This window comes from Lagenorhynchus albirostris, chromosome 14, assembly GCF_949774975.1.
Source record: "Lagenorhynchus albirostris chromosome 14, mLagAlb1.1, whole genome shotgun sequence".
In the NCBI taxonomy this organism is placed as follows: domain Eukaryota; kingdom Metazoa; phylum Chordata; class Mammalia; order Artiodactyla; family Delphinidae; genus Lagenorhynchus; species Lagenorhynchus albirostris.
The window spans coordinates 7,212,978-7,285,066 of NC_083108.1; the positions used below are offsets into that span (position 1 = coordinate 7,212,978).

Genomic DNA, 72,089 nt, shown 5'->3' on the forward strand with positions numbered 1-72,089 from the left:
ACTGGCTTAGGCTAGACTTGGAGCCCAAAGCCGAGGACCAGATAATCTTTCAGTTGAAACAGGAAAACCCCCATGGCCTACCCAGCCTGAGAAGGCCCCAGTTATGTGCCTACTGACAGTGACCCAATCAAAGACTGTCACATACATTTGCAAGTCAATCAGAAAACTCCTGGCCCACAATGCACTCCCACCACCTCCATACCACTTCCCAAAATCCCACCCTAAAGGGAAAAAATCCCTCCCAAATTAGACATGGACCATAAGTTGTTTGAATTTCCTCCTTTCACTCTATAAAACTATCCTTTCGAATCCCTTTGTGTCTCTAGCAGAAGGAGTGAAATAATAGCTGACTCCCTCACTACAGGAAACTCTGAATAAACAGACTTTGATAAAGTCTACAGGTGGTCTTCAACCATTTGATAGTCCTCAACTACCATCATCGATATACTTCGTTAAAATCAGTTGTGACAACCCTCTAAAAACACATAGGGCACCTGTATTTGTTTCCCCCTGTGTTTCCACTCTCCTTGGATTGCGGTCTGCTGTTAAGAGAGATGGTGACACAGTTACAGGTCGCTTGCCCAGAGTGGCACATAACCCAAGGTAACTCCTTGACAGCCTGTCACTTGAGAAGGTCATCTGCCTCTTGGGGAAACTTGTTGAAAATAGCTGAGTATTCATCAGTGCGCTCCTAAATGCTTTGCCTCCCCAAAGTAAAGCATAAGGAAGTGTCAACACTGATGGCTGCCTGTGGGCTGCATATTTACTTTGTGAAACAGTGGCCTGAATAATCATGACTGAGTCACTCTAGAAGACTCAATAAAAAGCATGGCATTGGTCCACATGTTTTGATTCAATATCTCCCATCCCATCTGACCAAACACTCAAATAACTCGCTCCTGATGTCTCTTCTCATGATTTCAAACCAAAGTGATCAAGCTCTCCTCCTTGAAACGCTCCTAGTTGTAAGTCCTGGAAAGAAGGCATGAAGGAAAGGAAGACAGGGAGGGAGGGAGGAGGAAAGAAGGGAGAAGATAGCCCTGTTTTACCATGTCTCCGAACATGGAGAGGAAGATGATCAAAGTTCCTTGCAAGGACATATCCTCAACATTTTAATCTTAAAGACACCAGTCACAAGGGCACATCACACCATTTGTTTCCTTCTGTTTTATGCTGCCTCACATTTTTCAGAATTGCTGCTGTGCTTCATATATAGCTCCCCTCCAAATTTGCTGACAGACACTTACTATCGCTCACTTCTGAATCAACAAAGCCTAACGCAAAAGGGAAGACCTAGCAGTGTAATACCCAGTCGGTGCAAGAGTCCTTTTTGTCATTTTATCCAATAGGATTTTGGAATTTCACTGTTAGTATGATGTTTTGAAATCTGATAGGAGCTAATACCCACCTAAGACAATCAACACCCTTCTGACGTGCTCTTCAGAACTGGCTGACTTGAGAAATGATGTGTGTGTGTCTGTAGATGTCTTCACAAGAACGAGGTGAGGTCCTCTGAGATTCCTACAGGTGGGAAATTAGAAAAGTGCCTTCTAGATTCTTCTAAAAAGGTGTCTTTTAGTATAATGTTCTGATTAGTATCATGGTTGCAAAAGGCTAACCCCATGAGTCCATTGGCTGGGAACGCCTGTCACACTTTAGGTCCCTAGGGAAAGATCCCTGCTGTGATGCAGTCAGGCTATGCATGCAACAGCCCCCCGCTCTGTTTAAATACACTGTTGACCTACTGCCTGACACCGGCGGCAGCGTTCCCACAGACCCAGCTGGCCAGCCAGGTCAGCACAGCACAAAATGCACCACCTTGGGACCCAGAAGCTTCTCCTCAGCCTTTAGCTCAGACCCTCTGCAGGTCGGGCAGGGTTGAGGGGGCCCTGGTTCCAAAGGGGAGGCCAGGTGCCCAGGCGCCATACAGGGGGCACAGAAGTGACCAGATAAGGCCCAGACCCAGCTGGCGACTGAATGAATTTGCCCCTCCAAGATTCACTTTGTCATCCAAATGAACCTTCACTTCCTCACCAAAACTGGGAATATATGTAAAACGACACGCATACAACTAGAAAACAAACTTCCACTCTGCACAAAAGTAAACACGCATAGGAAGGCTACTATTGCTTACCTGAAAAAGAAAAGAAAATGTAGCTTCATGTTTGACATCTAATCGTTTTGACTTACATTAGCTATGGCAATAGCGATTGAGAACAATGACCCACAGATGAAACACAGATACCATAACCTGCCTGACTCTGATGGGTGTGGTGTCCACTGCGAGCTGCTGAGGCAATATCACTTCCCTGTTTCATCCTCATTTAGAGAAGTTCAATTCTGACAGGAATGGCACTGGGCCCAGAGAACAAAACAGTCATCAGACCCTACTGCTGCTAAAGGTCACTGTGGGACACGGTTCAGGGCAAGAAGGTGTACATTTACTAGGGTTTCTGGAAATGTCCCAAGGCCTGATCTAGCCACTTATTCTTCCTCATTCATCTTTCTTCTTTGTTTCTGGAATGCTAACATGATTCTTAGATGCTCAGCCATTATGCGTGAAGGACGGTGAAGTAAAAGGGTGAAATGAGCCCGGCCCTAGAACAGATGCACTGGATCCTGAAATGACCACCTCCATACTTTTTGCAAGAAAAATGAAACTCCTTATTTGTTTAAGCAGTATCAAAGTTCCTGCCCCTCTCAGCTAAATCTATCCCAAGTAAAGAGTGTGGATCAAGAAACACCAACATTTCCCAAAATTCTTTGGGTTTTATTCACATCAGGTGGTTCTCTTCATTTTCAGATCAAGGAGATCACCTTCTGAAAGATGTGCTCATTGTTCCCAATCTGACCTCTCTAGGAGGAAGACAGGTTTGGGGTCCTGGCATTTTGGCAATTAAGGTAAAACTAAAGGAGAGTCCAACTCCATCACACTTCTCTTCCAAGGTGAGCTACTGAAGTCAATATTTTATTGAATACAATAAAAACAAAGAGAAATGTCCAGGATAATGATGCCAGTGTATGTTTCCTACATTCCTATCAATGGGAAATGATTCTAGAATTAACACATAGAGTTGATTGTATTGTATACTGCCTAACGACAAGATCATCCTATGCATTCTCTGACTATTTAGGGCAAACAAAATACAAATTTCAATGTACAAGTATGGAATTCAGAGAAACAATGATTTAAAAGGCGAGATCCATGAATTCCAGCTGTCAATGGACATATATCAAACATGTTTTGGACAGAAAACTTATTGTCCTGGTACCTTTGGTCATTTGGAGCCTAGAAATGAAATTGTTCATGCCTAGTTCCTAGATTTCAAACTGCTACCCCTTTAATTGTTCATCCTCATTTATAAAATCAGTAGGATTAATGGTCATTTGTCTCCTTCCAAGGCAGTTATGAGAAACGGATCAATGCCAGCACAACTTTCCCCCTCAGTGCTTCAGCTTGCACAGGTAAACTTCAAAGCGATTTAAATGGACCTGTTCCATCCACTCACGTACAGGAGCTGATTACCTTTCAAAAGTAGTGTAACAAAGTTCGGAACCCCATTCTTCCATGCTCGATGGGAAGTGTCAACTGCCTCGGTGGTAAGTTTGTCAGAGTCCATTTCCAAGAGTGAGGGAGGCTGTTGGCAGACACTGCTGTCTGTAAACAGAGTAGAAGGGAAAGAAAGAAAAGGAGCTTGTTAGTTGCAACAAACACTTTGGTTGGCGATTCCTCATCCTTTCTCCTTGCCCACCTCCTAATGTAGATGCTAAAAAAGCGAGATCCTTCCTTTTCTAGCCACTTTTGTAGCTCAGAGAGGCCATGAGACCCCCTTCTGCCCAAAGAGATGTAAGGTAGAGGGACTTCTGGGAAAGACTTTTGTTCCTGGATAAGAGGAAACAGGTATGTGAGAAGAGCTGCCTCTTGCCACCTTGACAGCTCTCCTCCTTCTGCCCTCATACACGGTCACATAAAGACTTGCTGTCTGTAGGTGTGGCAATCACCTGGTGACCATGAAGCCTGACACCTAAGGATAAAAACTAAACAGGCTACAGATGTTGAAGCATAGGAAAGAAAGAACATGGGACCCCCATGATACTAAGTCACAAGCCAATCTGGAAACACCTCCCTCTAAATATCTTATTAAGTCTGCAATAAATGTCCTTTTTTAATAGGACACCTAAAAGAACAATACTGACTCAGATTCAGCATTGGGACCTACAAAATTATAAGGGTTCTAAAACTATAACACAAAAATAACTCAAGAACTGGCAACAGTTACGGCCGAATCCATGAATAATCAATTTAAACAGCTTGTTAGTTCATGGAAATATTTACCTGGCAGAGTAAGAACCAGCTGGAACAATTCCAGGGTTTCTGAGCCTCCATGGCAATTTAGAATGAGTGTCAGACTTCTCTGGAAGGAATCTCACCACTCCCTCTTCATTGAGAACGTGCTTATTTACCCTACAGGCACAGGTATAAAGATCAAGGAAATCATGAGAATCATTTCTTATATTTATATAGCAAATTATCTCTTGATAATTTTGTTTTTAATGATAATTAATCTTTGCAATATCCTTGTCGGGGGGAGAAGGGATAAAGAATAATGACTGCCATTTTAGAGGGAAAAGATACAAAGAACAGGAAATTAAGTGATCACCCATACATCACAGTCAACATGTAGCCCCACGTAAAGACAACCAGTAAGCCAGCAGAGATTAGATTCCAGTTATCTTAAATCCCGGTCTAGCCTCTGTCCCTCAGGTACTCTTTCCTGATGACAGCAGATGATCCGAATGAGTCACTCAGTTCCTTACACCTCCCAGAAACGAGGACAGGATTCAGGGCGATCCTGAATCCTGAATCGCAAAAAGGCAGGTCAAACCAGCTCATTGAAATCATTGTAATTAAGGCACCATAGTCATTTTTTGTCTCTTAAACATTTGGAATTAAAAAAAAGAAAAAGCAATAATAAGGAAAGCACCGATACAAAGGAATGCTTAAAAGTCAGAGATATTTGCAAATAACGTCTACAAAATAAGCAAAAATAGAGCAACTAGCAGTAGCAGAGAGGGAAGAGATAGTTTAGATATATATTAAGTACTATTTGAGAGGTCACTGAGGTTAAGTGAGCACTTTGTTTTCCTGTGTTAATAAGGCATGCCACAACTCTTTCAAAATAATGTGAGGTGGCTGGGAATAAAGTCTACATGAACCATAGGGCCTTTAGAATATCGATAGTACTGCCCGAGTGCAAACCCTTGCCTTGTCACATACTAGCCACGTGATTTAACTGCTCACTGCCTTAAGCTAACTGATCGAGTTTACTGTGGGAGCAGTAACAGCACCAACCTCAAAGCATTCTTACCTCATCTAAGTTAATATATCTGAGGAAGCTCAGAGAACACCAAGCAAGATAAATGCCCAAAAAACTACACCTAGGCATATCATTTTCAAATTATAGAAAATCACAGATTAAGAAAAACCAAGAAAGTCCTGAAAGCAGCCAGAAGGGAAAAATACCTCACCTACAGGGAAACAAAGATGAATTACATCTAACTTCTCCTCAGAAACCATGCAAACAAGGAGAAAGTGGAGTGAAATATTTAAAGGGTTGAGAGGAAAAAACCTCACCAACCCAGAATTCTGTACCCTATGAAATTATCCTTTAAAAGTAAAGGAGAAATAAAGTACTTCTCAGACAAACAGATATTGAGAGAATTTGTTGTCAGCAGACCATCCTTTTTTTTTGCGGTACGCGGGCCTCTCACTGTTGTGGCCTCTCCCGTTGCGGAACACAGGTTCCGGACGCGCAGGCTCAGCGGCCATGGCTTACGGGCCCAGCCACTCCGCGGCATGTGGGATCTTCCCAGACCGGGGCACGAACCTGTGTCCCCTGCATCGGCAGGCGGACTCTCAACCACTGCGCCACCAGGGAAGCCCAGACCATTCTTATAAGAAATGTTAAAAGAAGTTCTTTAGAGAGAAGAAATGTGATATAGGTCAAAAACTTGTATCTACATAAAGAAAGGAAGAGCATGGAAGAAGGAAGAACTGGCTGTTTTGTCACAGTTCCTTAGACTGATTTATGAAACTTTTAAGAGGAATTTTCAAGGTGAGTTAATGCACCACTCAAGATCAGTCTTACATCTTTAGGTTCGATTATTTTAATGCTGGTGATAATGACATGCATGAGCCTCCCCACCGTGATCCAGCAGGTCTGGGGTGAGGTCTGGCCATGGGACTAACAGCTCCCCAGGTAACTGTGCTGTGCAGCCAGTGCTGGAGGCCATGGCTCTCAACCATTTTTGGAAACTGGCAGGACCTACGTGCCATCTTAGGCAGTAAACCTTACCCAGATCTTTGCAACACCAAAGGCTGTTCCTAACTTCTAGGGGCTGCCCATATTCCTAGGGTCATGGCCCCCTCCCTTCATCTTCAAAGCCAGAAATGATTGGTCAAGCCCCTCTCATGTCTTGCATCTCTCCCACCTCCACTGTGGTCACATCTCCCTCCCTCTTTCTCTCTCTTTCTCCTCCCTCTGACTTCAGCCAGGAACAGTTCTCTGTTGTCAAAGGTTCATATGATTACATTGGATCCACTTAGATAATCAAGGATAATGTCCCAATCTCAAAATCCTTAATTGAAACACATCTGCAGGGACTTCCCTGGTGGTCCAGTGGGTAAGACTCCGTGCTCCCAAAGCAGGGGGCCCGGGTTCGATCCCTGGTCGGGGAACCAGATCCCGCATGCATGCCGCAACTAAGAAGTTGCATGCCACAACTAAGAAGTCTGCACCTGCACCTAAAGATCCCGCATGCTGCAATGAAGATCCCACATGCCGCAACTAAGACCAGGTACAGCCTAAATAAATAAATAAATAAATAAAACAAAAAAACAGAGCTTCCCCCAAAGCATAAAAAAAAGAAAGAAAGAAAAGAAAAGAAACACATCTGGAAAGTCCCTCTTGCCATGTTACTTAACATATTCACGTGTTCTGGGGATTAGGACCTGAACATCTTTGGGGCATCTACCTATCACACTCACTACTCCCCATCCCAATCCCAAAGTCTTTTTAAAATTATTTTACTAGTGTATATTATTATTTCTGGATTTCTTGTTTGAGCTTTAACATTAAGATAAAGATTTAACTCTTTTATGTGCCCACACATTCACATACATACACCCTCCTCCTTTCCCCATTCTACAAATTTCCCAATGAGTTAACCAAATATTCTACCCAATTTTTGGTTAAATCATTATCCAGGTGTTTAGATTATTATAAGCATGTAAATATTTTTATAACTAAAATAGATATTATGCTATGATTATTTTTTCTTTCTTACATATATGTCATTTCTTTCATTCACTTAAATTTCTATGTATCAATCATCTTCGAGCTTCTCATCAAAATTGGGAATCATTTCTCAGTACATTCAAACACAGCAGAAAATCTAGTAATTTTTTCCTTTTCTTGAAAATACCTCTCCTTGGCCTTATGCCCTTTCACTTAAACTTAGATTGATTGTTCTCGAATCTATTATAGCTAATGACCTGGAGATATTCTTTTGGTATCACTTCCAGGATTCCCTTCACATTTCTCCTATGCTGATGATTAACTGTCCCTTTTACTCCCTCTTTTTTGTTGGAGCACATGCTCCAGTAGCTCTCTGAGAAAAGGTGCATGATTTTGTTTAGCTTGCATGTCTTAAAATATTTTTATTCTACCCTCATATTTGTTTAGTGTTTAGGCTCTATATAGTATACTGGGTTGTAAATCTTCCTCCCTGTAAATCTTCCTCCCTCCCAAAATGACATTGAGATTTGAGAGACAATCATGTGGAGAGTGGTCTATATGGCATCTTGTAATTATGGAATAACAGAGAAGGACAGTTTTGAAGGAGTTACCCAGAATGACACCTCCACCACAGCATGCTCTCAAGAAGATCAGTTTTAGAAAACAACAGACATAGTACTTGACAATCTGGGAAATGACTCCCTGAAATATCTATGCTTCCATATTTTAAAATAGTTTTCACGTACTTAACCTCTAGACTTTTATATACTTAACGCCATTTGAGGACTACTGTTTTAAAGAATTATCTCTTTCTGGAAATGTGGGACCCAAAATGTAGAGAGAAATAAAAAACCTAGCTTTCTTACTCTCTCCTTATTTTTTACTTTTCACCCTTTATTTACTTTTTATAGAAAAAAAGAGCTTTAGCTATTTCTTTCTCCTATAACACCTCCTCCTTCCACCTAATAGAACAGTAGGAAAAGTGGTTCAATGGTCTCTCTGTGATTCTGATGTTCAATAACCTAAATTTCTCTAGATTCTAGAATACTCAAATATAATCATCAATGATTACAATTTTCCTTTCTTATTTTTCATTTTAAAATTTATATTGGAAACATATATGTTCCTGTTTGCAAGATACGAAAAATTTAAGATTTATATGTACATTATAGATAGAAAAGATTCATGATATTTAAGGATTTTAAGATAAAGATGATTTTAAGGATTCAAGATAATGAAGGAAAGAAAGACTTCAATAATTTTCTAATCACCCTTCTCTTTAATGTGAACAATTTTGGCATACATGCCTACTAAAGAAAATTATTATTAATTTTAGTAAAATTTTAATGAAAGTCATCATGTCCTAGATGCTGAATACTATGGCAATGTTATAACCTTAATTTCTGGGTTTTTATAATCTCTTTGTGGAGCCCAGACAGCTATACAGTGAACAGTTAAGCCTATGATTAATTGCTAAAATGAGAGCTATGAACATACAATATCTGATTCAGTATGATGTAAGACCTAGACTATTAGGAAATTTGCTCCAGAACTTTATCCTGTAATTTATTTAGATGAAAAATAAAATTTACTAAGCTGTAAGTTGCTGAGAAATGCATCTGAAAAATTTATACTAAAATTCAAACAGATTAATATATATTCAACCTCTGGGTCTAAGCATATTCATTTCTACCACAAGCTCTGAATAGGAACAAACATTATGATACTAAAACTGAATTTTTAGCCTAAGGCTAACATGGAAATGGAAGCTGAAAAACGTAAGTACAGTACATTTATTTCTTTTACCCAGAGTTTTACTAAGAGTTTTGAGTTATTTGAACATTTAGCCCTCTTACACTTCAACTTCCTCTGAAAACAATAGAAATATATTCCCACCCTGTTACAGTTTTATCACCCAGTTCCTATAGAGAAATCCTTTCAACTGAAGCAGTTTAACAAAAAGGTTAAATCCAAAGTGCTATCAATTAATGATGAAGGTTAGCAATTTAGTAGTTGATAAATGTTACATATTTAATGTACTTAGATGAACTCTTTCGTGCCCTTGAGCTAATAACTCATAGTAATTAAATTATTAATTTAGTTAAATGCAGAATTAACATTTAATCTTCTCATCCCACGGCAAACGTATCTTCCCATCACACGGCAAATGCACATAGCCTGAAAAGCCACAAATGACTAGAAATAATATAAATGTGTAGGTATTTCAATATGTAAAGAAGAAAAAAAATCAATATCTGGTTCAAATTGTTCTAAAAACTCAAGTTCAGACTTCCCTTTCTAGTTGGCATTTGCCGAATTTCTGGATTCCACCAATTGTCTTTAAGTTCTAAACAGTGAAAAACTACTTCCTCAGAGGCAGACCAAAAAAAGAAAGAAAATGAAATCACTTTTAAAGCAATCAAAACCAACCATCAACCATCATTACCGGGGAAATAAGTAGTCAGGATTTGAGTGAGACCTTGAAGGCATAAATATAAACTTCTACATACCACGCCTTAGCTGTGCTTCTCAACTGAAGGCTCTAAAAATTACATGGTTTCCAATAAGTGAATTACATTCGTATTTTTTCCATAATCAAAGGACATAGATCAAAGTTTGGTTTCTCAACCTTGTTACTTCTTGAAGAAGCATTCTCATGTGAAAATGAGACCATCGCCTGAAACCAAGAAACCAGTTCAGAAAGTGATCAAAGCCGTGAAAAAATCATTTTGAAAGTTACTGAGGGACATGCAAGCACACTTTATTGAGAGCCCTGAGGTCACAGCAGAGAAAAGTATTGATGTATATTTTTGTCTTGTGCTTTGTCACATTTTTTTCATTAAAATGCTTCGTTTGGAGACCTATAAGGAAAGGCAGTGCTGTACCAAAAGAAGGAAAAGAGGGTGTAGATTTGAACCTTTCATAGAATCATTTCAGCAACTGAGATTTCCTTTTACCTTTAATCTTTTCACATGGAGGAAATATTTTAGAAATGAATCTCTACCTCTCCCCCAAAATCAATTCTCGTTTTCAAAAGGGAATTTTGTTAGATACTGTACAGCATGCACAAGTCAATATAGAATGAATAAAAATGTTGTTTCTGGAAAGGCAAAAAGGCGGAGTTAGGGTTAGAAGACTCCAGGGATGGGGGTGGCAAGAGCAGAGTAAAAGCAAATTAATCCCAGGATGTTTTCCATCCAGAGTAAATTCATCTACTGACGACGAAAGGTGGAAAAAGTCCTCTTGGTTAGGGATTGGGTTTGTCTAGAACTTTTAAACAACCAAAAACACCATTATAGGTCATATAGGTCATGAGAACTATCATTACAACCAAACATCTAACTAAATGGGAAAGAAATTAATTTCTGCCAGTTAGGCAATACTAAATTCTTAACCTTGTTATAATAAAAGCTGTCCCTTTAAATAGTTCAGTAAGACAAAGACTTTTCTTTATTTCCATAGATGGGTCAAAAGGTGCACGCAATACCTGATGTTCTATGGAATAAATGCTCTGGGCACAGCAGAGTCTTCATACCACGGCACACTATTTTTTAGGGAAAAAAAGAAAATGAGAAATGTAGAGAATGTAGGAAATTTCATGCCCAGGGAATCTTGTATCTACTCTGCAATTCATATATCTGAAAATTATTAACTATCAATGGGTTTCCCTGGTGGCACACTGGTTAAAAATCCACCTGCCAATTCAGGGGACACGGGTTTGAGCCCTGGTCCTGGAAGACCCCACATGCCACAGAGCAACTAAGCCTGTGTGCCACAACTACTGAGACTGTGCTCTAAAGCCCATGAGCCACAACTACTGAAGCCCATGTGTCACAACTACTGAAGCCCACACACCTAGAGCCGATGCTCTGCAACAAGAGAAGCCACCACAATGAGAAGCCCGTGTACCACAACGAACAGTAGCCCCTGCTCGCTGCAACTAGAGAAAGCCTGCGCACAGCAACAAAGACCCAATGCGGCAAAAAATAAATAAATAAATAAATAAATTTATTTTTTAAAAAATTATTAACTATCGAAAGATTAAAGTTATTTTTAATAAGATACTTTAGAATTTTTAGGCTTCCCTGGTGGTGCAGTGGTTGGGAATCCGCCTGCCGATGCAGGGGACGCGGGTTCGTGCCCCGGTCCAGGAAGATCCCACATGCCGCAGAGCGGCTGGGCCCATGAGCCATGGCCGCTGAGCCTGTGCCTCCGGAGCCTGTTGCTCCGCAATGGGAGAGGCCGCAGCAGTGAGAGGCCCACGTACCACAAAAAAAAAAAAAAAAAAAGATACCTTGGAATTTTTAAAGTGTTTTAGTTTAGGCAATATTTATTAAAGTTAAAATGTAGTAAAACCAGTAGTAAAATTCTGATAACCTCCTCTCTGTTCTCATCTTAATGAGATGACTTTATTCTGAGAGGGTTTTCACATTTTCTTTGATCTCTGTCAAAACTCAGTGTAGCTGGAAGCAACCTAAGTGTCCATCAACAGATGAATGGATAAAGAAGATGTGGCATGTAAATACAATGGAATATTTCTCAGCCATAAAAAGAAACAAGATTGAGTTAAAAGAAACGAAACTGAGTTATCTGCAGTGTGGTGGATGGACCTAGAGTCTGTCATACAGAGTGAAGTAAGTCAGAAAGAGAAAAACACATACCATATGCCAACACATATATATGGAATCTAAAAAAGAAAAAAAAAAGGTTCTGATGAACCTAGGGGCATGACAGGAATAAAGACACAGATGTAGAAAGTGGACTTGAGGACATGGGGAGGGGGAAGGGTAAGCTGGGACGAAGTGAGAGAGTGGCATGGACATATATACACTACAAAATGTAAAATAGATAGCTAGTGGGAAGCAGCCGCATAGCACAGGGAGATCAGCTCGGTGCTTTGTGACCACCTAGACAGGTGGGATAGGGAGGGTGGGAGGGAGACGCAAGAGGGAAGGGATATGGGGATATATGTATACATATAGCTGATTCACTTTGTTATACAGCAGAAACTAACACATTGTAAAGCAATTATACTCCAATAAAGATGTTTAAGAAAAAAAAAACAAAAACCTCAGTGTAGGGACTTCCCTGGTGGTCCCCTGGTTAAGACTCCACACACCCAATGCAGGGGGCCTGGGTTCAATCCCTGGTCAGGGAACTAGATCCCACATGCTGCTGCAAAGATTCCACATACCATAACTAAGACCCGGTGCAGCCAAATAAATAAATGATGGGCTTAACAATAACCTGGAGATTGCAGGTGTAAGGATGAACTAATTTAAAGCTCCAGCAAGAGAAATTATACAATCTGAAGCACTGAGAGAAAAATGGTTGAGCAAATAAAGAGCCTCAATGATATTTCGGAAAATATCAAGCAGTCTAACACACATGAAATTGGAATCCTACAGGGAGAGGACAGCAAGAAAGGGACAGAAAGTATTTAAATAAATAATTTAACTAAAATTTCCTAAAGTTGGTGAAAGACATGACTCACAGATCCAAGAAGCACAATACATCCCGAGCAGGATAAATACAAAGAGAAACACACAACTCAGTACCTCGTAATCAGACTACTGAAAAATAAAAATACAGAGAAAAATCAAAAAGATAAAATAAAAAATTATTAATAAAGAGAAAGAGAAAAATCTTAAAAGCTGCTGGGGGTCAGAGGATTACACAAAATTGACAGGGGAACAATAATACAAATGATGGCTAATTTCTCATCAGCAACATTGGGGCCCTGAAGACAATGGAATGGTGTTTTTAAGGTGCGTAAGGAGAAAAATACAGTCAGCCCAGAATTCTACATCTAGTGGAAATATCTTTCAAAAAAGGGGTAAAATAAAGATATTTCAGTTAAACAAAAAATGAGAGAATTCATTGCTCTCAGACTTGCACTATGAGAAACACTAAAATTCATTTTAAATAGAATTTAGCTACTTTCACCTAATTCTCTAAACTTTTCAGGCTAATCATATGTGCTGATAGAGTTTAGGACAACGATTCCAAGTCTATAATGAAAAGAGTATTTGTTTTAATGGTACTGAGCTGTGTATAATATAAATCACTATTTCCCAGAAGTATGGAGGGGAATTTTGCTTAGATTGATCATAATTATCATATGAACACGGGTGGTTAATTTTTCTACTCATTTAGGTATGGGCAGAGAAGCTGAACATAGGGTGGAAGTATAGTTAGAACTTCTTTTGGAAGGAAGTTGTTGCTCAGGGTGTGGAAGTGAGTTGGCCAAGCATGGGTATAGGAAATGAAAGAGAAAGGGTGGAGTCTTTCTTCTGCTATAAAGCAAAAAACCATGGCTCCTAGTATAACAGGGCACAATGAATGTCTCAGGCAATCTGATCAAATTCATTAGCAAAAAAAAAGCAGAATTAACACTTTTCCTCATGCACCAAACATGTGGAGAAGTCCTCCGAAGAGTTCAATTTCACTGAATCTTGTTCCTGTATTAGTATATTAGGTAGTTTTAAGAAACTTGACGAGGCCATACAAGGGAAAGCAGTGATCTCCTTCCTCGGCAATAGCATATGAAGCCCCCCAGATACTCCACCAGTTAGGCCTCCGTAAGTTGTTTAAACTACAGAGTAGTCCCCTAGAGGAGAAGACAGTAGGTCACTCACTTGCTTCTGCTACAGTTCTTTCCCCTGACAAGCACAGATAGAAACGCTCTAAATAATAGAAAACCCTGAAGAAAGGAAGTATATCACAAGGGATGAGCACATAGATTTCGGAGCCTGACCATATGAGTTTAAAACTGGGTTCTTTGTGGCTTTGGGGAAGTTTACCTCTGCCTCAGTTTCCTTTTTTATGACCCTCAAGTGCCTGCCTTGCATAGGGCTCTTATGAGGATATGAAATATATGTTAGGTTATTAGCAGTATATGTATTTTCACAATGTGTTTTCTATTATAATTAAAAAATGAATGGTGTAAAATCCAGCTCTCTGGTTTCATCTGTCGATTCTACTAAGTAGACTCCCGGAGAACCCCCGGTTTTTGCAGGGAAATGGATTCTTCTGCATTTAAAGATATACATCTATTGGTTTTCCAGGCAAGTGTCACACCGAAGTCACTGTTAGGCTGGTAATACTTAGGACCAAATGGCACTCACAAGTTGCCAGCCACAAGAGAACAGTGTGTCAAGGACTACAGTGAGAAGTGGGCTGTGACAAAGGCATTAGGTGAGCAGGTGGCTTCAGAGTGACAGTTCTCAATGGAGAGGACCAGAGACACTACCTCTTAAAGCTGTTGGGATGGAACGGCGCCAGAGGCCAGATTATTTACACAAAGGAAGGGAGGTTCTCTTTAACGGGATTCTAGGGTGGAATTCCATGTATTTAAGAGAACATTATACAACTTCACTTGTGACCTAGGCTGGTGTTATCAAAAGCTAGTGTCTATTAGACTTACAGAACAAAGTGAGAGACCAGAAAAAGCTAGCTTCCTAAAACAATCTGTGCTTCCTAAAACTTCCTTGGTGTGGGGTAATCCATGGCTCATGATCAAAAAGAGTCTTCTTTTCAACTTAAGATGGACCCTTTATTTGAAAGCAAGTTACCAAGGACAGAATTTGATGGCCCAAAATGACCTCTAGGCAAAGGCAACTGGCCCTGTTCATAAACCTTATCAAAATAATTCCAGCTCTGGTCAGCTTCTCCTTGGCTTTTACAGTCTGAAGGAGCCTCTCCCAGGAGGACCCTCCTCCAACCCTTCTGGAAGAGGTGGTGAGGCTGCCTGGTATTAAGTAGCGAAAATGCAATTTAAAACAAAACTCCAGGAGTCTGGCTACAAAATTCAGCTGTGCTCAGAAATGGATGCTTAACGCAGACACCCACTCCTACTGGGTTCTTTGTCAGTGTCAGGCCCTGGTGTTAACAGGAGGCCCTGGACTCTGGGAAGGAGGCTTGGGGAAGGCGGACGGGGATGGTGGGAACAAAGAAGCTGAGGCAGAAATATCCGTTCGCAAGACAAGTCATGCAAAAAGAGCAGGAAGAACAAACACTAGTCAATTTTTTTAAAAAAGATGTTTCAGAAGGTTGGGAAGCCCTTAAAACTGGAGACTGGAATACGGATAAACTAAAAGAATTAAAGGAAATGTTTTAAAAAATAATGAAGTTTAAATGAAGCTAAAGAGTTGAAAGAAAAAAAGAAAACTAGATTGGAGGTTAAAATAGCAGACAATAAGGACTAAATTGAAGTGAAATAAAGGTTAAAATATTTTTGACTCAGAAAGTTGAAGGTCTAGTAAAAGAATAAGTAAAATCTGTGAGGTTAAAAAAAAAAATTTAAAGCTGAGGTGGCAGGCAGTACGAGAAATTGACTATGGTCACCATGATAATCAATTAGGACGCTCTGAGGTGGACCCAATGTTCTCAGCAAGTCATCTCATACTGGACAGCAAGTTTTGCTCTCTTGTTGAATGAGTAAGAATCTGTTTATTTGGCTAGGGTGTAAGTTTGTTAAGTCTATACTTCTACATAGTTCTTGAGGCCTGACCATTCTCTTTCCTTAATTTCATATTTCATTAGCACCACCATCAGCAAAGTCTGACATTAGAATCAATGCTGTCAATTGATACCAGTTCTGGAAAACGTGGTTAGAACGTGACGTTATTTGGAGTCTACGAAAGACAAAATTTGTGGTATATTCTGAACAAGGTCATTTAAAAATTTATCTTTGTATCAGCTATGATAAAAGACTTGTTAAAAAGTAATAGAACAACAAAACGCGAAAGAACATTTAACCCAATACGGTGTTTAAGAACTTTAAAAGCATATAATGAAATTCAGGGGCTATGAGAAACCATTCCTGCCTATGAAGGGATTTCTAAATGACTTCTACACAAAGCACTATTTTGATAACCTGGTTCTATATCTATGAAAATACCATTAAGTAATAAGGGATATATTTTTTCAAATGTCACAATCCAAACATTTTACCATTAGGCCTAACATTCTTTTAATGAGGTTTTATTACTGTGTCAATTTTAATTAGTCTTTGCTTTGCAAATGTTCTGCCAACTCACTCCAGCTTTTGTATTGAAGGCTCTAGGATATCAGCAACATTGGCTAATTCCTAATTTGTTGGATGTCTCCTATGCCACCATTTCACTTTTGCTGTTTTACTAAAATTTGTTGGTACCTACCCTCCAGTAACTGCCCAGTTTATGGGACATCCAGAAATTATCTAGTTACCCCTATACAAATTAAAATCCAACTCTGCATCTGGTTATTAAATAGACTGCAAGGCAGACCTTGTGAATGAAATTTTTATTTACACACTGTATCTAGAAGCAGATACATAAATTCTTTATACGATTAATTTCCAAAAATGTGCAAGAAATTACTCTAATTTGTTTACAAACCAAAACACGTATTAAAATCAATGGACTTTGGATAATTCATTCTGTGGTGTTCTCAGTACAAATGGTACACACCTGATTCGAAACATACAGAAAAGTGTAAACTACAGCAATCTGGATTGCAAGTATTAATTCCATGGCACTCCAACGACCATAAAATTTCTTGAACCCAACATGTATACTTATTACAAAATTCTATAAGAATTTTTCATCATCTCTGGATGTAGAGTTTGGATCGCTTTTCAGAAACGGCAGCTACACATTCGCCATGTTTTAACTGATTAATAAAAAAGGATGTTTATAAAAAATCTTTACAGGATTAAAAAAGTATTAAAAGAAACCGAATTTGTGATTACTAGCGTACCAATACTTTATTCTAGAATTTTAAAGTTATTTACGGAACTGGCGACTGTTCCTTATTAGAGTTTTCAACAAAACTGTCTATTGCTGGTAGCATGATTTCATTTTCAAATTACGACTTCGCATTCGATGAAAAGCCATGAACATTTAAAATACGTTACTTTGAATCATTCATAAAGCAAGTATCTCTCATATACAATGTGAAATGTACAATGATCAAAATTGGCATTTCTGAAAGCATTGTTAAGAAAGATATTCAGACTGGTAGCACTAGTAGAGACACTGCATATAACCTACCTAAGATTTCAGTAACTTTTATCCTGTTTCAGTAATACTGGCTCAGAAATTATCATGTGTATATACTTGGGTTTTATTTCCTATATGCCAGTGATATAGCCTTTTGGCACATGATTTTCTTTAACAGCAAGATGGTTGCCCTGTGTAGCTGGTTTCCTTAAAAACTATTTTTAGTTCTATGATCGTTTCCTGTGATATTTTTTGACCTTCCAAAATTTTCACATTATTGCACCAAACAGAACAGTTTTCCTTAGAAAGAGAAAGAGACTTTTTCAAGTACTTTCTATGCTTTCTTATTATTTGTAAAATTGCATAATAGTGTCCTAGTAACACTGGAAATAGCTTCTGGCCTCCATCATGTTTCTGTGACGAGATATTTGATAAAAAGCAACTCTGATTCATTTATTATGGCAGAAAGATACAGCTTTCTTGTCTTCTTTTTCTTGCCTTGAGCTCAGATTTTCAGAAACACATATTTAAGAAATGACTTACAGGTAGTGCCCATGTCATCTACGCTACCATTCAACAGAATCCAGAAATTCACCCAAATGCTACCTAGACAAAACTACAGGATGATTTCTCTTTTTCCCCTTTCCAATTTTAACCAGACTGTTTTACTACCCTACAAAGCCAGTCTTTCACATTATGTTGTACTGCCTCTATGCCAAATGGTTCTCTTTAAACAAAAGCAGAAAATATTGCAACACTCCTTTCTCTGTAAATAACTTCTTGGCAAATATTTTTATTTTTACTGATACACTATCAGACCCTAGCAATTTGAAATTGGATTAGAATAGGGCATTTTACTTAAAAGTATTTTGTATTATGAACATAAAAAAGCACATTAAAGATTGGCTTTCTGAATTAGAACAGTATCAAGACTTGCCCTCCATAAAAACACAAAATACAATTTTAAAACCATTTATATGGAAATCAGAATGATCTTAACTTGAAACCAAATGGCTAGATCTTAAACACATGGTATCATGAGGAAGGCGTGGGGAACAGGCTACGCCCATATTAAGATGGGGTTCAGGGCAGTCCAAAGACCTCTGTGCACCATGATCTCACAAAGAGTACATGTAAATGCTTCTAGAAACATGGAGAAGCCATCTCAACATTTATTATTAATACACAGTGACTCTGTGACAATACCTGCCATCTAATATAGATGCACAGGGACTTTTAACTCACCCTAGATATATTTTAAATTGTTTAAAAATAAATAGTTTTGCAAAAAAATAGTTTAAATGTCTTGCATTAATTTGATAAGTTTACAACTCTGTAATAGTTCTTAATCCAAATAGCTTACAATGAACACTTAAATTATATTATTACAGTATACTCCATATTCCATCTTATTAGGTGAAAACATATCAGAAAATGAAAGAGGAGTCTTTGTCACAAGGTACAATCAAACATTCCACCAAAATTAAGTACCTTTTCCCCTTTAAGTCAAAATATCATAACAGATACTATGGCATTGTGCCTTTTCTTGGTAATTCTCAGTTGACTCTAAAAAACAAAGAGAGAAAAAAATGGGGATACTGCTTATGTCTGAATGACAATGCTATTAAATTTGATCTGAGACCTTTACTCTTGTTTTTAAATGGGGGTAAGAGATAGGAAAACCGAGGGACAAAGGAAGAAATGTCTTAAATTACATGCTTCGTCTGAGAGGGAAACATTTCCTTTAAAGTTATGTAGCTAGAAACATCTTCTGGATGGAGCAATTCCGAAACACTAAAGAATCATGCAGTAGATAAACACTGCATTTCAAAATAAAAAGTACTGGAGGTAACATACTCCACCCCCGCCCAAAGGACTGACTCAGAAGAGATGAAAAGACTAATGATGTCAATTTACTAAGGACTTAAAAAGAAACAAATAGAAAACCTATTTTTAAAGGTCAGTATATACGGTAGGCAAACACTTCCATACACCTGATTGGGTTTTAATATTTTTCTTACACGGTGCTCCACAATCTCCACAGTTTGTCAACTCAAGTCACTGGGTTTTTTTGTTTTTTTGTTTTGTTTTTTTGGTGGGGGGGAAGGAAGGGTCAAATCTAGCACATCTCAATAGTGACTGCATAAAAGAAAAATATAAACCCAACTTTAAAACAATGTTTTCTTTCTATTCAAATCAATTTAAAACTTTATATAAACTTTATGTTGCAAGAGGATCTAGTCCATTTATGAAAATCATTTCTACATCAAGTTCACCCAAGAAAATGTTGACTAAGCTAAAGAAATCACAGATAAAACATTTTACCAAAGGAAAGTATAGATAACAATAAAACTGCTTAACACCGGAAACTATGATCATCTAGTATTTCTTTAATAGTTCTAGTTCCATTAGGTCTTTATATGTTACGCCAATTTGTACCAGAGTTTAATGACAGAAAAGGCAACAATTTCTAAATTGGTGGTATACATTTCTTTACAATTCTGTAAGGCCATTTATTAAAACAGACAAACCACAAGATGAAAATGAAGGCAACAGAAAAGTCCAACTTCTCACAACCAACATAACAGCACAATCTTAAAATAATTTAGAACTGAATGTTGTAAAAGATATGTAGCAGATCTCTGTTCCATTACCCAAGATTATGTCAGTTCATAATTCTAAATAAATCCTTCTGAAGTATGAAATTAAAAATCATTTTCAGTGTAGGTGTGACCTCTGTGACTTATCACACGGCTATGTTTACTCAACACTATCTTTGAAAACGGGCCATTGAAAGAGACATAACAATGTTCATTCTATAAGTTTCATTTAACTTTACTTAGGATTGAATACACATGAAATGTGCTTTTAATGCATAAAAATCACAGTGGATAGCAGCAAAGGACTGGGGGCGGGGTGGGTAAGGAGAATCTGATTAATTCACATTGTGATTATTCTGCACACTGATGGAAGATAGTTCACTCTTCTAAAAGCTCAAGACTTCCCTTTTTAAAGAACCAAAGTAAACCCAAGACACCTTGCCGACACTTGCCCACCCCTAAACGAACTGGTTACTCTTTTACACATAAAACTGAAACAGTATGGCAGCAAAAGATTTTGATAGCAATGGAAAGTCTGTAAACTGTATTCCAATCTCTTTTCCTTCCTCCCCAAGTGCAAGACGCAGGGTTCTCAGAGCCTCTCAGTAGTGCTTCTCCTGTAAATAATCCTTCATTTTGTTTGGCAGAGGCAGCTTCTGAATCAGGTCTATTCTGGTGTACTGACGGATGACGAACCGGCACAGGTACTGCAGGGAGCGCACCTGCATGAAGCGCGACACGGGGTTGGTCAGCCTGACGGGGTAGGTGGCCGAGCCCGGCAGGCGAGACCGGGAGTAACAGAAGGCCCCGTTCTCGGAGTCCCTGACTGAGTGCTCGATCAGGTCCACGATAGACGTGTGTCCTTCCACGTCCGGCTGTTCATAAAAGCTAAACCTACCATTTGAATGTTCGATTCTAGTGTGAAGGGTCTTGCCGTGCGAGCGGAAGCTCAAGCTTAAAAGGTAGCGGTCATCAGAACTGTCCCGAACGAGGAAAGAGCCATCCGGCACGTTGGCCAGCTTCCCTTCTGCCTCCCAGCGAGTGATGGGGCCCCAGTACCATCCCTGTTTCGCAAGTTTCTTCAGCTCCTCCGTAAGGCTTGTCACGACCATGGGACCACTACTCTGCACTGAGTCATAAACTCTGGCAACCCCGGGGGCAGAGTTAGGATCGAAATTCAAGTGACAGCGCATACTTTCGGCCACGTGGGCGTCGGAGCCGGCGAGCCCGCCGAAGTTCCTTTGGATCTGATTCGTCTGCAGGGGAGGTAGCAACGGTGAGAGTGGCGGGGCGTCGTCGGGACTCGCCCTCGGGCTCTGCAGCACGACTCCCGTGGTGCCGATCAGCAAGCCGTTCACCGACTGGTCCACGAAGATCTCTGGGGCCACCACGAGGTCCGGGTCTACCTGATTCTCGTCTTCGGGGAAGGAGCCCCCTCCCACCGGAGGAGGGACCGCGGAGACTTCCATGGGGGAGGAGCCGTCCAGACAATAGCCGCGCGGTCCTTCCAGAGGGTACATCCCCTCCTCCAAAGGCACAGTGTACTGAATGTAGTCCTGAGGCACGAGTCCGATAACGACAGGCACATGTTCTTCCAGGTGGAGATGCAGGTCCCCATCCTGAGACTCAGAACTCTTGAGCGAGTTCGTCTGTTCTTGGCACGCGGTGTCGGCCTGGAGGTCGTGGAAGTCCTTGCGCACGCCGTTCAGGGCCGGGCCCGGGCCAGGCGAGTGGACCAGGGCCTTGACCCTCACCTCCATCTTGATGCACGTCTCCTCCGACGCGGTGGGGCGCAGGGGCCACGGCGTGGGGCTGTAGTGGTGGCTGCGCAGCGAGGTGGACCTCATGGGCCTCTGCGCCCTCACGTCCTTGAAGACGATGGGGGCCGAGGAGGAGGAGAAGGTGTCCTCGTCCGCAGAGCCCCCGGAGGGCGCGCCGCCCTTGCCCTTCGGCTTCTGTTTCGCAGACAGCCGTCTTTTCAACGTACCCATTAGGCTTTCACTTTTTGATCTACTCTTTCCGCCTTTTTCATCTTCACTGTTGAGATCACAGCTGGCTATATCTTTCCCATAGCAGCTACCAAATAAGGAATCCTCTTTTCCAAAGTCACTGGCTAGTGATGGTTGTTGTACAACCATAAAATCCGCTTCTTCTTTACTTTTATTCAAGTTGAAAGATTTCCGGAAGGTTTTAAGACTAATCTTCTTCATTCTGACTAGTTACCTAATCCAAGGGAATCAATTTCTCTCTGGAATATTATCCTCGAACATCTGGAGAGGCTGCACGCAATGCTGCATCTATGTATTTTTCCCGCTTCATTTACCCTTTGGAGCCATTTTCTAAAAAAATGCAAAAAATAAAAAATGTTAGAAGGCCACATTAAAAAATATCTCCACAAAAAGTTTTATTTTAGTCACTTTCAATCCTTTAGCTTCTGAACAAGGATGCCTGAGTATGTTTATAAGAAGGTAAGCTCCATTAAGACGTATTTTTTCCATTTCACATAGCACAATGCATCACTGCCTACTACCTGATCAGCGCTGGACAAATATTTGATAATGCTTAAAGAGCAACCCCGACTCTACCTCTTTCCTTTCTGCACCTTACTTTGATTTTACCCTAATTACGGTTTGTGTTCCTTACTTCCTAACACAGCTCTAACAGAGCCACTCATCCTCTTCACACTGATCCACACCGTCCCCGGCCTCTCCAGCTACCAAGCTACCAGCCTGTGTCCTGCAAACGGCCAGCACTCAACAGAGAAGGCCCCACATCCGTAATAAGCCTCATCGATTCTACAACAAGCTATACGTATTTTTAAATATTCAAACATCTGTAAAAATGAATTAAAGCAGTCCCATCATCTGTGATGAGTTATCTAGGAAAAGCCTGGAAATGTCCTTCTATAGCCATGAGTTAGTTCAGCGAGAACAGGGCCCTTCCACCTTCGCGTTACCAGTACCCTGAACAGCCAAGAGCGCCCCGAGAGGGGTACTTGCAGCTTCAACACTTTCACCTGCAGGGAACACTCCTAACAACTAGATAAGTACAATTCATCATAGTAGCAGAAACTGCATTTATTTGTCTTAACAGGTAGAAATTGGTGACCTGAAGACTAATAAAAGCCTCCCTGTGTTAAGTGATAATTTTCTGGCTCGCTAGCAATGAACCCAATTTTGTCCACCAAAAATCTGGGCATCAGTTCACACAGATATTAAGAAAACGTAACTACCAATTATCCATAAAACCAAAGGCTGTGAAAACCAGACAAAACAAACATGTTTTGCCACAACAACAGGGACGTTGCAAAGGAAGTAACGTTTACAATAATAACCGAACATCAGCAAATTCTCGATAAACGAGATCAATGGATCGGTATCCAAAATGGCTTGTATCTGGTCTGTCTGGAGCGTCACCCCCACCGCCTCCCAAACCCAAGCATATAAATCTATTTAAAGCTCGACGTAGACGGTCAGGCCCAGCTGACTTTCTAGGCATGGTATAAAATGTTAATTCAGATTTCTAATTATTAGAGAAGTGCAAGTCAAAACTACATTGAGGTACCACCTCACATCTGTCACAACGGCCAACACTAAAAAGTCTACAAATAAAAAATGCTGGAGAGGGTGTGGAGAAAAGGGAAACCCTCCTGCACTGTTGGTGGGAATGTAAGTTGGTGTAGCCACTGTGGAGAACAGTATGGAGGGTCCTCAAGAAACTAAAAATAGAATGACCATATGACCCAGCAATCCCACTCCTGGGCACATATCCAGACAAAACTCTAATTCAAAAAGACACATGCACCCCTATGTTCATAGCAGCACTATTCACAATAGCCAAGACATGGAAGCAACCTAAGTGTCCATCAACAGATGAATGGATAAAGATGATGCGGTACACAGATACGATGGAATAGTACTCAGTCATAAAAAAGCACAAAATAATGTCATTTACAGCAACATGGATGCAACTTGAGATTATCATACTAAGTAAAGTAAGTCATAAAGATAAAGACAAATACCATATGATATCACTTATATGTGGAATATAAAATATGACACAAATGAACCTATCTAAGAAACAGAAACAGACTCATGAACACAGAGAACAGACTTGTGGTTGCCAAGGAGGAGAGAGTTGCGGGAGGGATGGAGTGGAAGGCTGGGATTAGTAGATGCAAACCATTATATATAGAATGGATAAACAACAAGATCCTGCTATATAGCATAGGGAACAATATTTAATATCCTATGGTAAACCATAATGGAAAAAAAATATTAAAGAATGTATATATGTATAACTGAATCACTTTGCTGTGCAGCAGAAATTAAAGCATTGTAAATCAGCTGTACTTCAATAAAAAAAGAGAAGAAAAGTTCAGTTTCAATCTTAATTATGAAGCCTTTTGTTTTTCTACTGCTGTGCCTCGTTTATGCTATTTCCCTCCTCCTGATAAATGTTCTCTTCTTCTTTCCTAATCCACCTTTCAGGAAATTCCTTAAAAAATATACTTCCTCCTTAAATATTCTCTGATCACCCAACCAGAAAGGAGTTCCCCTCCCTTTTCTGGACTCCAAATACTCAACCTGTACCTCTTTAACAGTATGTCACACAGTGACTTAGAACTGCTTGTATTCTATTCATGTCTTATCTCTCCAAACAGATTGTAGTACTAAAAAATAGAGACCATGTCTTATTCGTTTTTTATATTCCTAACCAGGAACTATCATTAGATACTTAATATACACTGCTTAAACTCTTTGATACCAAATAAATATTCCTTAGCTGTCAAGTAAATGGATAGAAAAATCCACACTGTGCAAAACTGGCTAAATCTCCTCTTATCAAAATAAAGCACTCCATATGGCTGATTCGCTTTGTTGTGCAACAGAAACTAACACAGTATTGTGAAGCAATTATACTCCAATAAAGATCTAATAAAAAATAAAGCACTCTATCTCCTATAAGAATCAAAAGTCATTATTACAAATGATCAAGGATTGGCAATTCCACGTAAAAAAAGACACACAGAAAAAACACGTGTCTATCTGTTAGCAAGCTCTACCATACGGGTAATGGGTGTCTACTCCCATACTTCACATGGTATGCGTTCAGACATGTGAAAACTACTGAAGAAATTCCACCAAATAAATACTAGTAAAGAGAAGGAAGTAAATATACTAAATTACATCCCACCCCCCAATACTTAGTACCATGTAGTTGTATAAGTACATCTAAAAATAAAAAGTATCTTTGATCTCACAAGTTGAGGCTGGGTGAAAAGTAGCATAACAATGGCATTACCTACGTAAGTACTACGCTGTCATCAGGTCCAAAAGAAACATAAGGTTGTCCTCAGTCTCAGAATATTACAGTAGGTGCTACAGACTGTCCTTTCTGCTTGTAAGCTGCTTTTCATAAAGTCCTCTACTGCCCTTTCCCCCTCCCATTTGTAAGATACTCTACTGGATCCAAGAGGAGTTAAGATGTGTGATTCAAAACTAAGAGATGAAATCTGTGAGCTCCAAGATGGGTGAAAGAAAACGACAGGTACACCAATATGTATAAAATAGATAACTAATAAGAACCTGCTGTATAAAAAATAAAATAAAATTCAAAAAAAGAAAAAAAAACGATAGGAAGAAACTGGACAGACACAATCTGATAGAGTATCTTTAAGCAGTCAACTACGAACATGACCAACGATTAAAAGCCCTAAGTCAGACCAGACTGTAAATAAAGACACAGGGGAGGGCATAGTGATTCCTGATTCTGCTTCCTAGCTGTACCCGAACCAGCTGCATGCTAGCATGTGGGTAAAATTCACGAGTGGGTCTTAGTGGTTCTGCCAATCTGCTGAACTCAGACCAAATACTCTATGTTCCTTTCTCTACCTGTCACTTTCCTCACACCCTCAAAGGAGTTCTGACCTACAAAAAAGGTCTTCTGTCTTCAGAGAAAACTCTGTACGTGGGAAGAATGCACCTCAGTGGTAACAGAGCCAGTGGCCCTAAGGTCCCGGTACTCACCATTTCCTGGGAGAGGCTGCCTGGGCCGTGCAGACACAAACCAAGTAAAGCAAAGAGGACGATCGTTGGTAACTGTGACAGATACCATGAAGGAAAGGGAGGCTATCAGAGAACACCAGGGTTCCTACTTTAGGCTCCATAAACACATACGACACGTATCCAAGGCCTCTCTGACAGCCAAATATTTAGGCTAAGGCTGGAATGATGAGAAGGAGCCAGTCGTGCAAAGGAAGGCTGAGTGAACAACTTTCTAGATTGAGGGAAGAGCATGTGCAAAGGCCCTGAGGTGGGAAACTGCAGATGCAAAACTGAGAAGCCCAGTGTGCCCGAAGTCCAAGGCGTGAAGGATGAGGGGCACCAGACAGGCACGGCGAGGTACCTGGGTCTGGTTCGAAGTGCAACGAGAAGAACTAAAAGGTGTCAAATATGAACACGGTCTAGTTTATATATGCACGTCCCAGTTTTGAGACCACACATCATCCTCTCCAACACAGACACAAACCCATCAGGAGTGTACCTTTGTTGACAAAACCAACCAAAGAAGCCCACAAAGAACCCAGGGGTCTCAAACTGCCTCATCTGAAAAACAGACGAACAGTTTCTGAATAACAGTAAGATGCTAACCACGCGGAGCTGTTTGGAGATCTCGGGGAGGCTATCCCAGTCCTCCTCACAGGCCGCATGCCTCCTAAATTCTTCTAACAATGGATGGGTGGGGAGAATTCAAGTTCAACATAAAGCACTGGAGAGACTCAAACATGAGTCAACTGCATATAAAGGTTTTATTCATAGCTAGTTTCCATTTGCAAGCAATTCTTCATAATGCCCCAATTTTGTGATATAATTTTAGTGAATTACATTCAATTTCAATTCTGGTAGGAAATAGTTGTAGTTTCAAACCCTTCAGGGTCCATCATTTATGGATAGGCCAGTCATTAGAAACGTGTGTGTGTGTGTGTGTGTGTGTGTGTGTGTGTGTGTGTGTGTGTGTGTGTGTGTGTGTGTGTAGGTGTGTGTAGGTGTGTAGACACAGTTAATGCAGCTAGGAACACATACAGACTCATCCCGAGGTTGCACGGAAAACATCTGCAGCACGTGCCCAAGCTTTAGGGATTCACAACTAGGTAAGTTCTGAAAAGTAGGTTCAGAGGACGAAGAAAGATTCAGAACATGAAGTGGAAAGGAGGCCTGAATAAGAAAGAACACACACTGCAGGATCCAGGCAGCCTATAAGAAGGCAACAGCCTCATCTCCTGCCCACATACACTCTGGTCTTCCTCGAATCCAACTGCCAAACTGCAGGAAGAGTAAAACCCGAAAGAGCTTTCCATCTCACCCAGTGAAAAACAGGTCTTTACAGTGGGCTGCAAGGCCGCACATGATGTCACGCCCCCATTCCTATACCACTCTTCCCTTGCCCTCTCCATTCGCGTCCTGGTGCTCTGAGAATACTAGACACGTGCTGCCATTGAGGGCCTGGGCGCTGGCTGCAAACATTACACAACCAACTCCGCCCCCGCCACTTCTTTCAAGTCTTCACGACTGTCACTTTCTCAGTGAGACCTGCCCTGATCATGCCATTTAGGCTGCAACACAAACCCGCTTACCATGCTCACTCATTTTCCCTGGCAGACAACAGAACTGTCTTAGTAGGTTCTCCATCACTCTCCTACCTCTTTAAAGAACATAAGCTTTACTAAGTAGGGATATTAACTCTGCCTCACTCACTGATGTGTCCCAAGCATCCAGGAGCACAGCACGGGCACAGAAGGTGCTCAGTAACTAGGAGTCAATAAATGCTAGACATGCAAACCTAATCAGGTATGGTGAACGGATCCCCTGCCCATCTTCACCTTCCTCACTCCCCACCTCAAGCAATAATTCACCATCATTTGGGAGAATGTTACAACACTCCTTAACATGGTCAATAAATTCTACACAATCTGGCTATTTTTGATGATTTCTGCTCCATTCACATTCACCATATTTTCACTCAACACACAACTTCTTAACATACTGCTCCTTTGATTTGAACTGTGTTTTTTTTTTTTTTTCCATTCTCCTCCTTGACTAATTCCTTCACACATCAGCTCATCTGTCAGTTCCTCAGGGAACATACCTTACTCTTCCTGATCAGGTGAAATCCCCCAATTACATGATCTCAGAATACTGCACACCTCTCTGGCCTACGATTTTTATCTAGGATGTATGCTTACATCTGTTTGTATGATTATTCGATTAATACCTATCACCCCATCAGACTATGATTGACACAAAAGAAGAGACTATGTCCATTCTTTTCCCAGCATGTTATCGCAGCACCTAGCTTGTATCTGGCCCAAAGAAGGCACTCAATAAATATTTGCTGAATAAACAACAAAGTAAAATGAATAAGAACACTGGCCCACAATGACAGGCGACTTGATGCTGATGTATTTAATTGCCTCAAGAGCAGAACCGGTAACTGCCTCTGACGTGGTAAGTATTACATTTAAATTACCCTTAGTAGATCTGGGGTTCAAATGGTTCTGCTTCCCACTATCACATCCATTTCATAGAAAACAAGACTGATAACCACAGTAAAAGTACTTGGTAATTATCTACTTGATAATTATTCCTTTTTCAACTACCAACCCATATGCAACTTAATATAACATTCAATAAACAAAATTCAATCCTAAACATTAGAAACTACAAAAAGTTCTAGTAGGCCATATGGTCTTTTATCTCTTCCCTTCATTTTCTAGGCAAAGATTACTCTGGAATTTTTAAGAGTATCTGTTTTTCTGTTTGCACTTCTAAAAATACACGCCATCTTTTTATAGGATTACCATCTGTCTCATCATGCCGAAGTAAATGTTCTGAATTAGTTTCACTGCTTTTCTAATTGTAAAATTTTAAGTTTACACATATACTTGAAAATGTGTATAAAGGTTCAAGGGGAAGTTTTAGACATGAATACTTTATCCATACAGGCAGAAGATAATATCTTCAAATAATTTCACAATCTCTTTTTTAAGGAATGATTGGAGGTAGTCATGCTTGCCATTGTAAAATGAAAAAACTTAAAGGACAACATCAAAACAACTACCTAACCTTCAACAAACAAAACAGCATTATTATTGCCATTTTAAAAGTGAGGAAACTGAGTCTCAGGGAGATTAGAACTTGCCCAAATAAGTTAAATAATTTGCCACGAGGAAAACTAGCAGATCCAGAATTTGAACCTGGATGCTGACGCCAAAGCTCACGTTTCCCCTATAACAAGCTGCCCTGTTGGTCGTGCTCGTGCTTAAGTCAGTGGTTCCCAAACTTTCCTGTCTTGGGACCTTTTTGCCCTTTTTAAAACTACTGAAGGCCACAATAAAGCTCTGTCTCTGTGGGTTATATCTACTGAAATCGTTTCTTAAAAGTTAGTTGCCCTGGGCTTCCGTCGTAGTGCAGTGGTTAAGAATCCGCCTGCCAATGCAGAGGACACGGGTTCGAGCCCTGGTCCGGGAAGATCCCACATGTCACGGAGCAACTAAGCCCGTGCGCCACAACTACTGAGCCTGCGAGCCACAACCACTGAAGCCCGTGCACCTAGAGCCCGTGCTCCGCAAGAGAAGCCACCTGCGCACCACAACGAAGAGTAGCCGCCACTGGCAGCAACTAGGGAAAGCCCATGCGCAGCAACAAAGACCCAACACAGCAAAAAAAAAAAAAAAAAAAGTTACTTGCCCTGGGAAATCTGAAACCATATCAAGAATTTCTTTATTACATTTAATCCCTATTAGAAATTAGAGATTTAATAAAAATATTTATTAATTCATTTTTAAATGACAATTTACTCATTACATGTTAACATAAATAATTTTTCAAGAAAAATAAATACATTTTCCCAAAACAAAAATTCAGTGAGAGAAGTAGTACTGTTTTACATTATTGTAAATCTTTTCTCTGTCTGACAAGACAACTGCACTCGTCTGTGTTTGCATTCAATCTGTTACAATATGTTGTTTCAGTTAAAGTGTAAGAAGAAAATCCAACCTCCTACAGATATAGAACTGGAAAGGGGAGGATATTTTATTTAATAACCTTTTCATAACTGTGGATAGTCTTCTTGTGATACTAGAACAAAAGCAAGTGCTAGTTTCCTAAAAGTTAGTAGTGCTAAGAAATCTACAGCCATATCAAGAATTTTTTTACTCTACTACATTTAAATCCATTGGTCTCGGTGACATTTTGAATGAATCCTTTATGCAGGCATGATTTTTTAACATCATGTATTAGTTATTTCATTATACAATATCAAAAAATTACATTTAATATCACCACTGATCTCATCAGAAAAGTCTGTAAGTACTGGGAAGCAGTTAAGCAAACAGTGGTAGATAGAAGTTTTCCACAATTCTAACTTTTGCTTGAATCTAACATGGGCAACGATATTGTCAGTGAAGAGAAAGGCTTTACTTTGACCATTTATAAGAAAATATCGACTGAACACTCAAGTTGATTAACCATAGTTTGTCTGTCAATTGTTCTTTTAGGTTAAAAGTGGCGTGTCATGAAAGAGCAGTTAGTTAAGTAAGTAACTCAAACAAAATGGCTCAAGGCTTCGCTCAAGACACCTTCATTAGCATGTGGTACAAGTGCTTCCTACACATTTCCATTTCATCATAAGGATTTTGAAAAGGTGTGTACTCAAGGTCAAAATGTAATAAAATTAATAATTTTTATAGTTTCATCAATGACATTCTTAAATGTAACTGGAATTTTCTTCTTACTACAAGTGCTTGGAGGTGAAGAACATATGACTACTATGAAAGTTTAATACTATTACACAGTTAGTGCCATTCCTTTGTTCGTGGTAAGGTACCATCAATTTTATTCACATTGCTTTTGCACCCTCGGCAAAAATGGCGATACAGTGAAAAAGGCAAATGTTTTAGCATTATTATGAAAGGGGATCCACAAACCATACTTTGAGAACTGATAGCTTAAACTACCTGTGAAGACAGTTTAAAAGAACAAAGAGAAAGACTTTTAATGTAAGCAAAGCATCCACATTAAAAATCAGCAAGATAGGAGGTTCACTGTTGTAACCATCTCTCTGCATTTCAATTTCCAGCCAGTTTCTGAGCGTGACATGGCTCATGCCCTCCCAGGTCAGCTCCTTGAATTCTATTCCACTGCTCCTGAATCTGTCAGGTCACTACCTGCCATTACCTTTATAAAAAAGGAAAAATAAAAAAGAGACTACTAAAGCCTTTCCATAAAGGGAGAAGCAGAAATGAGGGAAAGAAACAGACCATATAAAGAAAGAAAATAAGGTCAATGGCCAATATAACAGGAGATGGAATTTAGGTCCCAATGTTTGTTATGCCAATAAATATGAATGGGATACACCCAACCATAAAAATAAAGAGACTTTCAGATCTGGTTTTTAAAATCCAATCATATGTTACATAAAAACAACACACTAAAACCAACTGCCTCATAAAGTTTCAAAACATCATAAAATTTCTATTAGCCACCTCTTTCCGATTCTCCTCTTCTTCAGCATTCCTGTGATTTTCTTATTCTATCAGCTGAATTATATCTACTTGTATTCTATTTGAGATCAGGAACACTATCACTTGGTCACTTGTTAGACCCCAGTAACTGAAATAGTTCCTGGGCATTGCTGATGCTCATCCAAACTTTTCTGAACTTAGAGTCTTTTTTTTTTTTTTAAAGTTCTTCCTACAAAAAAAGTTAATCGATTTGTAAACACTAAATAAATGCAGATGGCTAAAAAAATTTTCTGCGGAATTAGGTGTAAGCAAAACCGCTCTAAAGGACTATGAAAACGTTACTGCAAAAAATATCTCAGCCTTCGTACGAAGGTTGCTTTGCAAGTGTGATTATAATTTTACTTAAAAAAAGTGCCAAACTGGAAATCAAAGATGATGCATTATGGAAGGCTGGAGAGGACATAATTCAAACTGATAAGAGTTTTTAGTCACTGATTATTTAAAGAAAAGACATTGGTCCTACACTTGGAAATGAATGAGAGTGCATATTTACTTCTTTTAATTTAAAATAAAATGTTTAAAAGTACATGAGTGTATGTTTCAGTGCAGTTTTTTTTGTTTTGTTTTGTTTTTTTGCAGTACGCAGGCCTCTCACTGTTGTGGCCTCTCCCGTTGCGGAGCACAGGCTCCGGACGCGCAGGCTCAGCGGCCATGGCTCACGGGCCCAACCGCTCCGCGGCATGTGGGATCTTCCCGGACTGGGGCACAAACCTGCGTCCCCTGCATCAGCAGGCGGACTCTCAACCACTGCACCACCAGGGAAGCCCTTCAGTGCAGTTTTTCCATTAACTGATAAATACCAATTCTAATTATTTTGGGGAAAAATCCTCTAATAGAAAAGAATGAAAAAAGGCATAAGCTAACAACAACTGGCTGTCATAATCAAGAAAAAAGGGAAAATGTGTTTACACAAAATTAGAAATGGAAAGAGCAATAACTATGGATCTATGAGAAATCAAAATATGTTAAGAGTACTTTGAAATGCTATGAAAATTAACCTGCAACTCAGATGAAATGGATAATTTTATGGCAAATATATATTACCAAAATTTGTATCAGAAGAGGGAGGAATCCAAAAGAGGCTGACAGTTGTCAAAGAACCTGAGAAAGTTATCCAAGAACTACCATGGCCCTCTCTTCCCTTGGGGAGAAAAAGTAACAAGTCACTATAGATATATGTCCAATACTCACTAAACTACTTCAGGGCATAGCAAGGAAAAAAAAAAAAAGGCTCCCAAATTTATTTTTGAAGTCAAAAGAACACTGATACCGAAACTGGACAGAGACAACAAATTCTAAAAAACCAAAACACCAAAATCTCACTTACGAACACCGAAACAGAAATCTTAAACAGCAGCAAATGTTCAGAGCAGTGGGGGAAACAATTCAACTAGATAAGGTACATCCCAGGATGGCTGGCATGGCTGTATATTTGTAAATTTATTAGTATAATTTATCATAGATCAAAGAAGCAAAATCATATGAGCATAGCTATAAAGAACAAAAAAGATCTGAAAAAATAACATCAATTTCTGACTTCCCCCAAAAATAGTCTTTGTAAAACTGAAATAGATGGACATTTAACACGATACATATAACAAAATTATGAGCCATAAAGAACAATGAAGAAATGCTGAAAGCCGGCAACAAGGATGCCAATTATCAATACTTTATTTAGCATTATTTTCAACATATTAGCCAATTAATTAGACAAGAGTAAGAAACAAGTATAAATATTGGAAAGGAGGAGACAAATTGTCATTATTTACAAGTGACATGATTGAATGAATATCTGGAAATACAACAGATGCAGCTGAGGAACTATTAGGGGGGAAAAGAAGAAAACTCAGTTAAGTAACTGCTTACAAAATGTATATGTAAAAATCACTAGTAATTCTGTATTTTTTTAAAGCTGGTAAGAAAATACAATAAAAGACTAGATTCTACTTATAACAGTTTTTAAAAAGATGAAATTAATTTTTTAAATGTCCAGAACTTCATGAAAAACTCTAAAACTCCTCAAAGGATCATAAGAGATCTAAATATATAGAAAGACTTATCTTGTTCTTCAATAAAACAATTCAATTCTGTCAAAATATTAATTCAAGATCCCATGAAAACATCAAGGATGTCTTTGCCAGAAACCTGACAAAATGATATTGAAGTTAACTCTGACATATAAACAATGAAAAAAGTAAGGAAAATCCTAAAGGACAAATGAAGGAGGATGAGCTGCACTGGATGTCAGAACATACTGTGAGCGCTTAAACCTGGAGGGACAAGGACTAGGAAGTCAAGAAACAGACCAGACACATAGGAAAGGCTCTGTAACTACGACAGGTGGAACTACCGGAGGAAAGGTGGGTTATTAAAGAGACGATGAGAGTAGGTTGCAAAACCATTTGGGAGTGGTGGGGAAAGGAAGATTCTGACTTTATTTCTTATGTAAAAATAAATTCCAGAAGGATCAAATATGTAAACAAAATAAATAAATAAATGAAAGTTGAAGGAAACTCTTAAAAAACTTGCACTGCAAGAAAGACTTTCTATGCACAACATAAAATCTTGACTCCATAAAGAAAAAGATCGACAGATGTAACAATGCAAAATGCATAAATTTCTGGATAGCCAAAAAATGGCATAAAGCCAAAAAACAAACTGGAGGAAAACTGCCAACACATATGACCAAGGATTAATTTCTGTCACATAGACCATGCTCTTAGAAATCAGTAAGAGAAAGGCACACAATCCTATAAGCAAACGGGCAAAATATACAAAGGAACAGTTCACACAAAAAGAACGATGGAAGAAAAGAAGTCAAGCAAACAAGTAAGAGAGAAATCAGGCAAAGCAGGAGAGGGAGAAAATGAATTCAAGTGGCCAGTCAACACCCTAGAAGATTCTCAACTCATTCACCACAAAGAAATTAAAGGAATTTGGGCGAGATGCGAACTGTTCTACAATGAGATTGTGATGGTGGTTACATGACGGAATGCATTTGTATAAACTCAACAGACTGTACACTGTAAAGGGTGTTTCACTGTACATAAACTGTATATCAACCTTAAAAATTCACTAAAAAGGAAATTCAAAGCAAAACAAGATAATATCTTTCACCAATGAGTTTGAAAAAACTAACAACATTGGCAAAGGTATGGGAAACTAGCACTGATAACTAATCGTTGAAGTGCAAATGGCTACAACTTGTGGAGGACTATTTGAAAATATTTATCAAAATCTTAAAATTCACATATGCTTTAACCAATAATTATGCTATTAGGAATTTGTCTTTTGGATCCATATTCATGCCGAAAACAGGAACATATGGAAAACGATGTTCGCTACAGAATTAAAAAAATAAAAACTAATATTACTCGATCATTTACCTAGTAATGGCCTACTATTGGTAAATATAGGCCGCATATTGGCCTAATATGTGCCAGGCCTTGGGTTAAGCCTTTGGAATACACTGCGTCTCATTTAATCCCGAGAACCCAGTGAGTTCGGTACTAGGCACAAGAAGTATATAGCACGGTGGGCAGCACTCCTCTGAAACCAGAATGCACGAGTTCACGTATATCCCCAGGTCCACCTTTTATCGGTGTGTTATCTTAGAAATAACAGTATCAATCATGCAAGTTAGTTGTGAGATTTAAATGTGTTCGTAAATGCGATGTCCTTAAAAAATGCTGACCACGCAGTAAGCTATACAGGTGCTTGCAGCTAAAGGCAGTCGTAACAATAGTAACATTCCCACTGCATAAATGGGGACGCTGAGGCAGAGATCACAGCACTTGCCTAAGATCACAGAACTGATTCTACAGAACGAGTCCACTTAATCACTACACAAGACTTTTGCTGCATAATTCATTTTGGTAAAAATGTGGAATTAATCTAAATATCAGGGAGCAACAATAAAAATACACATCAAAAATCAGTGGACTAGTTTAATAAATTATAATCCATCAATACGACGGAATATTATATAAAGAAAGGGGTCTAAGATATATTGTTGGAAAAAGGCAAGTTACAAAATAAAATGCAAATATGATCCCATTTGTGTACTTATTTATATGCCTAAATATGTATAGTAAATGTCTCAAAGAATATCGAGTATCAGTGATTACACTTCTAGTGAACAGGAAATGGGATCAGGAAGCCCTACATGCAAGACATACATTTTCTACAGTAGATCTTCCTGTGGCAATGGAGCAGGTTTCACTTTACTACAGAACAATGACCACCCTCTCCCCTTACAAAAGAAAATCTGCAGCCTGTGTAAAGGAATGTGTGTCTGTGTGTTTCAGCCACCTGGTGTCATGAAAACCAGGACTCTGATGCCCTCAGGGTCAAAGGTAAGGTCTCAACAGCTTTCCTTAATCATCCATCTCTCTAAACCTGCTTAAACTGTTCCCAGTTCTCCCCAGCTTCTTACCTCCTGATCCATCTTCCCCTTTGCACCTTGCCTTGTCTCATTCCATATACCGCACTCTCTTCTTTCAGTCTTTTGCTTCCTATTCACAACCCAGACTCTCCCAGCAGCTCTGATCCCTATGAAGACCAGGAATGAACACCTGATCCAGCCAAACCACCTGACATCAAACCACCTCGGTACCACTGAGTTCACTCCATACAAGTGGTTCTCATCATTCACTACAATTTCTGTATGTTTCCTTAACTATGCCCACCTCTTTGCCTCCCTCTCCTACAGTATTTATCACTCCAGCTCACATACTTGTCTTGACACTGATAAAACACTGCACTTCCTTGAACAGTATAAGGAGATAGCTGCAAACCACAGTAAAAACACAGGGATGAAAGATAAAGTCCTTACCCTCCAGGCCCTTAGATTCTAGTAGAGAATTTAAGTAAGCAAGCATTTGCAGAAGGGTTGTAAAAGGAACACATTAGGATGCGACCATCATTCAGAGAGACCTAACTCACACCAGGAGGAAGAGGGGAGGTGTCCTGTCACTACGACTACTAACACCACCACAAGCACCACCCACTAGGAGGTTATTATGCACTAAAATGCACACTAATCTCCTTGAATTCTCAAAAGAACTCTGTTTGGAAGGTCCTATCTTTATCTCCATTTTATAGAAGAGTAAACGAAACCTTAGAATATTTAACAACTGGCCCAAAGTCACAAAGGAAGTTGCCAAGCAATAGACACAAGAGCCATCACGTGTCACTTTATCTGTGTTAACACAATATGGAGCCTGGGAGGACAGAGCCTTGTGGTTCTGAGCAGAGACTCTGCAGCCATCCTGCCCGAGTTCAAATCACAGCCACCACCGCCCAATGATCTTGGGCATCCATGCCTCAGTTTCCTCATCTGAAAATAGGAATTAAAAAGTATATACCAAAGGGGATCCACTTCTGGCATGATGGAAAGGGAAGCTAATAAATCCTCTCTGTAAAAAGTAACTATAAAGCTGGGCCAAACTGTCAAAAGCAACCATTTCAGCATTTTGGAGATAAACTAACAGCATACAACTGAGAAGCTTATTCATAAAAACCAGTGAACATTGGGACTTCATTAAAATTATAGACTTTTGTGTTGCAAAATGCATCATTAAGAGGAAAGAAAAGCCACAGACTGGGAGGAAATATTTGCATACCATATATCTGATAAAGGACTTGTACCCAGAACAAATATTTAAAGAACTCTTTAAGACTGAATGAAAGACAAATAACCTGTTTTAAAATGGGCAAAAGACTTAAATAAGACCTTTTACCAAAGACATACAAATGGCCAGTAAGCACATGAAAAGGTGCTTAACACTACCGGTCGTGAGAACAATGTAAATGAAAACCACAATGAGACACCACCACCCACCCACTAGAAGGACAAGACCCAGTCTTCGCAAGAATGTAGAGAAACTGGAACCCTCCTACATCACTGGTGGCGACGTAAAATGAGTTGGCTTTTAAACATTTTTCTTTTTTCCTTATTACAGGAAAGAATGATTAAAATGCTTCACTAGATATACAGAAAACAAAGATTTATGGAAAGGCAGGTAATTTCAGACCCCTAGGAATCACTCCGTATCAGTTTATACAGATCCTCTACTTCCTTTTTTCTACAGCTGTATAGTACTTGTGTATTGACGTTTTATTCTTTTTGTGGTGTCTTGGAGAACTTAAGTTTCTCACTGCATTTTAGTCGAATTTGTTAAGTCTTCCCTCATTGTAGGCCGATTCTATTGTCTTAAGAAAATTCTTCCAACAATGAAAGCATGTATCTCCTGTTATTTCCTATAAAAAAGTATTAAAGTTCTGCCTTTCACATGTAAGTCCTTGGTTAATACTTGGTTAGTACTGACTTATGTGTGAGGTAGGGATTAATTTGCATTTTTCCACAGGGATAACCAATTGGCTCAACACATTAACAGAAAAATACTGACCCTCATAAGAATCAAAGAAATGCAAATTAAAATAGTAGTGATTTTTCACAAGTCAAATCAGCAAAGATTTTTCTAAATGATGATGTTCCCTACTTAAAAATGTCTTAACATAGTTGTAAAAAATCACTTGGCTATATGCAACTCTTAAAAATATTCATACTTTGACCCAATAATGCTAGTTTTATAAATCTTGAATATGAAAACAAAACATACCAATGTCCCCTGCATTATTATGTGGTGAAAAATAAATTTAAATTAAAAAAACCAGAAACATTCTGATTTCCAACATATGAGAACCGTAAACAAAATTCTTACACATCTACACAATGGAACTTTAGGGAACCACTAAAATTGATATTTATACAGTTAAAAATAACATGGGGGAAAAGTTCATATTGTTCATTTGTTAAGTGCAAAAACACAGGAAACAAAATCTTATGTAAAGTGTGGCCTCGATTATGTAGAAAGAATAGGGAGGAAAATCAGACCAGAAAGAAATACAGCATAACTGTCAACTGGATCATAGAAGACTTTGTAAATATTATTTTCAATACCTTATTTTCAAAATATTCTATAATAAACATGGAGTGTTTTTATAAGAATAAAGTCTGTAAATTTGTTTGTTCTTAAGGTACTTTTTAAAAGGGAATGGCTGAGTAGATCCATCAGGTCAGAGCAGAATGCAAGGTCTTTTCTTGGCTTTTGTACATGGCATGACTACCAAACAGAAAAGTAAATCAATAGTTAAGAATATTGCATTATTTTTGTTTTATTACAAACTAGACAGCCCCCTCCTCCTCAGCCCACTTAAAATAACTTTTTGCAAATCTGACGTTACTTTTTATTTGGTGTATGAAATATTCAAAGTTTAAATGCTAAGAGTAATAACCCCACCAGCTCTTCAATGACCCTCTTCCCTCCCTACTTCAGCTTATATCCCATGATTAATCACCATCATTCCACAGCTCATACCTTCAATTCCCTTCCCCCATTCTCACTCTGAAAAACTCCCCTGGCAAAACCACAACACCCGTTAAATCTAACTCTCCCTGCGCCACTCCTGCACCCTTATAGGGAACGTGGCTGGAGAAACACGTGACCACTCTGGCTGGTCTCACTTCGTAGTCATCACCATGAACCTCAGATGGAGCCTTAATGCCGCCTGGAAATCAAACCACATTCCCCTGGTCCATTCACCTCTCACTTTCCTTGCCGACAATGTCACATCTTTCCTCATACCTCCAACACCTATTCCCCCATCTTCAAGCTCAGCAGATGGCCCAGTGTCCTATTTCACAGAGAAAACTAAGAACTTCAGAAGAAAACTGCAGACTCTGACACCACATCAACCCACATCCATCCTTTATTATATACATCCACACACCTTTCTACCGGGCCCCCTCCACTGGTGTGCTTGGTCTCCTTCCGCTTCCAAATATTTCCCTCTACTGGATCACTCCTAAAAATGTCACTTTTCATAGACACAAATAAACTTGTCCTGACCCCACTTTCCCCACAATCTATGGTTCTACCTCTTCAATCCCCCTGCAGCAAAACGCCTTGGGAAAATCATGCATACTTGAGATCTACAATTCCCTTTCTCCCATTTTCTCTTAAACCCAAGCCAGAGACCTACTATACCACCATTACACAGAAACTGCTTTTGCCAAGGTCACTCATAACGTCTCCATTGCAAATCCAGCACGGGCTCTCAGTCCTGATCTTACACACTCTACCAGCAGCATCTGATACAGCTGGTCACTCCTCAGATGCTCAGCCTCTGATCTCTTAATGTTGGGGCACCCTGCACTCAGACCCCGGTCATTTCTTCTCTATCTACACTCACGTCCCTCAGCAATGTCATTCATTCTCATGCATGGAATAATGATGCGTCATCCACTCCCAAACTTTTATCTCTTTATTTAGCCCAGTTATAGTCAACTCCCCTCTTGACTTTGCTGCTGCGCTATCTTATAGATATCTGAGACTCAGCATGTTCAAAACTAAACTCTGGATTTTTCCCATCCCACCCCCAAACCTGCTCTACCTGCAGTTTTTCCCACTTTCACTTATGGTTGCTCCATTTTTCCAACTGCTCGGATCAAAACCTTCAGAATCACCCATGGCTTTTCCTTCTCTCACTCCACATCCAATAGCTCAGGGGTTCCCAACCCCCGGGCCTCGGACTGATACCAGTCCTCAGCCTCTTAGGAACCGGGCCGCACAGCAGGAGGTAAGCGGTGGGCGAGCGAGCGAAGCTTCATCTGCCACTGCCCATCATCATTGCTCGCGTCACTGCCTGAACCATAACACCTCCCACACCGCCAGCCCCAGCCCTGTGTCCGTGGAAAAACTGCCTTCCATGAAGCCGGTCCCTGGTGCCAAAAAGGTTGGGGACCGCTGCGACAGGTCACAAAATCTCAATTCCTATCTTCAAAATGTATGCAAAATCCAATCACTTTGGGGTCCAATCTCCACACTGGACCAAGCTGCTGTCCTAACTTGCCTGCATCACTGCAACGGCCTCCTAATTAGTTTCCTGCTTTCCCCTCTGTCCCCGCCCCCACCCCAGTCTTCTCTCAACACTGCACTGGTGCTCAGGGAACTGGCACCAGATGCCTGTCACTACCCTGAGTAACAAAGTCCTGTATCTCTGACCCAGGAGTCTCATGTCTTCTGGCAGCAACCATGAAACTGTTTCTGGCTAACTTGATAGCTTGCAAGGAGGGTAAAATCTCCAACTCCTCACTAAATAACTGAAATGTAGTAAATGTAATAGAATTGCTTTCACTTCTTTTAGATCCTCTGGATCTTCACATAATAAGCTTTATTTTAAAAAGCAATATGGGGACTTCCCTGGTGGCACAGTGGTTAAGCATCGCCTGCCAATTCAGGGGACACGGGTTCGAGCCCTGGTCCAGGAAGATCCCACATGCCGTGGAGCAACCAAGCCTGTGTACCACAACTACTAGGCCTGCGCTCTAGAGCCCACGAGCCACAACTACTGAGCCCACGCGCCAAAACTACTGAAGCCTGCGCGCCTAGAGACCATGCTCCGCAACAAGAGAAGCCACCACAACTAGAGAAAGCCCACGTGCAGCAACAGACCCAACACAGCCAAAAATAAATTTAAAATAAATAAATTTATTTTTTTAAAAAAGCAATATGAATATTTGCATGGCTACAAAAGGTAGACAGAGACATTTAAACATAATCAAATTAAGAAAAGTAGACTTAAAGTTGCCATATAATTTAAAATTAAGAATGAATTTATAATTACAGCAAAAGCTCTAATAAATTTTCTATTTTTAACATCTTTATTGGAGTATAATTGCTTTACAGTGGTGTGTTAGTTTCTGCTGTATAACAAAGTGAATCAGCTATATGTATACATATATCCCCATATCCCCTCCCTCTTGCGTGTCCCTCCCACCCTCCCTATCCCACTCCTCTAGGTGGTCACAAAGCACTGAGCTGATCTCCCTGTGCTATGCGGCTGCTTCCCACTAACTATCTATTTTACATTTGGTAGTGTATATATGTCAGTACTACTCTCTCACTTCGTCCCAGCTTACCCTTCCCCCTCCCCGTGTCCTCAAGTCCTTTCTCTATGTCTGCATCTTTATTCCTGTCCTGCCCCTAGGTTCATCAAAAACACTTTTTTTTTTTTTTAGATTCCATATATATGTTAGCAATATGGTATCTGTTTTTCTCTTCCTGACTTACTTCACTCTGTATGACAGACTCTAGGCCTAATGAATTTTCAAGTGATTCAAATCCCTTTGTGGGCTATATACAAAAATACAATGTAGCACTAAGTTCGCTACACGACACTGCGTGAGTCTCAGATTCCCCATATAAAATAAAGAGGCTGATCTCTAAAACACATCAAGCTCTAAAATTATCTGATTCAATGAAAACAAAAATATGCAGAGACTTAGAAATTTAACCTGTAGAGAAGTTTTGTGAGCACTTCTAAGTATCTTTTCCTATAATTGTGTTCAACACATTGCTATTAAATTGAATATAAAACAAATGTTCATAAATTCAATCATTTAAACTGTTAATGGAGCTGGCTTATAAGATTTGATTAATGAAATAAACTGTCAATTTTTTGATTCAGATTTTAACATGTTGTATTTAAAAAGTAGTACACCTATTACCAATTCATTACTGTCTTTATGTATATACATGCTAATTTTTAAAATGTATACATTTTTACACCTTTCCAGGAACTTACCAATGTTTTAGCTAAAAACATAGTAAATCCCTAGTCTCACCACTTCCACTGCCTATAAGAAAGTATTAAACCATTGGTTAAACTACGAAGTAGGTAAGTTCCTTTGAGAATTTTTTGACTAACTGTTGACAATTAAGTAGGGCCCAAATATCTGTTTGCTGTTTATTTTTATTCTGGGACAGGGGTGCTGTACCAAATAGTATAATGATGGAGTTCCTTCTCTACTTTTCTTTCTTCAAAATTTGTTCATACATAAAGTCTCTTAAATGTAATGAACTACCAAAGCAAAAATTTTTAACTCCTAATGGCAACATGCACATAAAAATAATTGAAAAGTAAAACAATTGCTTTGACCGCTTTCAGCCTTTAGGTCTTAACACAAAGCTCCAATTTAAAATGAAATGTGTCAATTATGTGTTCAAGTGCTTTTGCATAGAATATGTAAGAGTTTTTCATTCAATCTGCATTAGAGAATAAGAGATTTTAGTTAAAACAATCTTTTCCTCATTTTATATAAGTATACCTAATAAAGAAGAGCAGACTGGGGTACAAAAAGTAATCCACAAAAGATTTATCAAATGTATATTAAGAGTGACTGTAAACCACATTCACTGATCATTAGCGATAAAGGGCATCCTGCAGAGCAATAATTATTCAAACGAACGATACAGTCCTATTAAGCAAATATAAAAATCTTAAAAAATGGAAAAGGTTATACACACTGTAAAATGATAACTTAATTATCAAAAGTAATCACTTATTATAGGCTGCCAAACAGGGGATCTCTTGACGCTTTTAAAATGATCCAACTTAAAAATAATCCATGTTACCCACCATAGATCAGCAGGCATTTCATAAATTAAGTTGCACAAAGTTCAGTGACATAGGTGTGGCTTCATGACAGCACTAACTGAAAACACACTGAAAAGCTTTACTTAAAGAAAAATTAGATTTGGGTTTCCCCCAAAGTAAAAGACTTTAATATTCACTGATCCTAGCAAAACAAACAAAAACTATTAAAAAGAAAAAAACTTTGGATGAACTTCTAATGAAACATATACTTTTTTATCTCCACACACACGCACAAAAACTGGAAAACAAATGACAACAGAGTTAACTGGCTTAAACAAATGAGAGAAAGCTGAAATCTAAGCCTACTGGAAGGGAAGGCAACAGAAACAAGCCTAAGAAAAAATATCGCAAATCTGAAACAAGAGTCAGATGCTATTTATTAAAAAGTGGGGGTAGAACAGTTAGAAAACAAAAACTCCTATAAACCAAAATAAAAATTCAACGGAAGAAAAACTGAAAAAAATTCTCCCCCCAAAAAAGAACCAGAAAATTAACCGACTTAAATATTTGAGAAAAGGCTAAAAAAATTAATATATCAATCCAGGAGGTCCAACATCCAACAAAAAAAGAGAAAATGAAGGGGAAAGCATTACAGAAGAAAAATTTAAATTTTCCCCTGAACTGAAGAACACAAGTTTACACACTGAAGAATCCATGGAATGCTCAGTCCACCCAAAGAAGAAAAAATAATAATCAGGCACATCGTGGTAAAATTTTAAAATCTAGACAATAGCAGAAATATACTATAAGCTTCCAGAAAGAGAAAAAAATTACATACAAATGACTGGGAAAGAGATGGCAACTGACATAGTGATAACACTGAAAGCTGGAAGTTAGTGGAGCAATGTCTCCGAAATGCCAGGAGAAAGTCTGCTTCCGATGCGGCACACGTTTACAGTCAGCAACCCTTCTGAGCACACGCACGTTTCCCCGCACCCCTGCAGGGCCACGTGACTGGTTCTGGCCAATGGGTTGTGAGCACAAGTGACATGCGTCACTTCTGGGCCAAATATTTACGCCAGCTTGTGACCTGTCAGCTCTCTTTTGCACCTGCTGTGGCAACCTGGAGCCATGGGGTGATATGACAGGGAACTGCAGGAAGATGCCAGAGGAGCACCAGGCCCCCAGCAGACTGGGTGAAACCAAGCAATAAGCATTTACTTACGCACTGAGATTTCAGAGTTAATCTGCCATTGCAGCATAACCTATTCCATGCTGACTAAAACAGTAACCTAGAATTCTATACAGTCAGGCTATAAAGCAAATATTTAGAACATAGACATTTTCTGACATGCAAGGTCTCAAACACACAGGCACACACACCCCATCACCTTACTAGGAAGCTACCAGGAGGTTAAGCTCCATCACATCAAGGAAGTAAACCAAGAAATCGAAAACAGGTAACCCTACTCAGGAGAGGAGAGAAAAGAATCTCTAGGTTGACGGTATAGCTCGTACTGCTCAGCCTGTTTGGGATACTGTCCTTGCCCTCTATAGCTCTTCCCAAACACCCTCCAAGAGTCAGCTCAACTGTGACATCCTCCATGAAGACAGAAATCCAAATTTCCTGGCTACCAGAAGTAAATGAAAACATTTTGCAGCAATAGCAAGAAAAGAGTTGCATTCTAAAATCTGTCAGCAATGTGGTTTGTGACTCGGGCAAATTACGTAACCACTCTTAGTCTCAATTTCCTCATCATCTGCATAAGGATGAGGTTATCAGAAGGTTCCTTCTAATTCTAAAAGGCAGTAATTCTGCCAATGTACAAAACCACTAAGTCCTAATACAATTCTATGTTTGGTACATGCTTACATATTCCGACAGTCAGTGATATTTGGTAATAATGTTATTCCCTGAATATATATATATATATTTTTTTTACTTTAAAAGCAATGTCAACAGACAAAAATGACTATTGTCAGAGGGATGATGATATTTCGTTTAAAACCCAAACTCAGGTTTAATAACAAACACCTTCATTATTATAAACATCAAAACAAAAGGAAAATCATACAAGTCTACCAGTAAGAATTCATCTTACTTTAAACGTGTGTTAACCCTGTTGCTAACACCACCCAGTGTGTCATTGGTGTGGCCAGAATAATGTCTATCACTGTTAGTACAACAGCGAGCAGCACCGAATAATAGGTCATCTAGAGCACATGCTGAATACATCTTTTCTAAATAGTTCTAAAGAGTAACATTAAAGTCTTAAAATTGTTTTTGATAGAAATTTTATCTAATAAGAGCCATATATTCCTCTGCCTTCTTAAAAGAGACACTTTAAACACAAGTGTGTACATTAATCTCATGCTGTATATAGACAGACGCCTCTTCACATGATCAGATTTACCTGTTGGAAGATTTCAGGACGGCATAGTGACGCTTGCAGGGTTTACTGATGCTCAGGAAACTTCGTCTCCCAGGCCTTCAGAGAGATGTGGTGTTTTCTTCTTTCCTTCTTCTCTACTACTCAAGAGTCGGCTCCCAAGGACAATGGGATAGCCACCGCTCCCCAAACATAGTCTCCAAGTGTGATGCCCTTTTAATAATTTTAAGAAAAAATTTCAGTGTGATGGCTGTTGAGAGTGATAAGACAATATTAAAACAATCAGTAGGAGAACAAGTGCCCAGGGCCTTGCAGGTGGCCACATGCAGTACCTTTCTGTTCTAGGTTTCCCACCAACTGACCGCAGTGACCCAGAGCCAGTCAACCCACCGCTGCTTACACTGCACCCATGTGTAGCCCTCACAATTCTAGTAGCTGCACCAGTAATACTTCTGTAGACTCCCACTCTCCTTCCTCTTTTACTTCCATTTTTCTCATCTCTTTGGTCTCACACCGACTCCCCACATGGGGCTTCCTCAACAAGAAAAACCAAGTCTTATGCAGATATTGCTGATTAACCAGAATACTCCTTTTAACTAATCACAGTACGTTTTAAACTAATTATTACTGTTAGCACCCGTTATATGCCAGGCACTGAACTCATACACTTACATGCATTATCTCAATTATTACACCAATGTTGAGGAAGGCACCATGATTATTTTACAGATAAGACAAATAAGACTTTGATTTTATTTTAAAAACCTACCCTATAAAATCACAGTGTTGAAATGCAAACTTCGATCTGCAACCCTATGAGAGACTGCCTTCACCAGCTGCAGTCAGTCACCCAGGTCTCTGGCTTGTCTAATTCCTAACGAGTTCTTCCTTCCTGCTTAATTCTGAGGATGCCCGAGGTTCCAGACAACTGAAGCTTTACCTTGCTAAGCTCTGTAAGGCAGCATCAAGGGAAATGTGCTCTGGGGCCATTACTCTCCTCACACTCCAGTTAACTGTGCTTCCAGAAGCGACAAGAGGCCTGTGCATCTTCACGACCAGCCAGTGGGGCATGTGAGTGAACTCAGACACACATCGCGGTTCTACAAGAAGATGCAGTCCTCCCTGTGTGGGGATTTGGGGCCATGTAGTGTCAAGAACGTTGGCCTTATCAGTGCTATGATTTATTCAGTTGAGCAGATCAACTCAGCCAGGGATAAATAAAAAACACAAAAAACCCAACAGATGTCTAAGATCCAGCCAGCACATCTCTGCCTTTAACAGGCAGACAAACGTGTAAAAGCTACAAGTGCTTTCTGTACACCATGTCCCCACTCAGTGGCCAGGCTCCATGCCATGTGTGAGGAAGACAAAGGAGGAAGACCACAGCCCACGCCCTCCACAAGGAACTTAGTAATGAACATTGTATCAGAAACAGACGAATTGATAAAATGGGATTACTGAAGGAGCTGGAAGGAAGGGTGGTCAGAGAAGGCTTCTCTGAGAGGGTGACCCTGAGAATGAACCAACCACAGGGGGCACCACTGAAGAGCAGTCTAGGAAAACTGTCAAAGGGGAGGAAGCCAGACGCAGCTTGGAATGTTGAGGAACAGAAAGGCTAGACCACACCTTTGTGCTAAGGCAGAGAGAGGGTTGTTCAAAGTGTGCTGAAGAACCAGGCAGAAGTCTTGTGGTCGATGGTAAAGAGTTTGGATTGTACTTTCAACAAAATATACATGTATTCACAGTAACTGTGACAGATAGATCATCCCCACCTTAGCCCCACATGAGGAGTAAGGCTCAAAGGGGTTATATAATGGGTTCAAGGTCACAAAGCTAGTAATGTACACTCTTCCCTAAAGACCTAACACCTCTAAAACGTCCTCTGTGTGCAAAGGGAGAATGGAAGTCTTAAATGACTTTATCTAAGTCTGTCTATTCTTCAAACATTAAGGAGACCAACAGTCACCCAAAACAAACGTCACAACAAAGTAAAACGTAATGTTTGTATGAATCATCAAAGATGACTCTGAAGTTGGTTTAAGGTAAAATGTGCCCTCAGTCCAAAAGCCTTCCCTACTTACTAGCTAAACCAACGTGTTGTGCAGCATAATAAATTAACCATAAAAATATTAATGACAATTTCACTCTCAATACACTTTAAAACATGTCCCACTGCTGTTTCTCTCTCTCTCTACCTGGACAACTCTTTCAATCAAGCTAGTCATACAAGAAAGTTTCCCCTTTTTATGACACATACTAATATTATAAATTTCTCCCTTGCAAAAGCAATAATTTTACAAAATTACCCAGGCGCCACAGATGTGTCATTTCCAAAAGTGGAAGAGGTCAGGGATGAGGACAGAGAACTGAAATAGACAATCTTCGTTTCCCATAAAATGCAACAAGCAGAAAACAGCAAAAGGTGATCTTTTTAACTCTTGGTCATTTACCTACCTACCCTTATTAAGTATCAAAATAGATGCATACACACTCATTAGTTATTCGAGATTATAAATAACGTGGGGTATTTGACCTTATACTTCAGTATATTTGTGTGTGTATGTGCGTGTGCACCGATCCATTTCGCATGACTGTGTATTTTTAAGCTAGCGATAACAGTAACTGCCACAAATTCAGAAATGGGCGTAACAGTTCCCTTTTCTGGAGTACGTTATGAGTTTTAAATAAGATCACACAGGCACTTCTATGAGCAAAATAAAAGATAATGTTAGTAACACAAAAGTTTCCTGAAAACTGACCACAATGGAGAAAACTACCAGAGTTTTCTCTGCAGAGTGACGTTACCCAACAAGACAGGCTTAAGAAGATGCTTCCTTCTGTTTCCTAAGAAGAGGGCCATTGAAGGAGCACTCAGGGACTTCCCTGGTTGCACAATGGTTAAGGCTCTGTGCTCTCAGTGCAGGGGGCCCGGGTGCAATCCCTGGTCAGGGAACTAGATCCCGCATGCATGCCACAACTAAGAGTTCGCATGTTGCCACTAAGGAGCCCGCCTGCTGCAACTAAGCCCCGGTGCAACCAACTAGATAGATAATTTTTTTTTTTTTTTAAAGGAGCACTCGGGACCATGAGATGAGTAGGAATCCATTCAGTACAGCTGAGTTTCCCTCCCAGGTCATGGCACAGCCCAGGATGACTGCAGCCCAGGTCAGTGGCACCCAAACCCTTTCTCTGCCACTCCCTGCAAGGTGCTATTGGGGAGGGTGCTAGGTGACACCAAGAGTGTGCCCCTGGGTCCTGCAGACGCCCTGTTTAAGGCCTGCCCATCTTCCCACTAAAAGAAGGGAAAGGGGCAGCGCCATGTACTTCCCATCAATTCAGGAGGTATTTAAAGATCATAAAAAAAAAAAAAAGGCAAAAATGTTTCAGAAGAGATGAAGAGAGCTGTAAAAAGGGTAAAGGTTCAGGTGAATAATCTGGGTGATCGTACCCAGACCAGTGGAAAGCACTTGCCAAGTCACAGGTGAGTTCTTCTAAAGTGTCCTAGTTAAGCCCAAGGTCAGTGGGCCAGCTTCCCCCAAGGCAACAAGGAAACATTAGGGACAATGTCGGAACCAGAGGGTTGAGGCCACATCTTCTGTGCTGTTATATTCTGGAATGGCTTCCGAAACTTACCCCATCCATGCTACCTGATGCGGCACTGAGAAATAAATAAGAAAGCGTGGGGAACGGATCACAGGCTATGTTTTCGGGTTTTCTCTGTGAAACGTGATAAACAACCGCCGTTCATGTTTCTAAACAAAACTGATTCCCCACAGCACTAAACAGTCCACTTAAGATTCATTCATTCAAGTAAGCTAAGTAGATTTTATGTTGTGATATTTGTTAGGTTAACAAAAAAGGTCAGGATAAATGTACACCTACTACGGTTGAGAAAACCTCAGACATTTCATCTTGAAGTAGATAGCAGTTTACTTTTGCTTGAATACACATATATCTTTATTCCAAGGAACACGGTCCACGAAGAACATATTCGGAAACCATTCACATTATAATTGTGATTACTACGTTCTCCGTCCTCATACCCAGTAAAGCGGCATATCGCCTTTTCGGGGGTAGACGTTCACGAAACATCTGCTGAACTGAATTCAACATTATATATTTCATTACCGAAAGCCTGAGCTCCGCCACATATTCCCACCTGGCCCTGAATTCCAAAAAGTACGGATGGCAACCCAAAATTCCACATTCCGACTAAATGCTAAGGTGGCCTACAGGCGACCGCACACATTCCAAGTTCTGCGCCAGGACCTGCCCCCGAGAAATGTCAGTAGTTCTGACCCAGAATGAACCACAAAGGTGTACCTGAAGTTGTCAACACCTGAAGCAAATTGAAAATCAAGGCCCGTCTCGGGGGCGGCTTGACATCTCTAGTCCCCACGCCCGCGCGAGCCCGTGAGGGTCCGGCGGCGCCTCCACGCGCGGAACAGACCAGGGTCTCGGCCAGACGCGACCCCCCGGGGTACGGCACGGGCGCGGCCTACGGCCCCCAGCCCGCCCTGCGGCCGCCGGCCTACAGCCCGGGGGTCCGAGCGCGGCCGAGGGGCTGCGGAGCGCGCAGGCCCCGCGCCGCCGCCCCAGGCCTTGCCGAGCCCCGGCCTCTCCCCGGCGGACTGCGGGCAACAAAGGCGGCGGCCCGGGCCCGGCGCGCGCGGCGGACGAGAGGCCGAGGGGTCCGGCCGGCGCGCGGCGGAAGCAGGCCTCAGTCCTCCCCAGCCCGGCTTCCCGGACGCCGCTCCCCGCCGGCCCGGCCCCCGCCCGCGGACCCGCGGAGGCGCGCAGGGCCTCACGCCGCCGGGACCCTCGCCGCTCCCCGCCGGGCGGCCTCCCCGACCCCCTCCGCGCCGGAGCCGCCCCGCCGGCCGGAGGAGAAGGGGCACCGCCGTGGCCGGTTCCCCGGGCCGCCGAGGAGAGGGGGCGGGAAGCCGAGCCCGGACCCAGCCTCCAACTCGGCTCCGCAGACGCTCACCCGGCGGCCGCCCGCTCCGCTTCCTCGCCCAGCGCCGGCGCGACTGCCGCGCTCGGCCCTCCTTCCCGCAACTCCTCCTCCCGCCTCCTTCCTCCTCCTCCTCCTCCTCCTCCTCCAGGAGGGGCGCGCCGGGCGCCGGCTCGAGCTGGAGCCGCAGCCGAGGAGCCGAGCCGGCCGCTCCGCGCCCACCACTCGGCCCGCGGCGCCGGCGGGCGTCGGCGCGGGGGGGTGGGCCGGTGGGGGCGGGGGTGGGGGCGTGCGGGGCGGGGCCGGGGGCGCCGCGGGGCCGGGGGGCCGGTCCCCGGCTCGAGTCGGAGTCCCGGCATCTGCCCGCCCGGCGCGCCCCGCCCGCGCCCGCTGGCTCGGACGCTTGTCCGGTGCTGCCTCTGCCTTTGCAGCCTCCCCGCCTCGGCGGCCGGGCCGACGCGGAAAGGAAGATGTCCTCGGCCCTCGGCCGCCGGCCCTGCCCTTGTCCCTGCGGTCGGGCGGCGGCCTCCACGCGGCCGAGGTCCGCTCACCTGGCGCGGTGACCCGGGCCCGGTCCCCGCGGGGAGGGAGGGACGGGCGAGCACGCGCGCCCGAGCAGGGCCAGGGAGGGAAGCCCTTCCCCACACCTTGTCTAGCTTAACCGTAGAATGTGCTTATTAAAAGAAAACCTATTCCTTGTTTCAAGCCATCTGCTTTTCCATTGAGTCCTTGTTAGTGGGGTTTTATGCAGGAATAGTTCACTATTGTTTGCGCCGCCGAATTCCAAGGTAGTGTGACGTAAAGTTGCGTGTTGGTGACTTGACTCATTTCTTTGGAAATTGGCTGAACCGTCCCAACATATAGCAATAACAGCAAATTGGATTTTTGCCATTGAGAAGCAACAGGAACATTTTTATTTCTCTTTTCATCAAAGAAAAGTGATTAAAGTGCATTAAAATCTAACTTAAGCTCTTTTCTCTTGTCCGCCATCCTATGTGCGGTTGAATTTGCTCCTCGCCATGTCTTCCCACAAGACTTCAGGATCAAGCGATTCCTGGCCAAGAAACAAAAGCAGAATCGTCCCATTCTCCAGTGGATTCCAATGAAAACTGGTAATAAAATCAGGTACAACTCCAAGAGAAGGCATTGAAGAAGAACCAAGCTGGGTCTATAAGGAGCCTCACATATGAAGTGGCACACATTTACTCTATCAAGGTCAATTCTTACCGTATCAGAACATCACTAGTGTCTGGAACAGCTGCCTGTGTTTGATGGGAGAAATGGAATGGCTCTCTCCTCTTTTCTTTTTTTTTTTTTTTAACATCTTTATTGGGGTATAATTGCTTTACAATGGTGTGTTAGTTTCTGCTTTATAACAAATCTCCTCTTTTCTTGATCTTTCCTCACCACTGCTCACTGTGTAGCTCAGTAATAAATATGTGAAACCTTTTGTTGGAAAAAAAATCTAACTTAATAATTGTTGGCTTTAAGACTTGTATTTCTTGAATAGTATGGACCTTTTAAGGAGGAAACAAGGCTAGGGAAAAAAGTCTTAAAGTTGTTCCAAGGTGAATTTGTAGCTGAATTATACCTCAGTTAAGCTGTTATCTTTAAAAAAGTGCAAGTAATTGATCTTAATTCCTATAAATGTTGAATATATAATTCTCATCCAAACACAAAATGATTAATAATTTAAAAATTGGATTGCCAGGTGATTCAGTTGGTTTGTATGACTGAATAGTATATATATTAGTATATAGTAATATAGTATATAGTAATAGTATATATATTAGTATATAGTAATATAGTATATAGTAATAGTATATATATATATAAGGTTATGTCATTTGTTATATGTGATTCACCAGACCTTCTGTCATCTTCAGTTCTTAGTTGAATTTACCATTATTGTTACCCTGATCTAGATACAACTCAATTCTCAAATATCTAATCACAGTTAATGTTGACTGAAATAGAATGGTCAGAGAGCTCAGTGATAATCGTAAGTGGTAATTAGAAAAGAAGCAAACTTTTCAACCCACCCCTCTTGTTGTAAGCCCTTCAGAAGGAAAAGACATGGGACAGATTGGAGTATCAGGGGGCTGGTGTCTCCTTATATGATCTAAAGAAGGCCAGCTGGGGGCCGTCAGCAGGGCTTGATAAGCACTAAGCTAGCAGTGGACTGAGCTGACTCCCAGGAGACAGGATCAAGACACGGCCTTCTGAGTTTGGCAGAGCTGGTCTGGCATCTCAGCTTTGACAATTCATATAGTTATGTGACCTTAAGTTTCTCAGTTGTAACTTCAATGTCTTTGAAGAGGGGGGTGGGAGTGGGGGAGGGGATTTTGATATTTTGATATTAAGTATATTAAATAGTTGTGAAGATAATGCACAAAAGTGGTCCATAATGATTATTATTACTAGGTAATGTATATTTTATGTACATATGTTTTGATATTTGATATGTTTTTGATATTTTGATATTAAGTATATTAAATAGTTGTGAAGATAATGCACAAAAGTGGTCCATAATGATTGTTATTACTAGGTAATGTATATTTTATGTACATATGTAATGTACATTTTATATACATAATGTGTATTTTACAGGCAAGGCATTTAAGTAGTTTTTGGTGTATATTATCTACTTTATTTTAACAATAATCTATTTGTAAGGTCAGTGTTATCATCATCCCCACAGTACAGGTGAGGAAACTGTGGCTTCTTGTGTATAAGTGGTAAATAACTTTATCAAAGACACACAGCTACTATGGGGCAGAGCTGGCATTCAGACTTAGATCTCTCTGACTCCGCAATATGAGCTCTTAACCACGAAATTGAAATAATAGTGATAACTACGTGAATAATATAACAACTTTAGTGTAGAGATACTAGTGGCTAAATATACCATTAAAATCTCCATGCTTGGCTGAATTCCAATACTTTGGCTACAGACAACGCTGTCTGATAGATACACTTGCTGAAAGATGGTGGGCTTCCCTGGTGGCACAGTGGTTAAGAATCCGCCTGCCAATACAGGAGACACGGGTTCAAGCCCTGGTCCGGGAAGATCCCACATGCCGCAGAGCAACTAAGCCCGTGCACCACAACTACTGAGCCTGAGCTCTAGAACCCACGAGCCACAGCTACTGAAACCTGTGCACCTAGAGCCTGTGCTCCGCAACAAGAGAAGCCACCGCAATGAGAAGCCCGTGCACCGCAACGAAGAGTAGTCTCTGCTTGCCGCAACTAGAGAAAGCCCTCGCGCAGCAACAAAGACCCAATGCAGCCAAAAATAAAATTAATTAATTAAAAAAAAAAAAAGATGGTGATGGCAAAAGGTCCTATTGAAAGTCTATCCCCTTAACAGGGGCAGAAGAGCATAGTTCTACCTCTTCCTCCTAAAGTCATAGCTTGTAGAGCCAGAAAGAACTTTCTGGATCATCCTCAGCATCCTCATTTTATGGAGGAGGAAACAGACTCAGAAATCATCTGACTTGCCCAAGCAACAAAGTTAAAAATAGTTGAGTCATGACTTGAACTGCCATCTCCCAATTTCAAGTCTGGTTTGATTTCTAGTGTTAAACATTTTCCTTCTTCCAGGAGAAGGGCTCACACTGGAGAAAATTGGGAGGAAGCAGGATGGGATACGGCAAGCAGCCTTCCAACCTTGTCCTGATATTCACGTACATCCTCGCCAAAAGCACCCTCTGGGCCCCTGCGGGAAAGCTGTCCAAGTAAGCAACACTCCACGCTCTCAACACCCCTGTCACCTTCCCGCTGCCATTCTGCTGCCTCCTGCCTTCCTGCCTTTGAGGATCAGAAGTCCTCCACTCATTCGAGGTTCCCTGTTTGGTACTTGTACTGGATTGAAGAGTGTCCTTCCTGGAATCTCAGAGTGTGACCTTGTTTGAAAGTGGGGTCTTCACAAATGTAGTTAAGTTGGTCAGAGTGGAGTAGTGTGGGCCCTTCATCCAATTTGATCGTTGTCTTTATAAGAGGAGAACAGACACAAGAGACAGTCATGCAGAGGGAAGACTGTGTAAAGACGATCAGGGGGAAACCCCAGGAAGGCAGAGATGGCAGTGATATGCCCACAAGCCAAGGATTGCCAGCACTGCTGCCAACACCTGGAGGTGGAACAGGCGAGGGAGGATCCTCCCCTACAGCCTTCAGGGAGAGTATGGCCCTACACACACCCTGATTTTGTACTTCTAGCCTCCAGGAACAGGAAAGGAGATATTTCTATTGGGTTAAACACCCAGCTTGTGATGCTTTGTTGTGGCAGCCACAGGGAACTAGTGCAGGAGTCCTAGGCCTGCCCGCCCCTCGTCCTCACCCCTCCCACCCCTCCCATCCACCCACCTGGAGGGCCTGTTCTCTGGAATGAAGTCACTGAAATCTCCTCCCAATCAAAGCTCCTCCTTATAGAGTTCCCCTATTACTAGAGTCACCATGGTTCCAGTTTGCCCAGGACAGTACCAGGTTATAACTATTGTTCCGGCACAAATGTGAATAGTGCCACCTTTCATCCCAAAGGTGCTCCTGTTCAGAAAATAAATTCTGTGTTCACCCTGCCTTCCCCATAAAGTACAAAAGAGTGACTCAGTTACTTGGCATTCAAAGAGAGAGTTGGACCCAACCCATTTCTCCCGCCCGGCAGTCCACTGCTTCCTCATATTACACTTTGCCCGGCCAAGCTGGGTAAGTCCATCTCCAGACGGTCCCCACCCTGTGCCTTAACTCGTGCTTTTCTCTCTGCCTAGAATGTTCTTCCATCTCACCCCTGCCACCACACACACACACACACACACACACACACCCTCTGATTATTTCTATATATTGAAAACCTTACTCATCATCAGTCAATGTTCAGATTGTCAGAAACGATGTCACTCTATATAGAAACCCCACCTTGGGTTTTACAGCACAGGTCATACTCTACCCTGAATTGCAACAATTCTCTCTTCTCCTTTGAGTGCAGATGCTTTGTCTTATTCATCTTTGTGTTATGCGACTAGCACCTTGAATGAGATTTTTTCATACAGTAGGGACTCAAGACATCTTTGATAAATAAATATGAATATTTCATTCCTCTCTCCATCCATCTGAGAACAGTCCTTAAAGGTGCACTTTAAGGACTTCTCTGGTGGCGCAGTGGTTAAGAATCCCCCTGTCAATGCAGGGAACATGGGTTTGAGCCCTGGTCCAGGAAGATCCTACATGCTGGGGAGCAGCTAAGCCTGTGTGCCACACTACTGAGCACATGAGCCTAGAATCCATGCTCTGCAACAACGACAAGCCACCGCAATGAGAAGCCTGTGCACCGCACCGAAGAGTAGCCCCCACTGGCCGAAACTAGAGAAAGCCCGCGTGCAGCGGCGAAGACCCAACGCAGCCAAAAATTAATTAATTATTTAATTATTTTGTTTAAAAGAAGATCCACTTTAAGATATAGGGGTGGCTGGTTTGTCCTTTGGGAAGTGACAAATACCTGATCTCCAGAGCATAATTATGCGGACAAAAAAATGTTGCCTGCCCCTTCAGTAAACAATGAACGTTACCCACCATGAAGCCTTCCGCCACAGCTGCAGCCCTGACGGTGCACCCTGAGGGGATTTCAGGTTGGAGAAAAACAAGGTACTGCCCCTAGATCGTTAAGATGTGTATCAAAGGAATAATTTCAATGCGTCCAGCCACTTGCATCTTCCCATATACAGAAAGGCACTAAAATCAGTATCTTGGGATGTCTGGGTGTTTCGGTGTGATTAGCAGTAATCTTTCGATGTTCAACTACAGGTTTTTGCAGCAAAAACTCCTATATATCCTGGCTCCTCCCTTAACTCTTTGCTGCAGTTCCTCAGAGGTATCTGAGAGGCTGAACCTCAGGCTATAGTCCTCAGTAGGCCACCGAATAAAACATAATTCTCAACTTTTAGGTTGCGCAACTATCTTCAGTCGACAATTATTAAGGGAAAATGTCTGGGCTATTTCAATCAGCAGCTAGATTCTGCTCGCTGGGGACACGCTGACAGCAAAGGAATGGTGCCTACCTCTCAGAACAAGGGATTCTGAGGGGTTTTAAGACCTGGCAGAAGGTACTTGGATACGTGTTTCTTTGCTGAGAAAGGTAGCACTTCAGCAAAATATCATTCCTACATGGTAAGAGTCCCTCATAGGCTCAGCTTCCATTATTCTCCATTTCGGATCAGAGATTCCTACTTGTAGACAATTAAAAGAAGTATCTCACTCATGCCTGCCCTTTCCACTTCCAGGATCCAGAGCCCCACTGACTGCTTAGCGGGTATTTCACTCTGTAAGGTAACCCTGTTGATTTAGTGCAAAAAATTCTAGCAAATAGGCATTATTATGAGCAGTTGATGGCGTGCGTAGGTCCTGTAGTAGAGAATAACACGATAGACACCCCCACCCTCACAATTAACCCAACAATGGAAGAAAGAATCAGAATTCTTCCCTAATGGGCAGAGAGTCAGAACTCCTATGGCCAAGTTCAGGACGGTCTTGAAATACCATCGCTACTTTCCCTCGCTTTGAGACTTCTAGCCGGGTAGAATCCCATTTCTTAAAGAACCCTTCTCTACAGCAAGATAGCTCTCTGCATTCACTAGCTAGAAATCCAAAGTAGGATTTTACAGAAAAGTAAACTTCTACCCATGTTTGTGATTCTAAAGCATTAGGAAGACCTGACAATCTGTAAAAATGAAAAAACTACTGTACCTTCTATGGCATGGATTAAAATTCTATATTAGAGCTTTGTTCCTTTAGATTTGGAGTTATTAAAGAACAAATATTGGGAATTCCCTGGTGGTCCAGCGGTTAGACACTCTGCTGGAAAAAAAAAAGCACAAATAACTCCCTAGAAGCAATAGCACTTTTAGACGTCATCAGTTGTTTATTACTCTGTGACCTATATATTGCTATCACATTGTTACTTGATTCTTGCATCATTTTTAACTTTTCATATCTGTGTTTCCCCATTCACCTATAGTTTATATTGAACTAATTTTACTCTCTTCAATTAACAGCAGACATATTTAAAAAGTGTGAGATTTCTCCTAGGGCAAGAAAAAATATCTGTTATTCAAATGCCTTGTCACAAAACAATAATGAACATATCTGTAATTGGTAATGCATACATTTCTTATCCTTAGTCACATCTTAGCACTGGCTGGCAAAGAACTTGAGACCAAAAGGCACTCTTTTTGAGACGGTACATGCCATAGAAGTGTTTCCAGTGAATGGCTTTCCAACAGGATCCATTTTCATGCCCCCTTGACCTTGAGTTTTGGTGGAGATGGGAACCATAGGTGCTAAACACCCCGACATTAGGGGCTAATCTATGCCAGACTAGCAAAAGGAGTGGCTTCAAAACCTGTTTTGCCTGAATTTGCCAACATACCTAACTTCAGGGTACAGAAGAGAAGAGGCTGTGTGTCCCATCCTCCAATGAGGGAGGGAAGGAGTTGTTTCCTCCCCATTTTAAGCCAAGTAATGGAAAACTTCAAGAAAACCAGAGCGTTTGACCTATGCCCTTGGAATTTGAGCTATGGAGGACCTGGTGTCAGACCCTCACAGGAAAATGCTGAAGAGTATAGCCTGACCAGAGCTGCCCTGACCCAGCAGCAGAAAGAAGAGACAATACCACCACCACCCCCAACCAAGCATGGCAGGCCAAGGACAAGGGAGCCACCCGTGGGCTTTGTGGACCTGTAGATGCGAGCTGGAACCAGGAAATTCCCGAAGGACTTCTTCCTGTCCTAAAGGGTATTAAAGAAGAAAGTACTCTGACACTTGTTATCATGGTAAAGAAGACTTTATTTTGGTAGGGTCAAGACTATAGCAATAGGGGAAAGTGATGGGGCTTAACTCTGGAAACAGTAAAGACATCCAGGAATTTATAGGGATTTATTTATAACAAGCAGGGTGAAGGGGGTCAGTGGATGGAAAATTACTAAGAGGAATCATGAAGGGCAGAGGGATTCTTGCTAAACCATCACCATCTTGTGAGGAGACTCAAGCAACCCGAGGAGAAGCAGCCCAAGGTGGGCAGGAACAGAGGCCTCCTGCCCAAAACAAGCACCACATGAGTGAGCTTCATTGGGAACCCTAGTCCCAGACGAGCCTCTGAATGACTGAAGCCCAGCCCACACCTTGATTGCAACTTCGTAAGAGACCCCAAACCAGAATTACCCAGCTGAGCTGTTTCTGAATCCTTGACCCAAAGAAACTGGGATAGTATGGTTTAGCACCCTTCCTTAACCATTACACACAATCTCTCTGCCACTGAAAGAAAGTGAAGTGTGATGTTCACCTTGGGGATGAATAGGATTTCTAAGTGGCCAATAGGTACCTGAATATCCCAATGATACTATTGTATTATATGATTTTTTTCAGAATTTTAAATAAACTTTATTATTATTTTTTATTTATTTTATTTTTTTTTTGCGGTACGCGGGCCTCTCACTGTTGTGGCCTCTCCCGTTGCGGAGCACAGGCTCCGGACGCGCAGGCTCAGCGGCCATGGCTCACGGGCCCAGCCGCCCCGCGGCACGTGGGATCCCCCCGGACGGGGGCACGAAGCCGTGTCCCCTGCATCGGCAGGCGGACTCTCAACCACTGCGCCACCAGGGAAGCCCAAATAAACTTTATTTTTTAGAGAAGAAAATACTGATTATTTTTTAACCATCAAAGCTTTGCATGTATTTGAACATATTCAGAGGCTGATAATGACTGAATATTTTATAATAAAGATTCTTCTGTGCTCTTTTCATTGAAAAAAATTTTTTGTGGAGGGAATATATTTCTTTTACCCTGATTTACCTCCCTTCTCCATTCATATGAACCTGGGTTAGAAAATTTAATTTGTAATAGATTGGATGTTTAATTTAAATAACCCAATGAAATATGAACATTTTAAGAAAATATCATTCAACATCCACTCGTGAGGGTTCAAAATATATAAACTGCTTACTTAACCGCATGTTCTCATTAGAAAAGAAAAGAAAAAAGCACACCCTGACCGTGCTCTTGTTCTAATCTCTCTCCCTGTTTTCTCTTTACTCTTGACATCAGGATCCTCCCCTTGCCGTTCCCATGGTGACCATATTTTGTAGGGAAGAAATGATGCAACAATGATACGAAAAAATCAGGTTTCAATGTCATCTCACTGCTAAACTTTTGATCACGAGGAGTTGGGAATAACTGGAAAGGAGAGTTAACGTGTAGTTATATATTAATAATGATCACAACAAGGTAAATGCTAGGTCAGCCACCTGTACACTTCTTTCCTCTCTCCCTTTCTTACTCTTTGGTGGTCATGATGAAAAAGTATGACTTCAGATGAAACCCAGAAGTAGAAAAGGCTGTGCACTCACTTAAGAAAAGCACTTGGCAAAAAATTCTTCATTACGTAAGGAACTACGGAAATGTCTAGCAATAAATACCTATTTGAATATTATATTTTCATTAGCATATAGTGTGTACTTTATGATAGTAGCAAACTAATGTCTGTTAAAAAGAGTCGATGAGGGACTTCCCCGGTGGTCCAGTGGTAAAGAATCCACCTTCTAATGCAGGGGATGCAGGTTTGATCTCTGGCCGGGAAACCAAGATCCCACATGCCACAGGGCAACTAAGCCTGCGCGCCACAACTGCTGAGCCCGCACACCTCAACTAGAGAGGCCGAGTGCCGCAACGAAGAGCCTGCACACCGCAACGAAGATCCCACCTGCCGCAACTAACACCCGACTCAGCCAAAAAGTAAATAAATAAATAAATAAATAAATAAAAATAGTCAATGAATAATTTTGACAGATGTCTGGGACTAGTTCCCTCACAGACTCTCCCTTTAAAATACTGCTGAGTGTGTGTAAGCTGAGGAAAAAGCTGGCACGTCCAGCATCTAACTTGAGAAGAGAAAGCAACAGAAGACCTGGGGAGCTATTAAGGAAACATCAGTGTGACTCAGACTTCCCTCTGTCACTGACTATTTTCAGGTTCAGTGTTGTTTGAACCAGTCCTCCTGGGATGGTGCAGCAAACAATAGCAGTCCAACTACTTAGCGCTTCTTTCCAGAGGACTCACTGGAGCCCTGACGGGTCACCGCCACCGATACATCTCTCAAGTGCGTTGCTGCTAAGCTGGAGAGGGAGCGGGATAAAGATTTTATTCCCAGCAAGTGGCTGGCGTGTATTTAAGTCTTTATTTCTCGCTGGTGCAGAGAAATAGGCTTAACTTTTGGACATGTTGAGGCCAGGCCAGACACACACAGCGGAAAGCTGAGGGAGCAAATGAGGATAGAGCTAAATAGAAGATTCTTCCTATGTTGGCTCCCAGGTTGTCCCAGGGCCTTCTTGAGGGCAGGGTCAAAATAACCCTTAACAATCTAACCTCTGCTCTGTCATCCTGACAAGTAACGGAAGCCCCATAGTTCAAAGCCGTGCTTGAACATGGCCAAAACTTTTACCCCAACACATTTGTAAAGCAATACACAACTCAGACATTTTCTACGAGATGAAATAAATTCTCTTTATATTTTCTAAACTTCTTTACCTCTTCTTGTTGATTATCCACGTTAGTGTACCTTCTTATTTTGAAAGGGGAGGTGAGGATCCATATAGTAAAAATTAAGAAATGCAAATGCAGGTTTAAATAACAGCTAATTTTCAGAAATACTCTGATTAAATATTTTAACATGAATGCTGCCCATTTAAAATGACTCATTGTTTCAAAATATTTTGGTTGAATTTTAATTTTGTTTTATTTTAAATGTGTATAGAAGAATCCAAAAGGCATTTTCCTCTCTAATCTTATTTATACCTTTTAGTCTCCTACATCAGAGGCTTTCAAATCAGTTACCTGAGATATATATATATGTATACATAATCCAATCTTGTAATTCAAGACTGAATTACAAGAATGAAATATTTCCTAAGTAATTATTTAGTATTTCCTAAGTAATAGTTATTATTACTTATTTCCTAAGTAATTTCCAAGAGAGGAAAGAAAAATTTTCAAATTATTTTACGCTAATTCATACTTTATAAGGCAAGATCAAAGATTTCCTGTTCTTTTTTTTCTTTTTTTTTTTTTGGTAATACGGGGGCCTCTCACTGTTGTGGCCTCTCCTGTTGTGGAGCACAGGCTCCGGACGCGCAGGCTCAGCGGCCATGGCTCACGGGCCCAGCCGCTTCGCGGCATGTGGGATCTTCCCTGACCAGGGCACGAACCCGTGTCCCCTGCATCGGCAGGCGGACTCTCAACTACTACGCCACCAGGAAAGCCCCCTGTTAATTTTTTAAACTAACTAAAAATCGAAGAACACTAGGAAAAATTTTGACAGTTCCTTTCAGTTTATCAAATCAGTGGAAATAGACACACTGAAACTGACATTCAGTTCTAATTAAATTAATTGATACCAATAGCTCAGCTTTGAGAAACTCAGGTAGGTTGTAGAAATACTTGTACAAGATCTTCTATTTTTCGTGTTTCTATAAAAAAAGATTCAAATATTTGTCCAAGAGTAGTAATGCACTTTATCAGTGAAAGAATAAACAATCCAAAATCTTAACATCTAGAAAGAAACAAAATAGTGAGTTTTTTTTTTAAGAAGTGGGAATTAAAATTGTAGCTTTGTAAAATATCTTCTAACTGCTTATCAAAGCTACCCTGGGTTCACAAGAATCCTGAGTGTCTTTCAAAATAAAATTCTCTTCATCCTACGTCAGTATTAAAAATTTCTTGTTACTGAAAATATAGCCAGATTATAAGAAAACATCACTTAATGATAATTAATAAATAGAAAACCCCATCACCAAATTAGGGGGAAAAAAAGAACAGAAAAACTTTATCTCAAGGTCTAAGGCATTCAACAATTCAACAATTATGCCTCGCTTCATGAATATTTTTGTAAGATGTTCCAGACACAAAAGATCGCTTCAGGAAACTGGTTTCATTTGAACCATGGTTAAAATCCCTGAGAGAATTTCTAGGAAAAAAAAAAATACTCTAAAACCCTCCCTGGGCTCGCTTCATGGGCTTGGGACCAGCGCTGCTGCCCGGCGTCCCACAGGCAGAGGGTCCCACAACTGTGGGTTAATGCTCTGCGGAGGAATTTTGAATCGCTTTCTCTTTGAATTTGAGTTTTGTTAAGCGGAGCATGCTCTGGAGGCTTGGAGCCTCAGCTCACATGTAGTCCAGCTCCCCTGCCTTCCCGTCAGGTTCTAAGTCACCTGCTCCATGAGCTCGGCTCCAGGCCCACCTATTCACCCCCGCCTGGTCCCTGCCTAGGGTCCACCTGAGCGCTGATTCGCTCAGGGACCGGGCCAGAAGCGCATGCGCACCGCCTCGGCATGGGGCGTGGCTCACCTTGGGCCGGCAGCACCTTGTCTCATCCTGGATGACAGGCAGGACGAGGCGCTTGCCCTCCCTCCTTCCAGGTACCTAGTGCGTCCCTCAGCGGAAGTTGCAATACCCTTGGCCTTGGGTAGAGGCAGCAGACCCACGGGCAGGAGAGATGCTGCCTCTACTGCCCGACAATGCGGGCGAGGCGCGTTGGTTTGACATGGTCGAGGGTGAAGGGTGGAGGGATTGGAGAGGTAGTGGGGACCCAACAGTCGGTGACTTACACTCGCACCAAGTAGGGGCAGCCGTGAGGGTCTGCACTTGCTCTGCAAGTGTCCCGGTACCTGAGGGAGCATAATATCAAAGAGCAAATAAGAAACACCGTGATGGTAGAGAAACAGACCCTTAGGAACAAATATCTTTTGAGCAATTTAGTATTTCCCAGGAATTTGTCAACCTTAGTAATATTTACACAAGTCTGTTATGGACTGTAACTTAAGTAGGATAAGCAAATGTCTATATAGATATAGATGTAGATATTTGCTTATGAAAGAGGCCATTTTGGTTTAGACTGATCACTTGTGCTGCTTGCTCTCTTTTCCACTGAAATCCATGCTCACCCTTCTCCTGTCTGCGCTTGCGGTAGGAGGCTGCCCACTCTGGCCCCATCCCCTGGCTTCCTTGCCCGCTGGTGTCCAAGTAGGTCCAGCAACGTTAGGAAAGAGTATGAGTGGAGACCCGGAGCAGAGAGAATTCCGGTGCTTGTTCCCCTGGCCCGTCCTAGCGGGGCTGGAGTGTGGACAGAGGCTGCCTTCCTTGGCTCTAGGTCTTGTAGACATGCCTCTCAGCCACCACTCCCTCGCTCACAGGGGCTGTTCCCTCCACTTGCCGTTTTGGGTGGTAATGGACTTCCCACTGTGGCTAGTTCCTGGGTGTCATCTTTCCATGTTAGTCCTTACCTGTGCTCACCACTCTGTGTACTCTTCCTTACTTATGCTTTGTTTGTTTAAACCTTTTGGGTCTGCCTTATGTTTTGCCAGCACTCTTGAGTGATACAGCACCTCTTCTCAATGGCTGCAGTTCAGCTTTGTAGCTTGGAGGAGTTTTGTTGGAGCATACATCTTAGAACCATGCTGTCATTTCATTTTCTGGATAATCCCTAAGCATCCTCTGGTGGCCTGGCAATATGCTAACTTGGCTGAGCTAGCCAACATTTCCCGGAATTCTCGTCCTTGTATATTTCTGGTTAGGGCGGGGGCTACAATGACATTTGAGAAGGGGAAGTGAAGTAGCACTTATATTACTCTTATGCTCAGAAGATCGGTAGAGAGGCACAGGTTATGTGGCAGCTCCCTGCTGGTGTCATTTACCTGCTGGGTCACCCAGTGGATGTAAGCAGTACCTGAGCCCTGCAGCTGTGCCATCACCACCCACCTCCTTTTCACGTCTGTGATGCCTGCGCCAGGTGTGTGTGTTTAGCTCTAAGATGAAAAGTGCCAGGTCCCAGTCTGTCTTTGCGGGTTCCAGCTCAAGTTCACGCACCCAGTTCCTTTTCCTGTTCTCCAACCTTATACCTTCTTCCCTTTCTGCCTGTGGCCCTGCAGACTGAAGGCCAAACACCAGGCAGAAAAAACTACAGCCTTACAGAGACTGCCTAACTAATTATAGTTCCCAAGATTGTGTGAGGTCAATCTTTATAACATATCAATATTTGAATAATCAAGAATATATATATATATATATAGTGGTTCTGCTTCTCTGGTAAAAACCCTCACATATTTACACAACAATTCTTTTATCTTCCCATATGTACATTAGATGTTCAAATACTTTCTGTTATTTCTCTGTCTATTAACACCATTTCAACTCTTACTTCAGAGCCTTATTACGTTCTAAAATATCTTAGAAATAGCACTGTGAGATTGTATTCTCTTTGAGAACATAATTAACTAATTAATATCAGTCTGGATGCCTGATTTGAGGCCATTAGCATCCTCACAGAAGCTAAGATTTGGAAATTAAAATAAAATTCAAATTAGCTATTTTTCACACTTCTCAAACTATTGTATGTTATTAGGTTTTTCAAAAATATTTTAAAAATCATTAACTTTTAAATTTGAAATGATCTGTACGTTTCATTTATCTGTATTAATCCCATTCTTTCTCTCTTGCCTTGTTTCTCTTTAGTTTATGCATGTCTAAATTTGTCAGAAAATGGGTGTTATTTATTCTTTTATTAAACTACTCCTAGGAAGCAGCATCCTTTCATTCCATATTTTATCAGTGGAAGGTAAAGACCTTCTTTTATTGGGCCAATAAAAATCCCTCCATGTGAACACATTTCTGATTGTGACATTCTTTGCAATCACAGGAACATTTTCCATATTCTTCTTATAGAATTTTTTTCCACATATTTGAAACTTATGATGTCATCCATGTCTTTTGTGTGTGTAAGAAACAAAGGGTCCTAATTAGTATACTAAGACAAAATTCTAGATGTGGCTACATTCCTAGTTTCTTTCTTATTTTGGAATTTATTCTTCAAAGTTAGGACTCTAATGCATAGAGTTTATTCATTGTCTGATACCCACATCTGGTAGAAAATGTGACACGACATTAGGTAATAACATTCAGAACAAATTATTTTGGGACTTTCTTTTTTATGAACATCTTTGCTTTTATGGATTATGTGATATTGTGGATTGTGTCCAAATATTTTTATATTAAAAAGGGAAAAATTTGTTTTTATGAAGATAAGTGTAATAAACATGACCAGCATATCTAAGAATCATAAGACCTTTTATTTATTTCATAAAGGAAGGTAAGAGAGCAAAAGTAGAATCTTAATTTGTCAATTTATGAAGTTAACTAAGTATAGCACAATAATTATTTGGAAAAAATTATACTTTAAATATCTTTTCTATTCACCAGCCTGAAAAATATTATTTAATGCAACCATTCTCTTTACTGTGTGAACTTCCTCTTAAGAGATAAGGAGGACCATTCATATTAACGAGAACATGCATTATCTTATTTAAGTGCCACCCACAATGGAACTCATCAATCTGAAGGGGATAATGGAGTTGGGTAATGTTAGACCGTTACAGAAACTAAACCAAGAATTTTTTCTAACTTTAAAAATTATTTTCTAAATCAAATACGTATATTGGCACAGTGATCACTTTAGTTAAAAGATGTTTATTTTAAAAGTGATTGGCACCAAACCTGGACAGTGTTCTATTCCATTAATTTTATAGTCCTGGGGAGCTCACTACAAATAGATGCGAAGCATGGTCAGTACCGAGCCAGAACTAAGTTTGTAATTAACACAGAATTTGTTTTGATGGGCTGAGGGAAGGGGAGAGAAATAAATAAATTCATAGCAAGGGCATCTGAAATTAACATTAAACTTTCCACAGTGAAATATATTTTGTATAATTTACCACTAACAAATTGATTTTATTTGTGTGATACATATTCCATAATTCTTTAAAATATAGGCTAGTATGATCAACAATGGTACCAAAAAATATTCATTACCTAGATTTAGAAAAATCACTGAAAAAGAAGCAATTTCTGTTCTGTTTTCAATGTGGAGAGAAAGGAAGGGATCATCTGCCTTATGCATTTTATTCCTTGATTAATGGAACAGTTATTGGACATTTTGGAAAAAAAAGAAAAGATTAATATTTCAACAACAGATGAAAATTACCAAGTAATGTTTAGATACAGAACTCCTAGTGGAATTCCAATACATAAATTAAAGGTGAAGTGCTACTTTCCTTTTCAGGAAAACAGAGTAATTAAATTATCCTCTTTTAAATAAGATTGATTTTTTTCTATTCCTTTTGAACTGATATAAGTTGATTTCAATATTTTCTATTTTGTAACATTGAAATGATCCTTTCACATTTTGTGACAATAGTAAGCATATTATTTTCCTTGTACTAGATGCCTAGCATTCTAGTTCATATTAAAGTTATTTATATATTCACTTTCAATTCCTGATACCTTACACATGGATGTTAGCTCTTTAACTGTCTTAATATCTTAAAATAAGCAGAACAAACATTAAGTGCATCAGCGTGAGCATATTTATATGTCTGTAAAATTTTGACCACATTCCTCACTCTGTTGGTTTCAACATCACTAAGTTACAAGAGAAATTTTGGGTGTTGCACTACTGACTGATTTTCCTACACGAATTCAAAGGCAAAGATGGTGGTTTAAGTCTAGGAAATGTTGTTGCCAGAAACACGTCTATAGTATTTTAGGTCTATACAAAAATAATCATTGGACTTTTTCTCACTCATATTTTAACTTTATGAAGTAGTGTTATGTTGACTCTACTGCCCGAATTTCTACTCCAGAATATAACTGCAATGTTAAAACTTTAATACAGACCAATCTATCTGTAGAATTGTCTGCCGTGAAATTACTGATTGATTCCTTTGGTTGGACCCTGTTAACTGATTTCTTCTCTCTGTTTAGATAGATTTATAGACCTATTAAACATTACATAAAGCCAGTAATGTAGAAATGTTATTTAATGAGGCTGCACAGCCAGTGTTACAAACTATGATGTTAAAATTTAAAAGCAAGTTTAGAGAATAGGACTGGCTTTAACATTTTTTTTCCTTAGAAAATTGCAATCACTTGAAAATAATGAGAACTTGTTAAAAATATATTAAACTTAAATTAAACAATTAAACTTAATACAGTGCATCAAAAACATACATGAAAAGCTTTCTCTTGAAATTAATCACATACTTATTGCCATTTATTATATTTTCATGCTTTTACAAAATTCTTCCATGGTCAGAGCACAGTAGAAATTTAGAAAATTCTAAATAATCAAGTGTTGCAACTTAATATTTTATCTGAGTTTTAAGATAATTCTCCCTAAGCATGTTTCATGTTTACTTTTTAAAAGCATCTTTTGTTACATTGATGAATGAGTTGCTTGATATCCAGCAGTTTGTGAACTGCTTGGAAAGAAAGCCAGGATCATAAGGCTATGTCACGGTTTCACTAAAAACAAGTGATGTCTCACTAACCTTATTTCTTTTTTAGGCAGTGTGACTAAAGGGGAAGTTAAAGGGCATACTGTAGACCCAGGGTATCTGGACTTCAGCAAAGCATCTAAGTTCTCTCACATGATATCTTTGAGGATTAGATAGAAAAATGTTAGCTAGAGGCAAGGACAGATTGCTAGTTAGAGCTCTGGATGAATGACCACCATCAAGAAATGTCAAACGATCATTGTCAAGGGCAAGCTTTGTCCTTGGTCCTTTGCTGATCGAATTTATTAATGGCTTAGATAAAAATGTAGAGCCCCTTAGATTTACAGCTAGTATAAAAAACTGAATAGAATGATCTGGACAATTGGATTGAATTTACAAAGATGAAATTTAGCACAATAAGTTCTTGACCTTTGGTTGTAAAATTTTTTGAACAAGTGCGATTGGAGGAAATTTATCTCAGCGATTTTAGTGAAAATACGAATCAACCGTATGATGTGACCTTAGCAAAGCTACATTGACCTTGAGCTGCATTACCAGAACTATAATGTCCAGAGTGAAGAAGGCAATTGTTTCAATCCACTCAACCAGACCCCACTTGGGAATTATACTATCTGTGTGCAAATGGGAGCTTGTTCAAAAGAAAGTGACCAGAATGGTGAAGGAATTCCAAAGCGTGTGATATGGGAAACAGCTAAAGAAATGGGGGTGTTTAATTGGGAGACCAGAAGACTGCAGGAATCTAAAATCAAGGCTTTAAAACATTTGAAGGATGGCCAGGAAAAGAAGGATTAGACTCCTGTGTTGTCCAAAGGGGGAACACTGACCACCCTCCGTATAGAAGAGGAAAAGCTCTTCCTGCATATCAATGTTAGCTTATAAATGTAGAAGGATTGATGGAATTATCAAGTCACCACTTTACCACTATGACTGAAATCACTGCCTTGGGCAAGGATAATCAATGGATTCCAAATCCAGGGAGAGAAAGATTGGTGAGGAACGAGGTATTCATATGGTATCAAATCGTCAACCCACAGATTACTTCCTGCTATAACACTTATTTTAAAACCAAACTTTGGGGCTTCTCTGGTGGCGCAGTGGTTGAGAGTCTGCCTGCTGATGCAGGGGACACGGGTTCGTGCCTCAGTCTGGGAAGATCCCACATGCCGTGGGCGAGAAGCCGCAACAGTGAGAGGCCCGCGTACTGCAAAAAAACCCCCAAAAACACACTTTGGTTTTGTCAGAGAAATGACTGTTATATAAGTTCATCTCAAGTAAAATCAATTTCAAGTTTTTAATAAGTCAGATTCTTTTTGAACTAGCAAAAAAAGACAAACTCATTAGGGGAAAGTATCAGTTACATGGCCTATGTTACATAAATCTGACTCTACTCTTGTTTTAGTTTCAGAACCAAGTGTAATAAACTATGGTCACACGGCAGTCACCTGTGATGTTATTACAGCTCTTCACCACTGACAGAGCTTTGCTTTTTCTATACTTTGGCTTCTCTCTGAATTGTTAATCTTCATACATTTTCTCTATCAATGGGAAGGAAGTAAATTTTATTTACATAAATCTAAGACCGTTTAAATATTAGATGATTTCCCAAACCTGAAAATTGATGATCAGTATATCAAAATTACAAGACCAATTGTTACATTCTAATTTTTACTCAGAACAAAACTTTCATATAATAGACTTGACCTCTGTCTCATAGAGTCACAGGCCAGAGCAAAATTAATTCTTATGGAGAAGAATAGTGAAAAAATGAGGGTGAGAAGTGTGGAAAGATGGGAACCAGGTCTAGATTCTCGGTCCTGTGGGTGGTGAATGAGACAGAAGGCATGGAACATGTGCCTGGGTTCAGAAGAGCAGACTCCAGATAAGGTCTGTGACCCGGGAGTGGTAAGTGCTGTGACCCGGGAGTGATAAGGGCTGTGACCCGGCAGTGATAAGGGCTGTGACCCAGGAGTGATAAGGGCTGTCTGCGCTGCTGTGTCTGAGGCCAGGGTGTTAGGGCACAGAAAGACAGGATTAGGAGAGAACCTCGAAAAGCCAGGAGAACTAGTGCATTTCACACACTGGTGAATGCATACATCGTGGGGATGATTCTTTTGCACCATGGTTGATGGTCAAGATACATCTATAATTTTTGAGTGCCAAATGACTTTTCACTTTCACCCTGAAATCTATAACTCCTGGAACTCTGACATCTCAGTTTTAACTGATAGCTGGTCATAGTTGCAGTTTCTTTCTTTCTTTCTTTCTTTGGCCTCACCCCGCCTCTTACGGGATGTTTGTTCCCCGACCAGGGATCGAACCCACAACACTGAAAGCGTGGACTCCTAACCCACTGGACCACCAGAGAATTCCCCACAGTTTGCAGTTTCTTGATATCATGTTGGAAGCCATACCTAGACCATGGATGGCATCAGTTCTCTGTCTTCGAAGGGCTCACTCTTGGAGAAGTGCTGGAGGAAAGAAAGAAGTTGGCTCGATCTTTCTCACGTCTTCTCCCCATTGATCACGACTGAATTGACCGGCACATATACTCGCTCAGCATGCTACGCACCAAATTTCTGAAGCAAAAGAGGAATCTCTTCCCACATCTGCCTTTTTGTGCCTCTCTTTTTCCTCAAGGGAGACTGAAATTTATTTAACTAGATTTCAGCTGGACAAAATTGATAGTTAGGGAGAGAAGGAAGCATATAATATGATTATGCGTGCCCCAATACCTTCTAGAAATAGCTCTGTGGACCAAATTCCCCTAAGGAGATGGCTTGCTGTTGTATAATCCACAGAGCATCTTATAATTATTTATTCCTTTTCCTGCTCCCAATTTCACTGATTAACTTATCTAACTGTGCCATTAAAACCCATGTATCATTTTTCACCCTTAATCAGTTATTCATGAGTTTTAGCCATGTCTGAAGTATGTTTATCAGGAAAAATAACCTCAATTTGCATTTTAATTGATCAATGTATAGTGTATCTGATAATACACATGGTGATTTCTGGTTAAGTAAAAGCTTATGTTTAGGAAGATTAAAATGATCTTTATTTGACAATTCTCTGATGTGAATTTCATAAATGTAGTAGAGTAAAAAGTAGGGACTGCTTATATGTTAAGCTGATTTTACCAATAACCGTACAAATAGGGTTGCAAGATAAAATATAGAAGGCCCCATTAATTTAAATTTCAGGAAAACAAATAATTTTGTATATAAGTACACATCCAATATTTGGGACATATTTGTACTAAGAATATTCATTGTTTATCTGAAATTCAAATTTAACTGGGTGCTCTGTATTTTTATTTGCTAAACCTGGCAATCCTGAGTACATACGTATATACAACTACATACAAAGTCAAAATAACGACACAATTGTCTGCTATCAACAAGGCTTTCCTTTATTAACCATGAATACCTTTTAAAATATATTTTTTATAATTTTGAAAGTAATTACATTATTGGAATTAGATAAGTCTTATCAAATTTCTTTATCTATAAAATATAAATAGCCTTATCTATCTTGAATAACGTTATTAGTAGGACCAGGACACAGTGCTGACTTTCGCTTTTGGTCTTGCAGTTGAGAGAATCATGTTCTATCTTTCCAACTTTTCATTGTGTAAAACCATGTAATACTTGCTATCTAATTTCATATCTGTCAGATAACAAGTACACAAAACTTTGCATATCTGTCTTAGACAAACATTTGTTTAATTGATCTGCAATTTTCTTCTTTCTTAGAAGAGTTAAAAACTGTCTTTTAAATCAGTTCATGTCCCTACTTCAGAAGACCAGTAAAATACCAGTAAATAAAGATCACGAACATACTGTGTCTAAAAATAATCATCAGATCACCCATCTTAATTTTTACTTCCCATTGTCCTTGACTTCAAGGGAAATGTAGTAGTTTCCAATTACTGCTGTAATAAATTAAGCAAACTCAGTGGCTTAAAACAAGACAAGTTTATTCTCTTACAGTTTTGCAGGTCAGAAGTCCAAAATGAATCTTCTGGGGCTAAATTCAAGGTGTCTGCAGGGCTGGTTCCGTCTGGGGGCTTCAGGGGAGAAGGCATTTTCCTACTTTTTCAGCTGCTAGAGGCCCCTTGCACTCCTTGGCTCATGACCCCCTCTTCACAACACCCCCATCTCTTGCTCCATCATCACGTGACCTGCTACTCACTCTGATCACCCTGCGTCCTCTATATGACCCTAGTGATTACATTGGGTTCATTCAGGGAATCCAGGATAATCTCGCTCTCAGAAGCCTTGATTTAACCACATCTGCAAAATCCCTTTTACCATGTAAGATCACATAGTCACATGTCCGGAGAGCTAGGATGTGAATCTTTGGGGTGGGCAATTATACAGTCAACAACAGGAAGGGATTTCCACAGCTGTTATAAATACATTATGCATATATACACACACATATATGTACAC

General features: G+C 40.5%; 1 protein-coding gene across 6 annotated transcripts; it reads right to left on the minus strand.

The window, feature by feature from the left end:
• Positions 1-19,651: 19,651 nt before the first annotated feature.
• SOCS6 (suppressor of cytokine signaling 6) lies at positions 19,652-50,823 on the minus strand. 6 transcript variants are annotated; one of them, XM_060120811.1, is made up of 3 exons: positions 50,803-50,823; positions 45,322-45,510; positions 19,652-22,220 (listed from the first exon to the last, which is right to left on the minus strand). In XM_060120811.1, the coding sequence occupies exon 3, from the start codon at positions 22,089-22,091 to the stop codon at positions 20,484-20,486; it is 1,608 nt and encodes a 535-aa protein (XP_059976794.1). In that variant the 5' UTR covers positions 22,092-22,220; positions 45,322-45,510; positions 50,803-50,823; the 3' UTR covers positions 19,652-20,483. The 6 variants fall into 6 exon arrangements, with proteins under 6 accessions (XP_059976794.1, XP_059976790.1, XP_059976791.1 ...); XM_060120807.1 differs by lacking the exon at positions 50,803-50,823 and adding an exon at positions 50,285-50,388; XM_060120808.1 differs by lacking the exon at positions 50,803-50,823 and adding an exon at positions 49,621-49,842.
• Between the last annotated feature and the right edge of the window lie 21,266 nt (positions 50,824-72,089).

Coding starts and splice junctions, on each gene's coding strand:
- SOCS6 (XM_060120811.1), bottom strand. CDS start 22,091: ATGAAGAAGATTAGTCTTAAAACCTTCCGGAAATCTTTCAACTTGAAT.